The 72,089-nt window shown below is 37.1% G+C and overlaps 4 protein-coding genes across 4 annotated transcripts; 3 read left to right on the plus strand and 1 right to left on the minus strand.

The window, feature by feature from the left end:
• The first annotated feature begins 16,058 nt into the window (after nt 1-16,058).
• Nucleotides 16,059-18,617, plus strand: LOC107781746 (trihelix transcription factor DF1-like). The gene is made up of 2 exons (XM_016602493.2): nt 16,059-16,553; nt 16,887-18,617. Exons 1-2 carry the CDS (start codon nt 16,258-16,260, stop codon nt 18,097-18,099), a joined length of 1,509 nt encoding a protein of 502 aa, XP_016457979.1. The 5' UTR covers nt 16,059-16,257; the 3' UTR covers nt 18,100-18,617.
• Nucleotides 18,618-30,181: 11,564 nt separating this feature from the next.
• LOC107818767 (uncharacterized) lies at nt 30,182-32,577 on the plus strand. The gene has a single exon (XM_016644819.2). It carries the CDS (start codon nt 30,237-30,239, stop codon nt 30,987-30,989), a length of 753 nt encoding a protein of 250 aa, XP_016500305.1. The 5' UTR covers nt 30,182-30,236; the 3' UTR covers nt 30,990-32,577.
• Nucleotides 32,578-42,050: 9,473 nt separating this feature from the next.
• LOC107806087 (uncharacterized) lies at nt 42,051-49,519 on the minus strand. The gene is made up of 7 exons (XM_016630203.2): nt 49,183-49,519; nt 46,721-46,750; nt 46,420-46,515; nt 44,078-44,192; nt 43,140-43,452; nt 42,997-43,051; nt 42,051-42,319 (listed from the first exon to the last, which is right to left on the minus strand). The coding sequence occupies exons 1-7, from the start codon at nt 49,339-49,341 to the stop codon at nt 42,245-42,247; spliced, it is 843 nt and encodes a 280-aa protein (XP_016485689.1). The 5' UTR covers nt 49,342-49,519; the 3' UTR covers nt 42,051-42,244.
• Nucleotides 49,520-65,680: 16,161 nt separating this feature from the next.
• LOC107806086 (uncharacterized) lies at nt 65,681-68,786 on the plus strand. The gene is made up of 4 exons (XM_075224179.1): nt 65,681-66,973; nt 67,058-67,412; nt 67,730-67,733; nt 68,672-68,786. Exons 1-4 carry the CDS (start codon nt 65,681-65,683, stop codon nt 68,784-68,786), a joined length of 1,767 nt encoding a protein of 588 aa, XP_075080280.1.
• Nucleotides 68,787-72,089: the final 3,303 nt, after the last annotated feature.

Genomic DNA, 72,089 nt, shown 5'->3' on the forward strand with positions numbered 1-72,089 from the left:
GCCTCGACAAAACTTAAACAAACTTATATGTCAAAATGGAAAGATAGGAAGGTTTGACACAAGACAAATCCAAATGACAATCCTAATAATCCGAACAGCGGAAATGACAACAAAATAGACCATCAAAGATCCTCTCCGGTTGACCCAAAATGGAGTGTCTTTCCAACTGCAAAGCATGACATTTTAGCCATTGATCTCTATATCAACATTGCCAAGACCATCCCCAACTTCAGTATTATCAACATCAATCAACAAGTTCTCAAGATGATTCGCCTGCTCCCTGTCACTGTCGTCGATCACAATTGTCCCTTCCTGAATCATTCTTTCGATTTCCTTTTTCAAAGAACGACAATCTTCAATGCTATGTCCTTGGACATTAGAGTGGTACATGCATCGTACAGCAGGATTGAACCCTTTTGCATATGGATCTGGAGTATAGCCAAGGAGCGGCTCAATCAGTCCTGAAAGCTTTAGCTTTTCAAACAAACTTGCGTAGGACTCCCCAATTGGCGTGAAATTGTTTCCTTGCCTTTGTTTTCCCCCTTGCCCCTGTTTTCTAGGGTCGTTGGGTGCTTGGAAACGATGTGAAGGCAAGAATACATTATGTGGTGTTGGCTCTCGCCAGCGGGGGTGACCTGATGGTTGACCCTGCGACCGGACCTCGTTCGAAGGATAATACTGAGGCGGATTATGTGGAGCTCGGGGGCAGGCTTGGGCATGATGGTCTGAAAAGAGTGGCTCTAATGGTGGGTAGTAGGGTTGTGGAAGGTTGTATGGAGTGTGTGGATAATTTGTATGACTGGGCCTGGGCTGGTAGTGAGGGGAAGGACCTCTGAATTTGGACCCAGTACTTGCTTCGACTGATGCGACCTCGAGCACACCTCCCGCGCCGCTCTGAATAGCTTGGGTCGTTGCCTTGAGCGCTGAGTAATTTAGGATTTTGTCAGACCTTAGGCCCTCCTCTATCATGACCCCTATCTTTACCACTTCATTGAAGGATTTCCCAACCGTTGTCACCAAGTGACCAAAGTAAGTTGGATCAAGTGTTTGCAAGAAGCAGTCCACCATTTCTCCCTCTTTCATGGGAGGATCAACTCTGGCCGCTTGTTCTCTCCAGCGGAAACCAAACTCACGAAAACTTTCCCCGGGCTTCTTTTCAGTCCTCAGCAATGTGAGACGGTCAGGGACTATCTCGAGATTGTACTGGAAATGACTTGCGAAAGCCTGCGCCAGATCATCCCAAGTATACCACCTACTGGGATCCTGCCTGGTATACCATTCTAGCGCAGATCCGCTCAGACTCTGGCCGAAATAAGCTATTAGCAGCTCATCCTTGCCGCCTGCCCCTCTCATTTTGCTACAGAATCCCCGCAAATGTGCCATGGGATCACCGTGCCCTTCATATAAATCAAACTTAGGCATCTTGAACCCAGCCGGGAGTTGGACGTCTGGGAAAGGGCATAGATCTTTGTATGCTACGCTGACCTGGTTGCCCAAACCGTGCAGGTTCCTGAAGGACTGCTCCAAGCTTTTGAACTTTCTCAACACCTTATCCTGTTCAGGGGTTTTAACCGGCTTCTCGATCTCTGCCGGTACCTCCAAGTGTGGATTGTGAGCATGTGGTTCGAGGGCATGGAATGTAGGCTCAGGGGGATAGTATTGCGTATCGTGAGCCTGAAACAATGGCTCGCTGGTCGTTCTGTGCAAGGGGACTGATGTGGGTCCCAAAAAAGTGGGAATATCGGGTGTGGGGAGAGGTTGATGGGGTGGTGGAGCCTGGGAATCATGAGGGCTTCTTTCTTGATGGTAACGGGGATTTGGGAGGCTTGTTGAAGGGCCGGAGTGAGGGTATTCCGGCATGTGCCCCAATGGCTCAGGGCTCTTTTGTGCTTTGGCTAGAGCTACCTGCATTGCATTCATATCTAGTCCCATCCTTTCTATCTTTCCCATCGCTTCCATTAACAACTGGCTCATCGGCCTTTCTTCCTCGGTACTATTCTCTGAAGTAGCCATGCTTGTTGTTATCGGTCCTTTGGATATAGTTTGGTAAGGGTGTGTTGCCAGAATTCTTTAACAACTAACTGTTTGAGATTCGGAAAACAACAAACTTGTTAGCGTTTAGAGTTTAACAGATTTGACAACAACACATTGAGGATGCAATGCCCCTAGGCAGTTAACCGTTTCTAACATGCTTTGCTTTAAACAACATGCGTCACCCCGACTTGTTTATTTGCCCCTTTGAAGTACTTTGGGAACCCCTGTATTTATTTTGTATTTTTTTCTTTTCTCTTTTTCGATTTTTTCATTTTTCCCTTTTTTTTTTATTTTTTTCTTTTTGTTGTGGTCGAATCTTATGGAGATTGCCTACGTATCATGACCCCGCATGAATCAGACCTTGCGTAGTTCGGACCACTGAAAGATACACAATACAAAATATTTTTCAATTTTCATATTAAAACAAACTGGGTTTCAAAGGTTTGAAGATGGCCTACAAACCGGCAAATCGAACAACCCACATATTTTAATCAAAAGCTTTACAAACTCAAAAACAAAAGGCTAGCTCCCTTTCTCTGTTCGACAAATGCAACCAAACGGTTATTTTTGCAAATGTGGCCCCTTCCAAATTTCACATGAATTTTGAGGCCGGGGAGGATTATTTATGATACTTTACAAACTTGTCCGTTCTTTTACAAAAATAACCTTTTGACAACTGAAAAATACTCTAAGGCTATTTCGGCAAGAACGGTTTAAGACGCGGCCGAAGCTGGCTCGGCTTATCATGACAAAATTCAAACGGTATTCACCTGACCGCTGACCCTTTGTTTTTTTTTCAAATTATAATGAAAACTTAGTGTTGCAAACACGGCCCTTCAGCGCCTCGGGGACGAAGATTTTTTAAGGCTGTGTGGGTCCATATCTCAGAATGACCCAAAGGTGGCTGTTTACGCAAAGTCAGCCTTCCGGCGTCCCTTTCGGGAACATTCGGCTATTTATGACAAAACAGCATCACCTGACTTATTTATAACTCTTTTTTCATCGTTTTTCAAATTAGAAAAGTCAATATTGCAAACACGGCCTTTCAACGTCTCGGGGACGAAGATTTTTAGGCTGTGGGGGTCAACTGGACCAAGTCTTAAAAATGACCCAAAAGTGGCTGTTTATGCAAAGTCAGCCTTCCGGCGTCCCTTTCGGGAACATTCGGCTATGTCTTGATAAAACAGCGTCACCCGACTTCTTTATGACAAAAACTAAAATTTGACATGCATTTTTTGTTATTATTATTATTATTATTTGTTTTTTTTTGGCTTTTTAGCAAAAGGTGGGGTTGGACCCGATGAGGGTTGCCTACGTATCCCACATCCGGTGAGAATCAAACCCGCGTAGTTCGGGCAAATAAGCTATTTTTGAGAAGACCCTTTTCCATTTCTATTTTTTATTATTATTATTATTATTCTTTTTTCACAACAATCAAATAGACTATTATTTTTCATTCATAACAAACAAACAAATTAACGAAAAACATAAAACATTCCTTCTTTTTTTTTGAGAAGGTGGGGTTGGACCCGATGAGGGTTGCCTACGTATCTCACATCCGGTGAGAATCAAACCCGCGTAGTTCGGTCAAATAAGAATAAGTAGGCAAATAATAATAAGCAGATGAACTAACCCCTTTTTTTTGAATTTTCGTTTAAAAGAACTACTTTAAAAGAAGCGAGGAAATATTATTTTTGATTGATTTTCTTTTTAAAAGAAAGACTAATATTTTTTGAATTTTCGTTTTTTTTTATTCTAAAGAAAAGAAGAAAATATTTTTGAATTTTACCTTCAATATAAGAAATGCTTCTAAAATGTTTTTTTTTTTGAATTTTGAATTTTCTAAAGAAGAATCAAAATATTTTCGGATTTTATATTTATCTATTTTATCTTTTTGAATTTTGAAATTTCTTTTTTTGGATTATATATATACCTATTTTTGGAACAAATAATAAAACTCTTTTTATTTTTTATTTCTGGCATTTTCATAGACAAACAAAATAAAATAAAATAAAACATTTTTTAAAAAAAAAACAAACTCTTTTTCATTTTCATTTAATGGCAAAACAAACTATTTTCTTTAATATTTTTTTTTAAAAACAGACAGAACAATGGTGATTTTTTTTATTTTTCCTTTGCTTTTAATATAACAAACTAACAAGACATTTTTTCATTTTTAAAATTTCGGCAGAGTTTCGACTCTACTCGGACTGCTATGCTGTTATTTTCTCCTCTTTTTTCACGATTTATTTTTAATCTGTGGAAAATAATGAAAACATACAAAATCTTTCTGAATTTTCATGCTTTGTTTTATTTGTAATTTTTTTTATTTATTATTTCTTTCAAAAATGTGGCATGGGAGACATAACGATTTCCAAGACTTCTTGGATTCCGCAAATGCTCCCATGCGCTTTTCCCAACATATGAAGCGTGGGGGACATATGGGAATTCCAAGACTTCTTGGATTCCACAAATGTTCCCCATGTGTTTTCCCAAAAAGCAAGCGTGGGGGACATAGGGAATTCCAAGGCTTCTTGGATTCCACAAATGTTCCCCATGCTTTGATTAAAATAACATCATGCTGGAAATGACCCAATGACCTATACGCCCTTGACTAAATACAACATGTAGCACATAGGATGCCGAAAGATTGTCTATTATTTTCAAGTTGCTTGTCCTAGACGGACCCAACCCCTGTGTTGAGTCCCCTAAGTCAAATGCACATAATGCAAATAAACGTTCCTACTAGGGATCCGGTATGTGGCTTTGTTATACTAGGTTCAGAACCTGGGTGTTTGTTCTAGACCTGGCTTACCCGAGCGGACAGCTCGAGCCGAGGGGGCAGCGTACCGGGAATACAGAAGCTTCACCGGCTTAGCAACTTATCCGAACCTCGTTCTAAATTGGGATTTGACACTATACAGAAAAGAAGTCATACGAAGTATGCCCTTCTTCATGATTTAGAAGACTCAGAAAGTATAGGGGTTTCGGCACAGTTTATATACAGTTCACGTAATATCAAAGCAGTAAAAGCAGCATTTAGCACATTAGGCTCAAACATGTAAAAATCAGATAATAAATAAAGCCAAATAATAACAATTATTTTAAGCTCGAATTCTTAACCCTGAACCAGTGGTTCTGGGTCTAGTTCCCCAGCAGAGTCGCCAGAGCTGTCACACCTCCTTTTTCCGCACCCGAGGGGGCGTAGGGGGAGTTTTTTCCAATTAAAGGACAATCAAAATGGGATTTATTTATTTATTTCAGAGTCGCCACTTGGGAGATTTAGGGTGTCCCAAGTCACCAATTTTAATCCCGAATCGAGGAAAATAATGACTCTATATTACAGTCTGCGTACCAGAAATCTAGATAAGGAATTCTGTTAACCCGGGAGAAGGTGTTAGGCATTCCCGAGTTCCGTGGTTCTAGCACGGTCGCTCAACTGTTATATTTGGCTTATTTATCTGATTTTTAATACAATATGAACTTATGTGCAGATTTATCTTTTAACCGCTTTATTATTATTGTTTTTACAAGAATGTGAACATCGCTTAAAATATATCTTTGGACTGTGTCACATGAAATGCACCCACGATCCGAAACATATTTTATTTGATGTTTTAGGATTTGGATTTGGGTCGCATAAAATGCACACCCGAGTTTAAGAAAATTAAATTATTAAAGACGCGCCTAAAGCAACTAGCGCATTATTATTTTTGGGGAGGGCCGTGAAATTTGTTAAACGGCCCATCCCGGAATCTAAGTATTTAATACATATATTTTGTGAGGGCCCCGCAATTTGTCCTTTTTATTCGGCGAGGCTCGTCTCATTTTATTCTTTATTATTATTATTATTATTTTTATTTTTTTTATTTTTTTTAAAAGGATGCCATTTTTATATATATATATATATATATATATATATATATATATTTTTAAAAGGGTGTCATTTTTATGTCTTTAACAATACTAAAACTTACGGCCTCTTTACAACTAAAATCCCATGACTTGTTAAAAGTTTAATAAAAGGAGTTTAGTGAATGAGTGTTTCGGTAGTAGTAACAGCGTGCACTAATACTATTTTTCGAATGACCTAACCGAAGGAAAGGACGAACAGATTAACGTCAAACTTGTGTCATAGAACGTCTAGTCCAACTTAATTAAATGATATCAAATAAACAAAATACGAAAACACCAAAAATGAACAAAACGCATATGGTAAAAACATAAGCAGAACATTATCGCATCAATTTATATATTGCATCTTCGAACATTCAACGTAACATTTCCTTATCTAATGCTTGAAGTTTACTAACCTTTGAACCTCGACAAACTCAGGACGACAAACACGATTCCGACGGAACTCAAGCCGGACCTCTCTGACCGAAGAACAACGACGGAACCTCGGACAGCGCCTCGACGTACCGGACCTCGACGAACCAAAGTCGACCTCTACGGAAAACAGAAAACTCGGCCAAACAGGATCGAAGCAACCCACCGTTGCTCGGAAACGCAGCTATGACTGCTTGGAGGTTGACGACGTTGGACTAAAATGGCGGACTGGTTCTGGAGGTTGACGACGATGGTTTCGACTGGTTTTATGTCGAAGGTTGGTGGTTATGGGTAGGGTTTTTCTGGTTAGTTGTGGGGTTCGATGGGAAGCTGGGAGGTTGACAGTGGCGGAGGGTCAGTGATGGAGGAGTTGGAGGAAGCTGGTCGTGGGGGTGGCGATGCCGCGAGCAGCAGCTCGACGGAGCTGGTGCGTGGGGGCTGCCGGTGGTTTTGGACGGTGGTGTTGGGTGGTTTTGACGATGGTGGACTGGTTCGTTAGAGCTAGGAGGAGGAGGGGTGGTTGCCGGTGTTTATGGCGTTTTGACAGTGGTCGGCGATGGAGGAGTCGGGTGGTCATTCATGGAGTGTTGATGGTGGTTATAGACGGAGGGTCGTCGTGGGTTTTTGGACGTGGGAGGTGGCGCGAAGGTTGACGACGGGAGGGGTGGTCGTGGTCAGTAGGGTCGTTTGTTGAGTTTTTTTTTTTTTTTTTCAGCAAGGGGTTTGGCAATCGGAGCTAAGGCCAACAGCTTCTTCTTCTTTTATGAAGAAGAAGCGTCAACAGTACTTGTTTTCTTTTTCTTTTTTTTTTCTCTTTTTTTTTTTAAATTCCAAAATTCCCAAAAATCCCCCCCCTTGTCAAATGTGTAGTCCGTGTATTTGGCATGGTTTGCCATGAAAAATGAGCCCACGCGTGGTGGGGTTCAAGGCATATGTCCCCCACGCGTGGTGGGGTTCCCCATGTGTCCTGGACACTGTTTATTATGGGCTAGGTCCGAAAATTAGGCCTAAAACCGGGTAGTTTAAACCCGAATATTATTCTTTTGCCCGGACCCGAGAAATAGGAACACGTTGCTTAACTAGTCCTATGTAAGCAAAAATAACTACCAAAAATAAGACTAGTATTCAACAAAACTATATATTTTTTTAAAATATTTTTTAAAGATTTAAAATAGCTACAAAATATTAATGAAACTATTTTTTTTGTAATTTTCGTTTTTCTTAAATATTAAGATAAAATATGAAGTAATATTTTTTTGTATTTTTCAAAGTTAAAATGATTATAGAATATTAATAAAACTATTTTTTTGTAATTTTCGTTTTTAATAAAGAAAAAAAATAAAAAGTAATATTTTTTTGTATTTTTCCAAAATTAAAACGACTACAAAACATTAATAGAATTATATTTTTTTGTAATTTTTGAATTTATATAAAGTACAAAAATAAAGTGCAATTTTGTATTTTTCAAGTTGATGAGAGATACATAAACTAAAATTTATATATATACCTTTTTTTGTAATTTTTCTTTTTGCAACGAAATAAAGGAAAAATAGTTAAAATAGCTATACTAGACCCAATTTCACATATTCACACTAAAAATGTGAAAATTCTCGGGGAGGGTCAAAAATCACGTGCTTACAGAGAGTAATGTTTATCCATAACGGAGTACTAAAAGAATAAGCTCATTGTACCCGATATCGATAATTTTCTACCGAAGGTAATATTTATCTATAACGGAGTATCGAAAGGATAAGCTTATTATACCTGGTATGGATAATCTTCTACCGGAGGTAATGTTTATCCATAATTGAGTACCGAAGTGATAAGCTTCTTCAGGAGGCTTATTTCCAATAGAGTATTAAATAGATAAACATATTTACGACGGGGTCCCATATGGATAAGCTTCTTCAGGAAGCTTATTTACAACGGAATACTAAATGAACATCCATAATATAATATATTTATAACACTCCCCCTTAGATATTCATTAAAAGATAATGTGCCTCATTAAAACCTTACTAGAAAAAACCACGTGGGAAAAAAATCCTAGTGAAGGAAAAAGAGTACACATATTTAGTAATACGCATTGCTAGGTGCCTCATTAAAAACCTTACAAGGAAAACTCCTTGGGAAAAAATCTTAGTAAGGAAAAAAGAGTATATCGCGTATTTTACTCCCCTTATGAAAACCTTGTTTCAAATATTTGAGTCTCCGCATTCTAATCTTGTATATCATCCTCTCAAAAGTTGAAGTTGGCAAAGATTTAGTGAATAAATCTGCTGGATTATCACTTGAACGGATTTGTTGCACATCAATGTCACCATTTTTTTGAAGGTCGTGTGTGTAGAATAATTTTGGTGAAATGTGCTTCGTTCTATCTCCTTTTATAAATCATCCCTTCAATTGGGCTATGTATGCAGCATTGTCTTCGTATAAAATTGTGGGTCTTTTCTCACATTCCAAACCACATTTTTCTCGAATAAAATGAATTATTGATCTCAACCATACGCATTCCCTACTTGCTTCGTGAATAGCTATTATCTCAGCATGATTTGAAGAAGTAACAACAATAGATTGCTTTGTGGAGTGCCATGATATGACAGTACCTCCATATGTAAACACGTACCCAGTTTGAGATCGAGCTTTATGGGGATCAGATAAATAACCTGCATCTGCATAACCAACAAGATCTGCACTATCTTTGTTAGCATAAAACAAACCCATATCAAGAGTTCCCTTTAAATATCGCAATATATGCTTAATCCCGTTCCAATGTCTTCGTGTAGGAGAAGAACTGTATCTTGCTAATAAATTAACAGAAAATGCTATGTCAGGCCTTGTAGCATTAGCAAGATACATTAGTGCATCAATTGCACTGAGATAGGGTACTTCGGGACCAAGGAGTTCTTTATCCTCTTCTGGAGGTCGGAACAAATCCTTATTCACTTCAAGTGATCGAACAACCATCGGTGTACTCAATGGGTGCGCTCTGTCCATGTAAAAGCGTTTTAAGATCATTTCTGTATATGTAGATTGATGGAAAATGATCCCGTCTGCTAAATGTTCAATTTGCATACCAAGACAAAGTTTTGTCTTTCCAAGATCTTTCATCTCAAATTCTTTATTAAGATATTCAATTGCCTTTTGGAGCTCTTCTGGAGTTCTAATAAGATTTATGTCATCAATATAAACAGCAAGTGTAACAAATTTTTATGCCATTTTCTTTATAAAAATACATGGACAAATAACATTATTTATGTAACCTTCTTTCAGTAAATATTCACTAAGGCGACTATACCACATGCGCCCAGATTACTTTAAACCGTACAAAGATCTTTGTAATCTGATTGAATACATTTTCTGAGATTTAAAATTTGCTTCAGGCATTTTAAATCCTTCAAGAATTTTCATATAAATTTCATCATCAAGTGAATCGTACAGATAAGTTGTAACTACATTCATTAGATGTATTTCAAGCTTTTCATGTAGTGCTAAACTGATGAGATATCGAAATGTTATGGCATCGATAACAAGTGAATATGTTTCATCAAAATCGACTCCAGGTTGTTGTGAGAATCTTTGTGCAACAAGGCGAGCTTTGTATCTTTCAACTTCATTTTTATCATTACTTTTTCGCACAAAAACTCATTTATGAACAACTGGTTTTATACCAAGAGGTGTTTGGAATACTGGTCCAAAGACCTCTCTTTTAGCAAGCGACTTCAATTCCGATTGAATTGCCTCTTGCCATTTTGGCCAATCAGATCTTTGTCGACATTCTTCGACAGATCGAGGTTCAAGATCCTCACTATCTTGCATAATATTAAGTGTAACATTATATGCAAAAATATTATCCACCACTATTTCAGATCGATTTAAATTAATCCCATCATCGGTTGAACTTATTAAAAGTTCCTCACTCACATGAGCTTCGGGTTCATTGATTTCTTCAAGAATCTCAAAACTAATCAGATCTTGGGTATCTTCAGGAGATCCCTTCATAGTATCGTTTTGATCATTTGTCAATTTTCTTTTTCAAGGATTTTGATCCTTAGAGCCCAAAGGCCTACCATGCTTCAGGCGTGCTTTAGGTTCTCTAGCTCTCATGCTAGTAGATGGTCCTACTGGGGCATCGATTCAGATAGGCACATTCTCTGTGGGGATATGTGACTTAGTTGTCCTTTTCAAATCAGTAAATGCGTCTGACATTTGATTTGCTATATTCTGTAAATGGATGATCTTCTGGACCTCCTGATTACATATAGGGGTACGGGGATCAAAGTGAGATAATGATGAAACTTTTCACACAATTTCTCTTTTGATTTCCTTTTTCTCTCTCCCTAATTGTAGGAAATTTGTTTCATCAAACCAACAATCTGCAAATCGAGCAGTAAATAAATCTCCTGTCAATGGTTCAAGATAGCGAATAATAGAGGGTGATTCAAACCCAACATATATTCCTATCCTTCTCTGTGGTCTCATTTTACTGCGCTGTGGTGGTGCTACTGGCACATATACAGCACATCCGAAAATTCATAGATGGACAATATTTGGTTCATGACCAAAAACTAATTGTGACAGAGAATATTTATTATAATGTGTCGGTCTGAGACGGATAAGTGATACTGTATGCAAGAAAGTATGGGCCCAAACAGTAGTGGGCAATGGTGTTTTTACAAGTAGTGGTCTTGCTATCAATTGTAGGCGTTCAATAAATGACTCTGCTCGGCCATTTTGAGTATGAACATAAGCTACAGGATGTTCAACTTTTATCCCAATTGATAGACAATAATCATTAAAGCTTGAGATGAGAATTCTCCAGCATTATCAAGGTGAATAGCCTTTATAGGATAATCTGGGAATTGTGCCCTTAATCGAATTATTTGGGCTAATAGCTTTGCAAATGCCAGGTTGCGAGATGATAGTAGGCACACATGAGACCATCTTGAAGATGCATCTATTAGGACCATAAAATATCTAAACAACCCACTTGGTGGGTGAATAGGTCCACATATATCCCCATGTATACGCTCTAAAAAGGCAGGGGATTCAATACCAACCTTCATTGGTGATGGTCTAGTGATCATTTTTCCTTGATAACAAGCATCACAAGAAAATTCGTGATTTGTAAGAATCTCCAGGTTCTTTAATGGATGCCCACTCGAATTTTCAGTAATTCGTCTCATTATTATTGATCCAGGATGGCTCAAACGGCCATGTCAAAGCACAAAAGTATTTGAATCTGTAAACTTCTGCTTTACGATAGAGTGTGCTTCAACTGTACTAATTTTTGAATAGTATAAGCTAGAAGATAAAGTTGGTAACTTTTCTACAATGCATTTCTGGCCAGAAATATTCTTTGTAATACAAAGATATTCCATGTTCATTTCATCTATTGTCTCAACATGATACCCATTTCGGCAGATATTTATAAAACTCAACAAGTTTCTTCGGGACTTGGAGGAGAACAATGTATTGTCTATAATAAGTTTTGTTCCCTTAGACAAAAATATAATGGCTCTTCCAGAGCCTTCAATCAAACTTATATTACCAGAAATTGTTGAAACATTTGCTTTTTCCTTATACAAATAAGAAAAGTATTTCTGATCATTGAATATGGCATGAGTTGTTCCACTATCAATAACACAAATATCTTCATGATTTGTCTTTGATCCAAACATAATTTGAGGATTATCCATATTCTTCAAAATGACATAAATAAAATATATTATAGTAAACATCATTATCAAAGCATAACTTTTATTTATGTACAACAATTACATAATCATATTATCTATGACAAACAGCAAAAATTAAAATATTTACATTTCTACATATTCACTACTGATTACATGACTTGTTTCTCCTTTTGGGAGTGCAAAGTAATCAGCTACATTCAAATGCATGAAGTCTAAATTATCTTCAGAAATAAAATTTGCTTCAACATTTTTCTCTGTCTTCTTCAAGGAGGCTTGATAAAGCTCAACCAGATGCTTTGGCGTACGACAGGTATGTGACCAGTGCCCTTTTCTTCCACATCTATAGCATGCATTTTCTGCATTTGGTGCTTGCACCGCTTCATGCTTTTGTTCCTTCCTTTTCCACTGCTGGTAGCGAGGAGGGTTCTTTGGTGCATTATTATTACCATGATTAGAGTTTCTTCCTCGACCACGGCCATGACCACGACTGGGGCCACGAACTCTTCCACATTTAGCTTGGTGGAAGTTCGTCTCATTCACTTCAGAGAATGGACAAGAACCAGTAGGTCGACTTTCATGGTTTTTCATTAATAGCCCATTATGTTTCTCGACTACAAGAAGATGTGAGATAAGTTCAGAATACTTTTTAAATCCCATTTCTCGATATTGCTGCTACATGAGCATATTCGAGGCATGAAAAGTGGTGAAAGTTTTCTTCAACATATCATGATCAGTAATATTATCACCACATAATTTCAATTGGGAAATAATTCTGAACATAGCAGAATTATACTCACTGATAGATTTAAAATCTTGTAGCCTTAGATGAGTCCAATCATATCGTGCCTGTGGAAGAACGACCATCTTCAGGTGGTCATATCTATCTTTCAAATTATTCCACAGTATGACTGGATCTTTAATAGTGAGATATTCCATTTTCAGGCCTTCATCAAGGTGATGACGTAGGAATGTCATTGCTTTGGCACGGTCTTGGTTTGATGCCTGATTTTTATCCTTGATGGTGTCTGCCAGACCCATCGCATCAAGATGAATTTCAGCATCAAGCACCCAAGACATGTAACTTTTGCCCGATATATCCAGGGCTACAAATTCAAGTTTAGAAAGATTTGACATTATTTAGGAAAAGAAAGTTCTTACCTCTAATACTTTCAAAGTATTTGCTCGAGATGGCAAAATCTCGTGTTGATAACGTGTTATAAAATAAAGACTGTAAAGTAAAGACAAGTATAGAGAGAAACTGATATATTATTCGAATTCAAATTGATGTACATAATGAACTGAAATCTCTTCTATTTATAGAAGAAAGGAAGATGATATGCAAGCTGCTACTGCAAGCTGTTGTGTAAGCTGCTACTATACCAGATATGGATAATCTTGTACTGAGAGTAATGTTTATCCATAACGGAGTACTGAAAGGATAAGCTCATTGTACCCGGTATAGATAATCTTCTATTGGAGGTAACGTTTATCCATAACGGAGTATCGAAAAGATAAGCTTATTATACCTGGTATGAATAATCTTCTATCGGATGTAATGTTTATCCATAACTGGGTACCGAAGTGATAAGCTTCTTTAGGAGGCCTATTTCCAATAGAGTATTAAATAGATAAACATATTTACGATGGAGTCTCATATGGATAAACTTCTCGAGAAAACTTATTTACCACGGAATACTAAATGAATATTCATAATATAATATATTTATAACATATTAGAGTTCTTCTCATAATTATAAAAGCATACCGTGTGGGACAGCATGCAATTTACAACCACAGATTCACTCCAAGTTGTTGAAAATTGGTTCAAAGATAATTACTTCACTCTTTAGCAAGTTTGAAAATGACACACCTTCTTAATAATAATAATAATAATAATAATAATAATAATAATAATAATAATAATAATAATAATAATAATTATTATTATTATTATTATTATTATTATTATTATTATTATTATTATTATTATTATTATTTTAATTTATTTTGTTTATACGAAAGTGACATGGCGTCGAGTTTACGTAAATGAATTCCATCTAATATTGATCTCTCTATGATTAGGTGTCTCTTTCCTTTTCCCAAAGGCCAACTTTATGTTTCTTTCATCTTCTTACATTTCATCTTCTTACATTAATTTCATTTTATTATTACAAGGCAGTTAATCATACATAAAACTCAAACTTATCATCAGCCCATTAGAACCCCTCGCCCCAGCCCCCAAAACCCCCAACCCCAAAAAGTAAACCCCAAAGATATAATAAAATAAAAAAGATATGAAAGGAGTTAAAAGAAAATTTGAAGTCAAAGAAACTTGGTAAAGAAAAAAATATTTAACTAAAGAAGAGTAAGACCTAGGCTCCTTTTTTAGCTGAAAAGAAAATTTTAAGTTTGAGAACTCTTTTTTGGATAACTCCATGAAAAATTCGCAGTTGATATCTTTCAAATGCGTACCGGATAATTTGCTCATTATACAATAGCTCGCAAATTACATAGGAAATATAAACTGTATTAAGCAAGTCTGGTGCGATAAATTATGACCGAGGAAGTTATTGATGAGGGGAATTGATCCCAAATCTACTATGTGGGAAATTACTCACCCGAACAACTCAGTCAACTCTTCCTGGCAAGCTTGAGCACTTTGCTCGAGCACTATGAAAGTTTACAATATTACAATTATTATTAGTATCATCATTGTATAAACAAAAGTCATACCAAGTTTATTCCAAAATGCAGAAACGATTTCTTGTTTAACCAGTAATCAACTATTCAAATATCGTTTTAATCATCCGTTTTAGATCAGCCAAAGTTGCTTTTACTTGACCAGCAATAATTTTTTGTTTACAAATCTTTCTACCCCCTCATTATTTTTTTCCAACCGTAATTATGGGTCCCTATTCTGAAAAAAATTCAAAAAAACTTTTGTCGTTATAAGGAGACTAGGAAAAGGCAATACCACATTTTCACCCATATAGTTGCATATAAAAACCTTGGTATGAAAACAAGAAAGTGTCCAAAAGCCAAAACGTGGGCTGTATGGCCGACGTTTAAACTAAATTTTAGCTTTTAAGGCACAAACTTACAAATCCCAACTTGGAAATTGAACATATTTCTTTCTTTTTCAACTCTTTCATATTTACTTATCCCTCCATCTCACTTCATCTTTATCTTCCACTTGTTGGTATCTCCTCAAATTGCCAAATTGATAACAATGACTCTTCTCGACCTTCTTTCTTTTTCTATTTTATTGTATTTCCAAAATTAATTCTTCCAAGGTTTTGAATAAATAAATAGTAGGAGAAAATATAGAAAATGGTGTATCCAAGCTGTAATTTACAACATACCACACTTTTCACATTGTTTCAACACGGTGTATCGAAGCTGTTATTTTGGCCTCCACCATAGCAAAGTTGACTAGCCATTTATAGCATGAGCAGAAAAGTGAAAATCAAGAGGAAAAATTCAACTTATACATGTGTGAAACCAATTAAGCCTTGAAAAACTGTATAATTTATTTATTGGACCATCACTTCTATAAACCATTAAAGACTATAGTTGAATGGATATGATTAATTCATTCTTAACCGGCGATATAAGATTCGATTTTGAAAACAAAATAAAACCTAATAAAGAATATTATTCTGGTCTTTTAGGACGCGAATTAAATTAATCCAAGTCACATCATTAACATGTCATACTTCAATTTTCAATGTTGTCTCTTTAAAAAGTGAAAAACCCTAATTCAGCACCCCCAGACATGTGATATTACTTCGTCGATTTTTATTTATAATATGTATATATAAATAATAAATAAAATTAAAATATTAAATATAAATATAAAAATTGATATTATTTACCGTTGCAATAATTTATTTATTTATTTACTTTGTTATATCGCTTGCAAAAATTCTTGGGTACGCAACACCCCTGGTACTCTCCATTATACTTACTTGACCCCGTAGACAAAAGGAAAAGAATAAGAAATAGTGGGGTGAAGTTAAGAAAATAGAAAGTAGGAGTAAACCCCAAATTTCAAATCAACCCAAAAGAAAAAATAAAAAAATAAAAGGAGAGGATAAGTGCCACTCCTCAATTATTTTACTACTAAGCCCAAGAAAAAAAATTCACCTTTGTGAACTTTCTTGTAAACTTCTACTAGTGTGTGAAGCAAAAGAAAATGCTGGAAACTTCAGTGTTGTTGGAGAATTCAGCTACTGCTGCTGCTGGTGGCGCCGCCGTAACTCAGGCTGTGGAGCTGAAGAATGACGGCGGCAGCGGTGGTGGTAGTGTCGGTGGAGGCTCGGAAGAGGAAGAAAGAAGCAGAGGGGAATTAGAAGGTGAAAAGAATAATATATCAGGTGGGAATCGTTGGCCACATGATGAAACTTTGGCTTTGCTCAAAATAAGGTCTCAGATGGACATTGCATTTCGTGATTCCAATCTCAAAGGCCCTCTTTGGGATGAAATTTCTAGGTACAAACAAACATCACTCTATTTAGTATATATACAATTCATATTTTGTTAATTTGTTTTGTTATATTGAGCTCAATTTTCAATAACCATCTAATTAGTTGTATTATTAGTTCATCACTTTTAGTAAACTTGCACATATTTATAGGCCTATGGTATTTTTCAATTTGCCTTGCGTTGGTAAGGGTAATTGTTTTGAATTTTATCTAGATGAGTAACTTTTTAAGTAGTGTTTCTGGTTGGTTGTTGGAATTTTTTTTAATTTGTAATTGTGGTGAAATGTGAAGTTTTGAAAGAGAAGGAACAAATGGGGAATTTTTGTTTTATTATTGGCAGGAAAATGGTTGAGCTAGGGTATAATCGAAATGCAAAGAAATGCAGGGAGAAATTTGAGAATATTTATAAGTATCACAAAAGAACAAAAGATGGTAGATCTGGTAGACAAACTGGGAAAAATTATCGATTTTTCGAGCAATTAGAGCTTTTGGACAACCAGGTTAATAGGACAGATACAACAACATCAATTTCAATGCCAGTACCAATGCCTATGCCGATGACAATGATAAAACCAGCCACTAGTGGATGTCAAGATTTCACTTATCGAAACCAAGGTTTTAATCCGGAGTTCATGTCTACGTCCACGTCTACAACCTCTTCCTCGGGTAAGGAATCCGATGGTAGTGTGAAGAAGAAAAGGAAATTGGCTGGTTATTTTGAGAGGTTGATGAAGCAAGTGTTGGACAAGCAAGAGGATTTGCAAAACAAGTTCTTGGAAGCAATAGAAAAATGCGAGAGGGATCGGATAGAGAGGGAAGAAACTTGGAAGATGCAGGAAATAGCAAGATTAAAGAAAGAAAAAGAAGCACTAGCCAATGAAAGAGCAATTTCTGCTGCCAAAGATGCAGCAGTGATTGCTTTCTTGCAGAAAATCTCAGAGCAAACCGTTCAAGTACAGTCGCCAATGAAATTATCTCATGAAAAGAAGACTGAGAATTCGTCGGTGAAAACTGTTGAAAGCCAAGAGAATGTTTTGCAGCAAGACAATGATAAGCAAGAGAACATGTTAGACAAACAAGATATAATAGACAGTGCTGGTGAGAATTCGTTTCATATGAGTTCTTGTCGATGGCCTAAAGCAGAAGTTGAAGCATTGATCAAGTTAAGAACGAACGTTGACTTGCAATATCCAGACAATGGATCACCAAAAGGGCCTCTATGGGAAGATATCTCATCTGGTATGAAAAAGCTTGGATATGATAGAAATGCCAAGAGGTGTAAAGAGAAATGGGAGAACATAAACAAGTATTATAGGAGAGTTAAAGAAAGCCAAAAGAGGAGGCCAGAAGATTCAAAAACGTGTCCTTATTTTCATCTACTGGATTCTATCTATCAAAACAAGTCCAAGAAACAATTGCTCAGTTCAGAAAATCCAGGTTCTAGTATGAAGGCTGGAGAGTTACTAATGCAAATAATGAACCAACAACAGCAGCAGCAGCAACAGTTGGAAACAGAAAATATTCACAGACAAAATGTTGAACAAAGTCAATAAAATGATGAAGAGGATGAAGAAGAGAAGAGGATGACAATAAAGTTTGATACTATCAAATAGTTCCTATAAATCCTTCTTGAGTAACTATAATGGATTGAGGAGCCAAGATTTTACTTTTTTTTTTAACTATAAATCCATTTTTGAGAAGTGGGGCAAAATCATTGGAGTTAATGTCCCTTGGAAATGTGGGTCAGATTCCATTAAGTGTGAGGAGGACTTTTATTCGGAAATTTACTTTTACTAAAAATGCACACACAAAGAAGTGGCATCTTTTTCTTTCTAGTTATGTATATTTAATCATTCAATGTTGGGTAAATAGCGTGAAAGAGGGAATAGTTTAGCTTTTGTGTGATTTAGACTATATAGCATTGTATACATTTTCTTCTCCTTTTGAGGCTTGGTTTCCCCACCATCCTCATGTGTGTAATAGTTTAAAATAGTTGATTCTGTTTGTATGAATTGATATATACTTTTGCAAGTTTGTCATATTAGGATCTTGGTAAAGATATGGAGTTACTTACATATATTGGTAGTGTACTTTTTTTAGGTACTTATTGCAACAGGTTATCTGTTTTATTTTTTGAGTTACTATTTTCATTAGCATGGGGTTATCTATAGTTATCATTTAGTTAAAATAATTGTTAAAACTTCTTTTACGCTCTTAGTATATAGAAGTTAAATTCAATCAGTAATCCAAAGGAGTTGTTTTTTTTTTTCCGGTGAAAAAGAAGAGATTAATGAAGCAAATTTGTTGGAAGCATGAATCGAAAAATTGTGTATGAGACGGTGGTGGTCTCTCTTTTTTTTTTTTTTTTTTTTGGGTAAATAATAATTGTAACATGACATTAGATATATGGTGTTCTAGGTTAGTCATAGCATGAGAAAACAATTAGGTAGCTGGGAAAGAATAAAGAAATTCTTACCCGTTTGGACATAATTTTTTTTTTTTTTACTTTTCTGAAAAATGTTTTCACTTTTTTCTAGAATTAGTGTTTGGTCATGAAAATTCCAAATCCAACTTGAAATTGAATTCTGGAATTTCGCGGAATGCGAAAATTTTCAAAAATCTATATTTCATAATTTTCACTCCAAATCACTCACAAAAAGTTTAAAAACAACTCTAGTTTATATCCGTGTCCAAACATAATTTCAATTTTCAAATACTATTTTCAACATATTTTTTTTTTTTCCACTTTATTTTGAAATTTCACAATTCTTATATCCAAACGCCCACTTAAGCAAATAACTTAAATATATTAAACCAAAAAAAAAAAAAAAAAAAAGAGGCAGCAAGGGGTAGAGAAGGCCTAAGCACCAATGTCCCCAATGAGAGATGTTTTCTCAGAACTTAGAACTGTCATATTCTATTTTTAGCTAAAATCCAGATGAGCATCTGCATATGATACGAAATTTGTCCTGCTGAGCGTCTTTCCCTCTTATTTTTGTCGGGAATCCTAAACCTAAGGACCCTCGTATATTAATGGTCTAATTGCAATCGCCTTTAAGTTTACTAGTAAAGAGCTAACCTCGAATAGTTCAATTATTCATACTGTAGTTTACCCTATACTTTTCACCTCCACTTTATAGAATTTTGTATTTTTGACCTCACATTCCTTCATATCATTTCCAATTTTTACCTGCAAAATTGCTCTAACGTTCTCTATGCTTTCCTAAGAACTTGTTGAAGCTTGAAAATCAAGATCAGAAGATAAAATGCTCAAACTCCCCATAAGTAACTCTTGATTAGCACTCAATCAATCTACCACTAGTCAATTATGAACTGAATAATCTTTACATTTGATAATTATATAAGTTCTATAGTAGAAGACAATCACACCTTAATAATATTCCAGGCCAATCTTCTCTTCTTCTTTTTTTACACTTTCAAGGCGAAAATGGTCGAGGTTGGCCTACGATGCGTTTTATCTGAAAAGCGTATTTTTTTTCCATTTTTAAGCCTTCTTTTGACCTCCTTAAGCTCTTTCTCTCTCAAGTTGCTTTTATCGTATGTACTCAATAGATAAATCCAAGGCTAACCAACAACCATTAACTTTGTTTTGACTAAACAAAGGAATCAATCAATTTCCTGGCCTCCCTCTTATTCAGCTGTCCGTGTAATTTCTACTAATATTGAAAATCGATCAAATGACACATTGACACCAAAACTGTTTTAAAAACAACAATATAATGTCCTTAAACTGAATATTATTTCCCCTCAATCGTAGGGCTATATTGGGCTCAACCATTTTATATTGGGTGACCCATAACACGAGACTGATCCAACTATTACCTTATGGGTATGTCCAAAATCCAGTGACTGTCAAGTGTTTGTTTATTTTCCACTTCTATTTGGAAACAATTTGGTTGCAGTAACTTTGATCCAACACAAATATAAGTCAGCTTCAAATTGTCAAGCCTTGTCCCCTAGTTGAATCACTAGTCAAATGTCAATGTTTAAGGTTATCAGTGCTACAAAAAAACTAAGGAAAAAAAATAGACTACAAAATACATGTAACTATCCACAAAACAGAAGAATTGAATAGAAGTATAGGTAACATTTTCAAATTCATTTTTTTTATATAAAAAAATATTAGTAGCAAGAAGAAGGAGGAATCATGAAATATTACTTACTTCCTATGAGATGGGACAAAGTGAAAAGAAATGATAAAAGAATCGCATACAAGTAAAAAAAAAATGATTAATGATATTGGTATTTAATTGGATCTTACTTGCCCATAAAAGTGATAAGTTCAGCTGTTGCCAACTACCAATTCTAGAAGCCCACCATTGTTGAAGCAATCAACCCATTCTAGAAGCCACCATTATTGAAGCCTCCATTGTTGAACGAAGAATTCAACCACCAACCACCTTCTTTAAGGCTATAAATAGAGCCTTATGTTCTACACAGAAAAATTAATCCAGAGAGATTGAAATACAATCCAGGAAAGAGATTGTAAGAACAAAAAGAGAGTTTGGTGAGGTTTTTTGTAGAGAGAAATTCTTGGTGTAAATTCTCTATAATTCTATTCTTGTGAAATAGAGTTGTTTTTCCTCCCAAATAATCTTCATATTGATCCGAGAATCACAACAAGTGGTATCAGAGCCCTCGATTATGTGTTCATCGAGAAATATCGGAACACTGAAAATTTTAACCCGGATTTACGTTTTTCGAAAAAGTGATCTTCGGTGTGTTTTGATCATTTCATTAGATTCCTTGCGTCGATACGAATTCAACGCAATTTTCTGGAGGCCAAACAAAGGTAAAACGAAGAAGCTATGACAATTTTTTTTCTTCTGCCCAAGGAAGAAGATGATGAATAGTAATTGCCCAGTCAGCGCCATGTCATCATCCAGTCAGCATCTAGTCAGCGCCATGTCAACATCTAGTCAGCGCCACGTCAACATCCAATCAGCATCTAGTCAGCGCCCAGTCATCATAAAATTTTTAGAAATTTATGAAATAACCCCTGAAGTTACTGAAATTATAAATCTGCCCCACAAGTTCAGTATATTTTCGATTTAACCCCAAAAGTTTGGTGTAAATTTTGAAAATTTCCTGGAGGCCCTATTTTGACCCAAGAAGAGTCAATCCTACCATTTTTCACCATTCCGGACGCGTTGGTGAGTTCTGTTTGGTGAGATTCTGCTCCAAAATTTTGACCAAGCCATTTTAAAGACATAATGGAAGAGTCATCATCATCTGGAGCTATGATAAAGCTTACTGCCACAAATTACACATTGTGAAGACCTCGGATGGAAGATCTCCTCAGTTGTAAAGATTTGTTTGATCCCATAGAAGCAAAGGGTAGGAACCTCGATTCCACCAAAGAAGCAGAGTGGAAGAAATTAAACAGAAAAACTATCGGTCAAATTCGACAATGGATTGACGATAGCGTTTTTCATCATGTTGCACAAGAGACAGATGTGTATGCCCTCTAGGTGAAGTTAGAAGGGATGTATCAAGCCAAGACCGCTAGGAACAAAGCCTTGTTGATGAGGCGTTTGGTAAATTTGAAGTTAAAGCACGGAACTTCAGTTGTCGAGCATACCAGTGAGTTTGAGCTTGATAAATCAATTATCGTCTGTTGACATGCCGCTCGGGGATGAGATGCAAGCCCTACTACTTCTTAGTTCTCTTCCTGATAGCTGGGAGACGCTGGTAGTCTCTCTCAGTAATTCAGCTCCTAGTGGAAATCTGACCATGTCTATGGTTAAAGATGCCTTATTTAATGAAGAAGCCAGAAGAAAGGACATCAATCATGGTGAGTCACATGCCCTTATTACAGAAAGAGGGAGACAACAAGAAAGAAGTCAAGATAAGAGGAGAGGCAGAAGCAAGAGTAGGGGACAATCCACAGATGGTAGAAAGTCATCATATGCGTGCTACCACTGTGGAATAAAGGGCCATTTAAAGAAGAACTGCAGAAAATTGCATAAGGAGAAGGAGCAGTTGAAGCAGAAGGATGGAGATGCATTAGTCACTACCCACGGAGAGGTAGCCATTTGTTCCATCCAAGAAGAGACATGCCTTCACGTCTCAAGTCAAGAAGAAAATGAATGGGTGGTAGATACTGCAGCATCATACCACGCCACATCCCGAAAAGATTTCTTCACAACATACAAAGCAGGAGATTTTGGAGTAGTGAAAATGGGGAACACTTCTTCCTGTGAGATAGTTGGAATTGGTGATATCAAAATACAAACAAATATCGGGAGTACAATGATATTGAAGGATGTCCGTCATGTGCCAGATCTTCGTCTAAACCTAATATCAGGTATAGCTCTTGACAAACAGGGCTATGAAAGTTATTTCGGAAAAGGCACATGGAAATTGCTGAAAGGGGTTATGATTCTCGCTTGAGGACATATTTGTGGCAACTTATATAAAACTCATGTGAAGGTATGTTCAGACAGCCTCAATGTTATGGAAAAAGAGGCGTCTCAAAACCTGTGGCACTAGAGACTCGGTCACATGAGTGAAAAGGGGATATCAATTCTAACGAAAAAGCAGCTTATCAGAATGGACAAGAAGGCTACTTTAGACCCTTGTAATCATTGCTTATTCGGAAAGCAACATAGAGTCTCTTTTACATTTTCTTCAACCAGAAAATCAGAGTTACTCAGTCTGGTACACTCTGATATTTGTGGTCCCATGGAGGAGAAGTCACTTGGCGGCAATAGGTATTTTCTGACTTTCATTGATAATGCTTCTCAAAAGGTGTGGGTGTACTTCTTAAAGACAAAGGACCAGGCTTTTGATTATTTCAAGATATTTCATGCCATGGTAGAGCGTGAAACGGGAAAGAAATTAAAATTCCTTCGCTCAGATAATGGAGGCGAGTATACTTCCAAGGAGTTCGATTACTATTGCAAGAAACAAGGGATTCGACATGAAAAGACGGTCCCACGCACCCCCACAACACAATGGAGTAGCCAAGAGAATGAACCGGACAATTATGGAAAGAGTCAGAAGTATGATCAATATGGCAAAGCTGCCTAAGCCATTCTGGGGAGAAGCTGTTCGCGCCGCCTGCTACCTAATCAACCGGTCACCATCAGCCCCGTTGAATTTTGAGGTTCCAGAGAAAATATGGTCTGGTAAGAATCCCTCATATTCTCACTTAAGGGTATTCGGTTGTTTAGCACATGCACATGTATCCAAGGAGCTCAGGAAGAAGCTTGATGGTAGAACTATACCATGTATCTTCATAGGCTATGGAGATGAAGAATTTGGGTATAGATTATGGGATCCAATACAGAAGACGGTGATCAGAAGTAGGGATGTTGTATTCCACGAAAACCAGACAATTGAAGACATTGAAAAGCCCACAATGTCTTATGAAAGAGGTTCCAGTGCCCAAAAAGTTGGTCCAGATCCACTACCATTGCAGTTTGACACAAATAGCATGGGGGAGCATGAAACAGTACCAGAAGCAGAACAGGAGGATGTTTGGAAGGGGGAGGCACAAACCCCTCAGGAAACTACAGAACCATCACAGGGGAACGATGATGGTACACCTCCTGAAGCTAATAATCAACAACCTCGTCGATCTGAACGAGGTCAGATTCCATCAACTCGATACCCAGAAACCGAGTATATTCTACTTTCTGAAGATGGAGAACCAGAGAGTTTCCATGAAGCTATATCTCATAAGGATAAAGAAAAATGGCTGCAAGCAATGACCGAAGAGATGAACTCTTTACAGAAAAACAACACTTATGAGATTGTGAAACTTCCACAAGGAAAGAAGGTACTGAAGAGTAAATGGGTATTCAAGCTCAAGAAAGATGGCAGCGGAAAGGTGGTGAAGCACAAAGCCCGGTTAGTAGTCAAAGGATTCCTATAGGGAATTGACTTTGATGAAATATTTTCACCAATTGTAAAATTGACTTCAATCCGCTTCATCCTTGGATTGGTAACCAGTTTGAATTTGGAGCTTGAACAAATGGATGTCAAGACAGCATTTCTTCATGGTGATCTAAATGAAGAAATCTATATGGAGCAGTCGGAAGGTTTTGAGGTTTCAGGAAAAGAAAACCTCGTCTATAAGCTTACGAAAAGTTTATATGGCCTAAAGAAAGCACCGAGGCAGTGGTACAAAAAGTTTGACTCATTTATGGTAAGTCAAGGATATAAAAGGACTGTTGCAGATCAGTGTTGTAGACACGTGATTTTTGACCCTCCCCGAGAATTTTCATATTTTTAGCGTGAATATTTGAAATTGGGTCTAATATAGCTATTTTAACTATTTTACTTTATTTCGTCGCAAAAGAAAAATTACAAAAAATATATATATATGAATTTTAGTTTATGTATTTCTCATAAACTTGAAAAAATACAAAAAAACTGTACCTTAATTTTGTACTTTATATAATTTCGAAAATTACCAAAAAATATAGTTCTATTAATGTTTTGTAGTCATTTTAATTTTTGAAAAAATACAAAAATATTACTTTATATTTTTTATTTATATAAAAACGAAAATTACAAAAAAAATAGTTTTATTAATATTTTGTAGCTATTTTAATCTTGAAAAATATTTAAAAAAATATAGTTTTGTTTTAAATATTAGTCTTTTGGTAGTTATTTTGCTTACATAGGAGTAGTTGAGCAACGTCGTGTTCTTAATCTCGGGTCCGGGCAAAAGAATAATATTCGGGTTCAAACTACCCATTTTTAGGCCTAATTTTTGGGCCTAGCCCATAATAATCCGAGTCCACCACACATGGGGGACACGCGTGGGGAACACGGACAGAACACGACACACGGGGAACCCCACCACGCGTGGGGGACACAAGTCTTGAACCCCACCACGCATGAGGGTCCATTTTTCTTGGCAAAGGTTACAAAATGCACGGGGAAAACAGATTTTTGGTGGACGGACTTTAAAAAAAAACGGGACACTATTCATCCTCTTCTTCCTCAAAGAAGAAGAACAAAAACCCTAACGGAACCCTACCCAAACCAACCAGTCCCACACCCTCACGACCACCATCAACCACCCACCATCCCTCACGAACCAGCAGCAACGCGGAACCCCCATAACTGGCCGGAAACGAAACCAGACAACCCGTAACCATCGTCACTCTTCCTCCTCCTAGCTCCATCATCCCGTCACCATAACCAGCCCCAACTCCATCACCATCTTGTCCAAACGCCACCACCTAACATCCCGTCAAACAACCTACTCCTCACGTCCAGCGACCATCCAAACTACCAGCCCACGACCACCTGCTGAACCAGCAAAATCCAGCGAACACCTCCGTGAAACCACCATAGTCAGCCCCATCACCCTCGTCCCCAGGTGCTCGTCGCAGCTGCTTCTGCGTCACCTTCCCGTCTTAACCAAAAACCAGTCGCACCACCCTATCTCCCCAGCCAGCGAGCTCCTGCTCGTCGTCATTTTCCAGTCGACGACCAAACAACCCAGCTCATTCACCATCGTCGTCACTGCCCCCTCAACCTTACTGTCGCCACCAACTTCACCATCCTCCGTCAAACCTCCATTACTACCTTATCACTCACCAAACCTCCAGCTCAACCTCACGCCACAACCAGCCTCCCCGTTGTTTCCTCGCGCCCAACAGTGGATCAAACGACCACTGAACTCCGACTTTGCCAAACGACCCTCAATCGGCACTCCGTCGAACCCAGCCCTTAAAAGTAACGAGCGTCCAAATGACCATCTGGAAAAACCAGTAGCAGCCATGACTCGTTTTCAGTCCGTTCGTGTTCGAGTTTCTGGCGCGAGCTATTCCGTCCGAGCTTTGATGATCTTTTCTATGGTTTTCCGTTCGAGGTTATCCGTTGAGGTCGATGTTGAGGGCTGGTCCATGGCTCTGTCCGTCCCTGTTTGTTCAGGTTAGTAAACCTCAAGTATTAGATAAGGAAATGTTACGTTAAATGTTCGAAGATGCAATATAGAAATTGGTATGATAATTTTCTGCTTATGTGTTCACCGTATGCATTTTTGTTCATTTTGCGTTATGTTATTCTTGTTTATTTGATGTCATTTAATTAAGTTGGGTTAGTTGTTCTATGACACAAGTTTGACGTTAATTTGTTCGTCCCTTCCTTTGCTTAGTTCATTCGGACAAAATTAGTATTAGTACCTATTGTTACTACTTCCGAAACACTCATTCGCTAAACTTCCTTTATTAAACTTTTGACAAGTTATGGGATTTTAGTTGTAAAGAGGTTGTAAGGTTTGGTATTGTTAAACGTATTAAAAATGGCATCTTTTAAATAATAAAAATGAGACGAGCCTCGCCAAATAAAAACACAATTTGCGGGGCCCTCAATAATTGGTCATAATAAATACTTAGATTCCGGGACGGGCCGTTTAGCAAATTTCACGGCCCAACCCAAAATAATGATACGCTAGTCGCTTTAGGCGCGTATTTAATAATGTTATCGCCCTAAACGCGGGTGCACATTTATGTGACCCAAATCCAAATCTCAACGGAATCGAAATGTGTCTCTAATCACGGGTATATTAATTGTGGCGTGGTCTGAGATGCATTTCCATGACGTTGCAAATTCCTTTTTTTTTAAAATATGAATGAGACGAGCCTCGACAAACAAGAGATGCACAAGCTGCGGGACCCTCTAAATGTATATATTAAAATACTTAGAATTCGGGACAGGTCGTTTAGCGAATTTCACGGCCCTTCCCAAAATAACAATATGATAGTTGCTTTAGGCGCGTATTTAATAATGTTATTCTCCCTAACTCGGGTGCACATTTATGTGACCCAAATCCAAATCTCAACGGAGTCGAAATGTGTCTCTAATCACGGGTACATTGATTGTGGCGTGGTCTGTGATGCATTTCCATGACGTTGCAAATTCCTTTTAAAAATAATGAATGAGACGAGCCTCGACCAACAAAAATGCACAAGCTGCGGGGCCCTCTAAATGTATATATTAAAATACTTAGAATTCGGGACAAGCCGTTTAGCGAATTTCACGGCCTTTCCCCAAAATAACAATATGCTAGTTGCTTTAGGCGCGTATTTAATAATTTATTTTCCTTAACTCGGGTGCGCATTTATGTGACCCAAATCCAAATCTCAACCGAGTCGAGATATGTCAACAACCGCGTGTGCATTGATGTAACACGGTTCGAGATATATTTTCACAACGTTGCAATTCCTTGTAAAAAATAATAATAATAATTATGAAAGCGGTAAAAAGTTAAAATTTGCACATAAGTTCATATTTGTATAAAATCAGATAATCAAGCCGAATATAACAGTTGAGCGACCGTGCTAGAACCACGGAACTCGGGAATGCCTAACACCTTCTCCCGGGTTAACAGAATTCCTTATCCAGATTTCTGGTACACAGACTGTAATATGGAGTCATTCTTTTCCTCGATTCGGGATTAAAATTGGTGACTTGGGACACCCTAAATCTCCCAAGTGGCGACTCTGAAATAAATAAATAAATCCCGTTTCGATTGTCCTTTAATTGGAAAAAACTCCCTTGTACCCTCTCGGGTGCGGAAAAAGGAGGTGTGACAAGTGTGTTTACATTCAGAGATTTTCGGATGGCAATTTTGTTGTACTTCTACTTTATGTAGATGACATGTTGATCGTCGGACAAGATGCAACAAAAATTAGACAGTTGAAGAAAGAACTCTCTAAGTCCTTTGAAATGAAAGACTTAGGTCCAGCTCAGCATATTTTGGGATTGCAGATAACTCGAGATAGGAGAAACAAGAAGTTATGGCTATCTCAAGAAAATTATATTGAACGGGTGATCAAACGGTTCAATATGAGTAATGCCAAACCGGCAGGTGCTCCTTTGGCAAATCACTTCAAGTTGAGCAAGAGTTTGTGCCCCTCATCCAAGAAAGAGATTGAGGAGATGTCTACAATTCCATATTCTTCAGCAGTTGGAAGTCTGATGTATGCCATGGTTTGCACGAGGCCAGATATCGCACATGCGGTAGGTGTGGTAAGTCGTTTTCTTTCTATCCCTGGAAAGAAACATTGAGAGGCAGTTAAGTGGATTCTCAGGTATCTTAAAGGTACGTCAAAATCAAGTCTGTGCTTTGGGGGAGCTGATCCAGTCTTGGAAGGCTATACAGATTCAGATATGGCCGGAGATCCTGATGGAAGAAAATCAACCTCAGGATATGTTTATACTTTTGCAGGGGGAGCTGTGTCATGGCAGTCAAGATTGCAGAAGTGTGTTGCACTATCCACAACTGAAGCAGAGTATATTGTTGTAGCGGAAGCTGGAAAAGAAATGTTGTGGCTAAAGCGGTTTCTCCAAGAACTAGGGATAAATCAAACAGAGTATAAGATACATTGTGATAATCAAAGTGCAATTGATTTAAGCAAAAACTCAATGTATCATTCTCGGACAAAGCACATCGACATTCGCTATCACTGGATACGCGAGGTGATGGATCAATAACTGTTGAAACTAGTGAAGATCCATACGAAGGAGAATCCGGTCACTCAAGAAAAGTTAGAGCTGTGCAGAGACATAGTTGGAATAACTTTCAAATACTAGCCGTGTTGGAATGCAGCTGAAGGGGGAGAATTGATAAGTTCAGCTGCTGCCAACTACCAATCTAGAAGCCCACCATTGTTGAAGCAATCAACCCATTCTAGAAGCCACCATTATTGAAGCCTCCATTGTTGAATGAAGAATTCAACCACCAACCACCTTCTTTAAGGCTATAAATAGAGCCTTATGTTTTACACAGAAAAATCAATCCAGAGAGATTGAAATACAATGCATGAAGAGATTGTAAGAACAAAAAGAGAGTTTGGTGAGGTTTTTGGTAGAGAGAAATTCTTGGTGTAAATTCTCTATAATTCTATTCTTGTGAAATAGAGTTGTTTTTCCTCCCAAATAATCTTCATATTGATCCGAGAATCACAGCAAAAAGAAAGGGCAGAGAAAGGTGAGTTCTGTATTTATATGGATAACTTTGTTTCTTTTAACATGTATTTATATGGATAACTCGTTAATTTACAACTTGCACATGCACACCGGAGTAAACAATCCGGTCGAATTGTAATATTTTCCAATGTGATTAATTGATTTGTCAAATAATTAAAGTCTAATCGTAATGTAATCTTCCCATTGCCATGGAATGGTAAAATACTTTTCTTTTCTCAGAAGTCGACCAAGGAACGTTTGGTTAATATTTCTAATAGTCATTTTTTCATTTTAATATGGATTCATTATTTTAGGACTAAGATTTACCTTATTTGCCTTTACAATTTAATTTTTTTTCAATATCAGTATATTTTTATCTAGCAAGTAACCTAACTTATATTTTAGTATTATTAATTTTATTTTTATTCATGGATATCTATAATTTTTATTTATCTGACCTGACCTAATAGCATAAAAATTCTTTTATACTATCTTACTTTAATGGTAATACTTTAGTATTGATTCGAATGGTTAACTTTTTTTAACAAATACCTATTATTCCATCTGTCTCAATTTATATGAAAGCATGATGTTTAAGAAATAAAGGAACACTTTTGAATATGATCTAAAATAAACCATATAAATTTGTATAGTTAGAAATCAGGGGAAAAAATTACTCTTAAAATTTTCACCACTTCCCTGCAAAAGTTACAAATTCTTCCGAATCCAATACAGCATGGACCCCACATTTCCCTACCGTTGCACCAATAAGCAGAAATATCAGTATCAAATTATACCTAGATATTCTAACTATCCCTCACATGCCCTACCTCAGTATACTCTCTCACCCCCACACCATTTAACTCCAAAATCCCCATTTCTCTTTTTTAACTCTTCCAAAGCTTCTTCTCCACACTCTCCAATGGCGGAATACGACGCCGTAACCACCACCAACCACCACCCAAATCTCATCCAAAAAGAAACAGCTCTACAAGCTATCAACACCATAATCCAACTCCATTTCGAAAAAACCCTCGAGAAAAAAAGAGCCGTAGACTTACAAAAAAAAGAACTTTGGAGAATGTTTCAGCTGTTCTTCCTTTTCTTGGCTTTAGTCTTTTTGGGTCAAGCTCTTTCCCCTAAGCTCCAATGCCGCCATTGTTGGATACCCATTGGGCTTCTTTCTTTAGCCCATCTGATTTTTTATGTATCTGTGGCTCAAACTTTGAGATGCATTAATGGGTTTAAGTACCAAAGGAGATGTCATAAGCTGACATTGGGTTTGGCTACTGAAAGGCTAAGGCAATTGAAGATGAGAATTGGGAATGGTGGGGTTGAGGAAATTGGGGATGAATTTGAGATACATTATCAAGAACCACCAGAGAGTTATTTTGGTAAGTTTAAGAGGAATTGGGCTTTGCATTTTGGGTTCTTGATTTTCATTTATGGGTTCATGGTTTCTTCCTCTGTTGTAATCCTTTGTTTCTAATTAGGAGTGAACTCCACTCAATTATCTAGAGTTTGGTTGAGGGGTAGATTGTGGAAATTTTGGTTAGGGTGGGGCGGAACAATTTTGAGAATTAATGGAAAATATTCTTGCATCTTTTACAAAATTGATTGAAGTTTTATGGTTTTGATTCTTTTGGCCTGTTTATCAAAACTGTGGATGTGCGTGCTATATATAATATATGCGGACGTGTACAGTTTTGTTTTGTATGCTTGTATTACTAGATTTCTATCGTGCCATCTAGTCTAGGGTAGTAAAATACCTAGGGGCCATTTGGTAGGAGGTATATGAATAGTGTTGAATATAATGTATTAATATTGTTTGGATTAGTTATGCTGAGATTATTTCTTACAATTATTTGGTTTGGTGCATTAAAGCATGCATAATTTTTTTAAAAATGGCTGAATACATATGGAGACACTTAAAATTGACACGATTTTTCATTTAGACACCTAAACTCAAGGGTGTTCTTATTGAGCACTTATACTACTTCGAAACCTATTCCAATTAAGCACTTCTTGCTGAGTTGACACATAAAGTTAGTTTCACCCGATATAGGCGCGTGAAGACCCAAAAAATAGATTTTTTTTTATTTCCTTCTTCTACTCCCTCAAAAACAAAACAGATCTGCCAGTTGTCTCTTCACTGTCGGAATCCGGCGAGAGAAACCGGCAGCCTCATCCTCCCCAAAAAACCAACGAGCCCCCCTCTTCTTCTTCAACTCTAAGAAACCAGCCGCACCCCATCTCCTCATCTCCAGCCGCCGCCGCAACAAACCAGGCTGCTCTAAGAGATTTCTGACCACCACGCTGCCGCTGGACTTCATCGCCGGAGGCTAACAACCCATCTGCAAGACCATAGCCGCCAGAACTCCAACCCAGCCGCCTCTTCATCTTGCTCAGGTCATCGCTAGCCGGAGAGAAGCAACCGCACCCCCTTCTTTCTCTCCACCATTGATTAAAACTGAAATGAAAAAGGATGAAATTGTTGAAATTTTGTTGCACTGAATTGGGTATCAAGACGCGTTCTATTCCGTGGATTATTCCGTCCGGTTTAATGATATCATCTGGGCGAGTGAGAATCATGTGGAAGAGGAGAAGCTTTTGGAGGGATTTGAGGGTTCAAGCAAGAAATTGTTGAAATCTTGTTGCAGAGACTGCGACTAAATGAAAGCCACCATTAATGGGGTCTTTAAAAAGCTTGAAGGTTTAAAATGGGTTACTTGATTTGATGAAAGTTTGGAAAATTAATATTGGGATTGTCTTCGGGTCGTCGCGGGGAATCTTTAGATGAAGTTATAACAAATTTGGAGGAGTTTCTCTTAAAAATTTGGATTAAAATCGTGCTTGGAACAAGAACACACATGAAAATAGTGAAGAACACAAAGATCACTGATTATTTGTTTATTAAATAGATTTAACATAGTTTTTCCTTTTCTTTTACTCAAAATAATGTATGTCTTTTTTTGTTCGTCATTCGTCACGCCAGCAGCGAGTGCATTGCACAAACTTTGTAAGTTGGCTGATTATCAAAGAAGTGCTCAATTGGAATAAGTTTCGGGTAGTATAAGTGCTCAATAGGAACACCCTTAAGTTCAGGTGTCTAAATGAAAAATCGTGCCAACTTTAAGTGTCTCTGTATGTATTCAGCCTAAAAAAATTGATTGCTTACAAAAATATCCTTCACATTCTTTAACTTTGTACACTATTTTTATTGCAATAGTTTTATTATCCTCCACATTGTTTATTCTCTCTAAAGTAACTTTTTTTTGTATAGGAGAGCAAAACTAAAAGAAAAAACTAATTAAAATATTAAAGTTAAAAGAGAAAAAAAAATTCAATTGCTATACATATAATACAAAATGCCAATTATTAAAAAAATACATAGATCTTTAACAAATAAAGAAAACTTTAGTTTATAATTTGAACGAATTCAAAATCAAATTTTATTAAATATGATTTTTTTTATTTATTATAGTAGAATGCTAAAGGGAAAAAATAATTAAAATATCACAATATAAAAATATACAAAATATGACCAAAAAGTATTTGGAAAAGGTTTTGAGGGATTTGAGGGGCAATTATATCTTTAACTAAGCTTATGTATGTATTAATAATTTTGGTATTGCTAATACTATGGTTTGCGATGCATTATTATAAATAGGATAATATCAAATAGAATGTGTAACTAATAGGTAGAAAAATTGTACCAAACAAGATATTATTAATACACAAAGCTAATGCATGCATTATTTTTTCTAATGCACTTTACCAAACGACCTTTTAGGAATTAGTTATATTTTTACACTATCCGTATAGTTAATACTATTTTTATTTGTATTATCAGAATTTTTTCGAGAAAAAAAAAAGTTATTGGTAATTATCTTAGAAGTGAGGTGACTGTGTATATATCCTTATTAAGTAGTCAATACATAAACTTAAATTCCGATAGATATAAGACAAACAAGAATTTAAAAAAAAAAAAAAAGGATGTTATTACGGTGAAAATGGAGAAATGGGGATTTTTGCTATACGTCTTTTGTTGCATTTTACATGACATTGTTCACACTTCTTGGATATCGAGTTGCTATCTTTTTTTCAATATTTACCAGTACTTTATTCTTGCTATTACAGTTGTTGATCTGTTTCAAATATGAAATGGTAAAGTTGATTACCTAGAAGCCATTAAGTAGTTTGAATTATTTTTATATTATTCTTTTTGGTCCTTTGGATAAATGGGTACATTCTTTTTTGAATTCTTTGTTCAATACAGTTAAATGCAAACTGTGTCACGTAAAATGAAGTGAATTAAATCATACACTTGTGTAGTTCAACAATAATGAGAAAGCTGCAGGGTAAACAAAGTAACACATATACCGAGTTTGGAACCTTTTTATTGTCTTTTTGGACAAAAAATGCGTAAATAAGTGTAAAAAAAAGTTACCTTTATATATATAACGCCAAAACAAACCACGTTATACCTTAACGGTACCGTTAAAGTATAGCGTGGTGTGTTTGACGTAATATATACTGACATTTGACTGACACAGATATAACGCGTTGTATTTTTACGCTATATATAACGTACAAATACAACACGTTATACCCCTTATTATGGGCCCACCAATAAGTGAATGTATCAACCCCGGGCTCGCACTTTCCTATATAAAAGAGTTAGGATTTTAGGAAAATCCATTCACAAAAAATTCTAACTCCCATTCAATCTTTTCTACTTGTTAAATTCTCAAGCATTTTTCCGTAATGTCTGAAGAGCGTAGAATAAGAGTTTCATTATATTGGGGGGGGAAGGTGAGGTTGTGATGGAGAATAACACAGTGAGGTATATTTTATCTCCACGGAGTCATGTTAAATTACCACTTACAATGGAATACGATAAATTGATATCGTTGTTATGCAAAAAAATGAGTGTGAGGAAACACCGAGTGATACTTAAAGTAACCGGAAGATATCCGTATTTCGTCACTCCGCAAGGGGCTGCTTTTTACTTTGAGTTAAACATCTACGATGATAAAACTTTGAGGGATTTTTTGAGGACTCCGGATGAATACCGGGAATTTCTTGTAATCAAAATGTTGGATATGTACGTCAAGGTCGAAGACGTTCCCAACAATGAGGTTGCCAGATAGGTTCCGGATAACCCCCAGTCATCGGGTGGTTATTCTGGAGCAGTTTTTGCCGGACAAGTTCCGGATGAAAGAGTTTTCCTTGATTTAAACTTATCACCGCCTGCTTTTCATAATTCACAAGCCGAGTGGTAAACTTTAATTTTTCTTTGTGTTACGATGTACATTTTTGTTGTATTGAATTTGTATTAGCGCTCATACATTTAACAGGGGGTACCGACCGGATATAGATTTTACAAATTATGAACCCAAGCATAGTTTTGGTGTGTTGGATCATGATGGTCCATCCGGTAGTCATCACCTAAATGAAAATGTCCATCATGGAATTTCATCACATTACGACTTGTAAGTGAAGTGATACAACTATATGGAAAGTATTTATTAATTTCAGTAGCTTATTATTTTGTTGATTGTGCGGTAAAAACAAGCAAGTTGAACCATATGTACTCACTCAATTGCCCGAAGACGACGTGTTAAATCAGGATCTGGCAGATGCACTGAGTGAGGAAGAGAATAGTGATTACGACAACAATGCTGATGAATCTGGAGACGAGACACCCTTTTCTCGTGAGGATGGTGATGAGGAGGATGATAAGGAAGGACCTGATTCGACCAAAGAGTATGCTCCACCCCCCAGACGAAGTGTGTACGAGTCTCAAGTGTCGTTTCATTCAAGGGAGATTCCTTACCTTGATAACTTGCCAAGCATGCCGGATGTGGAAGCTCTCACAAGGGATTTTGATGAAATTCGGACAGCAATGTGGGATGAGTCTAGACCAACGGTGCTGGCAAAGGGCATGCTTTTTCCTGATAAAGCACGCGTAAGCAGGGCTTGTAAAATGCACAACGTAAAAAAGTATCGTGAGATGACGGTATGAGAGTCAAGCGGTTGTATACAAGGTTGTTTGTCGCATGTGGGTTTGGCCATGTCATTGGATGTTGCGTGCGAGCAAGAAGAAGACATGTCTGTGGAAAGTGGGTAAATACATTCCCACCCATACATGCGAAATGGACACATTCAACGGGAATCACTTCAACTTGGATATTGACTTGATTTCTCTTGTCCTTATTCCACACATCGAAGCGTCCATAAGGTATAAAATCAAAGAGTGCATTACATCAGTCTACCAGGAATATGGCCATACCATTACCAAAAGAAAGGCATATCTCGGGCGCAAACGAGCGTTTGAAATAGTCTATGGTAACTGGGATAAGTCATTTGCAGCTCTGCCCAGGTACATGGCCACATTGCAGCACTTTAACCCCGGGACGGTTGTTGAATGAAAGCTTGAGCGGAGTCCGGGTAAACCAGAATATACATTCAATTACGTGTTCTGGGCGTTTAAACCAACAATTGATGGTTTTTCGCATTGTCGGCCCGTAATATCCATAAACGACACTCATGTCTATGGAAAGTACGATATCAAGCTATTGATAGCCGTGGCAGTAGATGCTAATGGACAGATATTTCCTCTAGCTTTTGCTATTTGTGCCAATGAAAGCCAAGAGATGTGGACGCAGTTTTTGAACCACTTGAAAAAGCACGTTGTCAAAAAGTGTTCCGGTATTTGTCTAATATCTGATCGGCATGGTGGTATCTTAAGTTCTGTGGAAAACTTGTCTGCATGTCAAGAACCTTATGCCTACCACCGTTACTGTGTGAGGCACTTTAAAGCCAATTTTCAGAAGGCATATCCCAACAAGGATCTGCATGATTTGATGTGGATGGAAGCAACAGACCACTAACAACATAAATTTCGGAGGCACATGGAATCTATCAGGCAAGAAGACGAGGCAACCTATCGTTGGTTAATGCGACATGACCCTGAAAAGTGGACTTTGCATGCGGATGGTGGCCTACGTTGGGTAAATCTGACTACAAATGTGTCAGAGTCTTTCAACGGGTTATTGAAAGTCGGCAAGAGGATTGCCTATCACGGCCATGGTGCGGATGTCATTCAAGCAGATGGCGGAGAAGTTTATTGAGAGGTCTGCAGCTGCAACGTCATTGATGGAAAGGGGTGTTGAATTTATGCCAGTGCCGATGAAGAGATTTGAGAAATACAGATGGCGAGCACATTGACATTCATTTTTGCAGTATGATAACAAAAGAAATGTTTTTGAAGTTCGCACCGCTATCCATCGAAATCGGGGGAATAATGTACATACTGTAAATGAATTTACAAGGTTATGCTCTTGTGGGAAATGGTCCATCTACCACATGCCTTGCTCATATGCCATCAAGTGCTTTCAAAAAGTTGGTTTAGGTATAACCAACTATGTTGATCAACAATATAGTGTTGCGAAGTACCTAAACACATATAGTGGGCAGTTGCAGCCAACTCTACAAATCGACGGCTGTAATCCTGCAAGGCGGCCGCATGATTGCCAACATAATCCTGCATCTGCAGCCCCATCTGATAGACTGAATGTAGTCCAATAGCCTGCACAACGTATAAAATATAAACTACATATATTACACTAAGTTACAATTATATAATTAACAATAACAGAAAACATATCAGAGCCTCGTGTCGCCCGACGTATGGAACGTATCGACCGCCAGCCTGATGAATAGGGTTCCTGATAAAAAGTCGGGTAACGTGGCGGTACCAGGACATATACCTCTCAATATCCACCTCCTGGATCTATGTAGATGGGGGCGGAATCATCTGATCTCGCTGGTCCCAAATATGGATCTGCATCGCTAACCGTGCATAAATGCGTCGTCCGCCCTGCAACGATCATCCCTCTGATAATGTCTAGACTCCCATAGGCCCCCTCGGTATATACTGCGGGCGGCCAAACTGGCGAAGTACCCGCTCCGAGGCATGATGCTCCATGATAACGAGGCATATGAGCGGGGCAGAAGTGCTCCAAATCAATCGGCCGGCCCAGCAATAAGCTGGCAGGCTAGCTATCAAATCATCATTGTATGGCGTCCAGATGAACTATCAAATAAGAACACAAAACGTGAGTATGTGCAACACTAAGTTAATCTATACAAGGTAAGTTTAGGTACATATTTACCTGTGCGCCCTCTAGCAGATCCAACACATCCTGCGGAGGGGGAAATTATGATGAGCATCATACTCTCGTGAAAGTGTACGGCAGAGAACGCACCTCCTGGCTAGAGGGAGTTCCGGAGGTGCTACATTAAGAGGTAATTGTGGTAGAGGTGGCTGAAACTGCAAGAACCGCTCCCAGGCCCAAACCTAACATAGAAAGTTGACATCAGGTTTAAGATAAATTCTAACTAGGTAGAGTTGGAACTGATAAACAGATTATTCGAATATGTTGTCACCTGTAGAAGCAGCAGAAAACCACAAACATCTCTCTGAGTGTCCATGCTCGCCCGACACATATTCCTGTACATGTAGGCGAGAACAGCAGCACCCCAGCTGTAATAGGGTAACTCATCTAGCAGCTGAATATGATGAAGAAATCTCAGGCTGACTAGGTTCCCCGAAGTGTTCGGGAACAAGACCCCTCCAAATAGAAGAAGCAACAACAACCTCGTATATCGGGTAATATGTATCTCCTCTATATTGTCGGTGATAATGGGGTGGAGTACCTCCAGGTACTGTCTAATAGGGGTCAAAGACAACCGACTGGCACCCGACGAAAATGTCTCGTCCTGTGGCCTGAAACCCGTGAGTTGCTGCAGCATGTCCAAATAATAATCGCGCGACATAGATCTCATAGTAATAGGCAGTGAAACGGCCATGCCATCAACGAACAGGCCATATAAAACCTCCACGTCCTGCAGTGTGATGGTAGCCTCGCCAATGGGAAGGTGAAAGGTGTGCATCTCCGGTCGCCACCGCTCAATCAATGCCGTAATCAAAGCCCAGTCGAGCTGCATCCGCCCGATCTCAATAATCTTATAAAATTCTGTATCTTGTAGGCGCTAGACTACACGCTCGTGGAGATCTCCGGGCCTCAAAAAATCCCACAGGTCGTCCACTCTCCTAGCGCGGAGAGTCTGGGACAGTAACTCCCCGTCCCATATATGGGCGGACCTATGATTGCCCTGTAGCACTAATATCTCACGAGAGTAAGGGCCGGGATGTATAGGTGGCGCGTCCATGTCGTCAACTGTAAATTAAACAACATTAATTGTATGTTTAATTATTTAATTGTACAAAGTATATATACCTATTGGGTTCTAGGCTCGATATTTGAGGCCCAGTAGCACCAAACTATCATGAATAATTATGTGTGTCAAATTCAATATTTTGATAATTTTGTGTGTGTTTGTTTTATAATTTAAATTTTTAATTTTTAATTTTTAATTGTACTAAGTATATATACCTATTGGGTTCCAGGCTCGATATTTGAGGCCCAGTAGCACCAAACTATCATGAATAATTATGTGTGTCAAATTCAATATTTTGATAATTTTGTGTGTGTTTGTTTTATAATTTAAATTCTTAATTTTTAATTATTTAATTGTACAAAGTATATATACCTATTGGGTTCCAGACTCTCGATATTTGAGGCCCAGTAGAACCAAACTATCATGAATAATTATGTGTGTCAAATTCAATATTTTGATAATTTTGTGTGTGTTTGTTTTATAATTTAAATTCTTAAATTTTAATTATTTAATTGTACAAAGTATATATACTTATTGGGTTCCAGGCTCTCGATATTTGAGGCCCAGTAACACCAAGCTATCATGAATAATTATGTGTGTCAAATTCAATATTTTGATAATTTTGTGTGTGTTTGTTTTATAATTTAAATTCTTAATTTTTAATTATTTAATTGTACAAAGTATATATACCTATTGGGTTCCAGGCTCGATATTTGAGGCCCAGTAGCACCAAACTATCATGAATAATTATGTGTGTCAAATTCAATATTTTGATAATTTTGTGTGTGTTTGTTTTATAATTTAAATTCTTAATTTTTAATTATTTAATTGTACAAAGTATATATACCTATTGGGTTCCAGGCTCGATATTTGAGGCCCAGTAGAACCAAACTATTATTAATAATTATGTGTGTCAAATTCAATATTTTGATAATTTTGTGTGTGTTTGTTTTATAATTTAAATTCTTAATTTTTAATTATTTAATTGTACAAAGTATATATACCTGTTGGGTTTCAGGCTCGATATTTGAGGCCCAATAACACCGAATTATCATGAATAATTATGTGTGTCAAATTCAATATTTTGATAATTTTGTGTGTGTTTGTTTTATAAGTTAAATTCTTAATTTTTAATTATTTAATTGTACAAAGTATAATATACCTGTTGGGTTCCAGGCTCGATATTTGAGGCTCAGTAGCACCAAACTATCATGAATAATTATGTGTGTCAAATTCAATATTTTGATAATTTTGTGTGTGTTTGTTTTATAATTTAAATTCTTAATTTTTAATTATTTAATTGTACAAAGTATATATTTTCATCTACCAATATAAGAAATACTTAAACTACATGGATTCTACGCTAAAATACTCTACAGTTTACTACGCTAAAAGGTTCTACATTTTACTACGCTAATAAATAATCTAAACTAAATATAAGCAACAAAATACATTTTAATCACATAACATTCACAAAAATACATATAACATACTAGTTTCGCAAAAATAAAACACAAACCGACATGGAAACAGTAATATCTAAATCCTGATATTAACAGAAAAAATTATTTCTCAATTTTACATTTTTTTAGAACACTAATATCTAAGTCCGGATAAATATAACATACTAATTTCGCAAATAAAGCACAAAACGACATTGAAACACATTCAATCAACTAATAAATATGCATTATTATATAAGTTTCAACATAAAATAAATCGAAATACCTCGATGTAGTGTTTTGTGTGAAAATTTGAGTCCGAACGAGTGAAACCACAATAATACGATGCTCTACTACGATGTGGGACCTACGTTCTTAACGTTTTGTGTACGGGTGGGGCCCACAATTTTTTGTTTTTTTAAAGAAGACGATGGGGAGGGGGGACCAGAAACTGGTTGAAGTAAAAAAATGGGGGAGGGATCGTTCTGGTCGGGGAAGAAGACAAAGGGGATTATTTAATTAGGGGTATAGCGTGCTGTATTTGTACGCTATATATAGCGTAAAAATACAGCACGCTATACCTGTCAGTCAAATGTCAGTATATATAACGCCAAAACACACCACGCTATACCTTAACAGCAAAAGTTACCGTTAAGGTATAGCGTGGTGTGTTTTGGCGTTATATATATAAAGTTAACTTTTATTTTTACACTTATTTACGTATCTTTTGTCCAAAAAGACAATAAAAAGGTTCCGGACTCCACATATACCCATTAGTACTTTGGTAGTTCCATTTCTAGCTATAATAAATAAGACAGCCAGAATGTGCTTGTAGTTTTTCACCTCGTAGAATCTCCGTTCGGTCTCTTTCATGACCTTATTGTAAAGCTATTTAATGCATTCAATAAAAATAATTATTTTCCATTTAGGTGTACCATAACAATTAAAAGAGCTGTTAAATCTACTATTTTATCCTCCCAAATTAGCCCTTCCAGATGGATCGTCTACAAGAGTTATACTTGTACCAAATTATATATCATGATTAAAAGTACAAACGGATGATTCGGGTCGGATGTGTGTGGGTCGGATATGGGTGTATAAAAATGGACAATTTATCAGCCCGACCCATATTTCCATATATTTAATACAAATAGAAAATGAGTTAACCGACGGATAATATGGATATCCATATTAGTGTGGCTTCTTGAATATGATCACTTTTAGGAGAATTTTTAGTCTCCCAAACTTGAGAAAGTCCTAATTTGAGTCTTTGGAAATATAAAAGTTAAACTCATTGCTTATCCAATATTGAATGGATAATATAGATCTTATCCATATTTGACCAGTTTTTAAAAAGTTCATTATCCACTCCATAATATGGGTGGATAACTTTTTTTTATCCATTTTGCCACAAGTAATCATGATTAGTATACATCATACCAAACGACTGTGCTTTATAACTGCTTACAGTAAATAATGTGTATATAATTACTTTGTGCCAAAAAGCTTTACACAATTGGGAACATGAAGGTTAAACTCTTACAAGATGGCGGCTTGGTTTGGATTTTAGGATATATAATCTCCACATATAAAAATTTTATAATGAAAATGAAAAGTACTACATCAAAGAGAATTTTAGTATTGTAAAATATAAAAAGAATGTTATTTGCTTTCAAAAGAACCAAGTCACCCAAGTATTGGAGCATACAATCATCATTACTGCTAAGCCAATGGACCTTCAGAATAATTAAAGCAACTCTTTCCCACCTTCAGAGAATCCTAGGAGTTTTAACACAGTTTTGTGTCATCCCAAAAGAAGTTCAAAACATATGCCAAATAGAATGAAGGAATTAATATTTAAGGAGCTAAAACCTCATATGTAAGTAAATATTCATGGCTCTGCTGGGAAAGACAGCCTTTATTGCCAGAGTAAATAAGTTTATCATACAGAACTAAATGAGAATACATAAGACTGAGCTGCTATTAAAAATGAATGGTGACTTTGCTTCTGATGCTCGAAAAACAGAAGCCATAGATGTATCAAATAAAAAGGTTAAGCTGGGGAGAGCGCGGTGCACAATGATTTGTATGCAGTAACACAAGATTTGAATTTCTCTTCTGCTGCTGCCTGCACAAATGCAATGACTCATCTTGTGAGGACTCTTGAGAATACAATAATGAGTAGCTAAATCTTAGAACAGAATAATAAAGTTCCAATACACAGGCATTGACACCGAAAAAGAAGGATAGGCTAATGCATTGCGCTGTAAAAGATAAATCTTTAGTACAAAGCAAGTTATCTGTAATTGGCTAATGCCTCCCGTGCCTCCCTCTGATTTGCACTCGCAAATATGTTGAATATGCCAATACTAATTTCAGTTTTTAGACGAGTGAATTTGTTATGGATTAGAAATGCCTCAGTAACAGACAACCATCACGCTATGTCAAATAGCTGCTTTATATGTTGCTTCAAATTCATGACATGTTTCTCTCTCAATGAATCCGACTAGCAGATGATGGACTGCTTGAAACTAAAGGCAGCAAGAATGCACTCTATGGATCACCCTCGTCACAATTACATTAATTTAAAAAAACCATTCATTTTGCAAGGGTTTTCACAAGCCAGATCCATGAACAGCAATGATGTCTCTACCGACCATTTTTAATACATACTTCAATATATTTCCTTTTGACCTCCTACGAAATGCTCCTCTTTTAATAAACGCTAAAAGAATATAACTGGTTCTTTCAAGAATAAGTTTATCACATAAGAGGAGAAAGAAAGGAATTATATAACAAGCTGACCTGTGAAGGTCCTTGATGTTTATCAGGATGCCATTTCAAAGCTGATAAACGGAAACTGCAAGGGAAGGTCATAGTGTCTCTACATTAGTTTTTATTATATCTTGAGTATGTAATAAGGAGAGCACAAAGCTTTCAGAACTTACGCATTCTTGACATCCTCAATCTTCAGAGGACCTTTTGGGGGCAAACCAAGAATTGTTCTTTCAGAGTAAGAACCTACATTTGAGGATCCATAATTGGATTCCCGCTCAGTCTCATGTTCAGTTTCATTATCCCATCTGCAATGCCTTCTTTCTGACCAGTCTGTTTCTTGTCTTCGGGAAAATAGGTCTTCAAAAGCAGATGATTTACCAGGCTTAAAAGACCAAGTGTACCACTTATTACCAAAAGTTGCTTGAAATACTGTCTCAGGATATTCATCAAAGTCTTCATCTAAACTCCATTTCTTCATTTTTCCTAAAAAGAATAATTAACAGGTCAATAAATATATTACCTACATCCTTTCGTAAATTAGTTCTTACCTGCATATGACCATCAGTCATGTAAAGATAGTAAAGACTAACAATAAGAAAGCTTTTTGACAAGTCAAATTTCCATCTTTTCTTTAAAGAAGTATAAATGCAAATGTTACATTGAGCAGCTCAAAGTCTTGCAATACAACTCCTACATGGAAAAAATGTAAATCTAGGCTGGTCCATCCTATTTTATGCAGTACTATAGCAGCCAACCCAAAGCCAATAAGCCATTTTTTATTTGGAAGACAAGTGTTGCATTCAATTCGAAAGGCATGGTTTTCAATATGTCTATTCAAAGGAACCCTACTAGTCCAGCTAGCAAGTGAGAAGTAAAGGAGCTTTAGGAAATACTATCCCAGCTCCAAACAAGGAGGGCCTATCAAATTAGGACAAACCACCAAAATCCAATAGGAATATATGTTTTAGTTCATCTGGAATTTCAGAATCTTTAGAAGGGGCCAAAAGTAAAACACACTGATATTTATCACAGGGAGACATAAGATTTTTCATTAGACAGTGCTAGTCAAAGCAGAGAAGCTAATAGTGAATTGGGAGTACAAGCTTACGCATCCTTCTCCTTATGCGATCTCTACGACGAGCAGCGGACTTAAATTGACTTTTCTTCTCTGAACGATCATCCCGATCCACATCCCATTTATCATTTATTGCTGAAGATTCATTCTAGTAAATTGTTCAAGAAGAAAATAGCATACCATAAGTATAACAACTTTAAGGTAAAGTAACGTGAAATCAGAATAGATTCTAATATAAATAGAGTGCTTGCATGCAATTGATCAGGTACTAAAGTTCAGAAGCTGAACACATCATAACATGTAGGCTTTAAGCCAAAAAAGTGGACATTCATGCCTTGGACCACAGAGGAAGTTACACCAGTACACTAAAGTCGACCGAAACTTCCCATGAACACAGAAAAGGTGCATTGGGGGAGAAAGGGATGCAATAGAGAACTAAGAGAAACTATACATGTTATGAGCTATAAGCGAACGTTTCAACATTGCTTATATTTTATCCATCTTTTCCTTCTATATACTAGGTGATTCATCTTACTAAACTGAACTTGTTTTATCCTCATTAGACCTTGAGACTCTTTTCCTTTGATCATTGTATGGCTAGATGTTAAAATTGCACAAATGAGGAGTTCCCCAATGTATCTTCCTTTAATCCTCCTAAGGAGATAACTTATTCGCTTCAAAGCTGACACATCACAAGTGAGGATCCTAGACAAAAGACTTAGCTCCCGTTTGGCCATAGATTGTCTTAATTTTTTTCAAAAATGAAAACAATGTTTGTTTATGAAATATGATCACGTTTTGGGAAAAAAAATTCAAATATTTTCAAGTTCCTAAAAACTGGTTTAGGCAGTTTTTTTGGGTAAAATTTTTTCTTCCACTCACAAAACTTTAACTTTTCTTCAAATAAAATGCATGTCCAAACACAATTTCAACTTTCAAAAATTATTTTTCAATACAACTTTAAAACTATTTTTCCAAGTTTTAATCAAATCCATATCCAAACACTAACTAAAGCTTCTGTGGTTGATTAGCAGGCAGAGGTTCTTACATTACATGAACAGAGACTTCAAGCGTCACATTCAGAATCTCCCTGCAGTTCATTCCGAAGTTAGTATTTTCATGTAGATTACTGGAAAGAGAATCTGTCAGCTTGGGCTGCTGCTTGGTGATTTTTCTATTGCACTGGTGACACCTTTATTAGTGACGGGCTGTTTGCTAGCTGGAGCCAAAGTCGCAAAGGAAGAGGAAAAAACCTTTATAAATCATTCTAAGCTCATGTATGGTCAGTATGGAGTATATGTCTGGAAGAAATACGGAATATCAAGGGATAAAGGCTTAGTCATGATGGTGTGCCTATATTAGGTTCAATATTTGCTAAGAGTCTTTTTAGTCCGTTTAGAGGTGTGTTTTTCATGAGAGATTGTAGAAAACATTTAGTGTTGGAGAACCTCTAAGTTATTGAATATTGGAATGAAATTGGTGCAAACAGCAAAAAATGAATTATGAGGATTCATATAGCTGAGTCTACTAGCTCTGTATTGAAGCATAGTTTTTCTTGTTGGTTCTGATAACACTATTTTGTTTGGTGCAAATAAATTTCTTCCTTACATGATGATGCCATTAGCTTCTTGGAAGAGGTTTCTTTCTTTAGTTGATTCTCTCAGTTGACTTTTTGCTTTGGTTCACTTTTTGGAGGAACTGGTTCCTTGCTTCACAATGTGGGTAGTAATTGTTTCTTTTGTACACCGGTGCACATGGGAATGCAACCTTGGTGATAATCTAATGATATCACCTTTTATCTATCAAAAAAATACAATCAATTAATCTTCAGTGTTCCAATATACATAGAAACTCCAATTGGGGATGCAGAAGATATAGCCAAACTTATCTTCAGTGTTCCAATATACAAAAATGACCTTGCATTCAATGTTTAAGGTCCGTGTAGCAATCTAGGATGTATTCATGTCTTTTTGGAAGATGTTGTCCTTGATAAATATGTACTGTTTGGTTATTGTCATATGCTAAGTTTCAGCCAAAAAAATAACAGACACCAAAAGGGGAAAATGAGAGTGTAAGTCGCCCCACATGAAAATATTTCAACTCTTACTTCATATCACTTACTTCAACTACCAAGTAAATATTACTGTCAACCTTCAATACTCAGAATGACACCCCATACCACTTCTATTGTTTTCTCAGGTCACCTACCTTATGTCCAACAAAACATCGGAAAATAATTCAGAAAACAATCTAATCCAAAGAAATTATTTTAAATGAAAAGCATTTAATATCACTCCATAATAGTAACAGTTGATGTGTTATGACTAAGATTAAGATTTGCCTCATCTATGAAAGGAAAAAAGATTAATATTTACCTCAAAAGAGCTTTCAGATGCCCCATAAAAGAGAAGATTTTTCAAAGCTTTTTTTGAGTCAGCACGCTTTTGACGTGTTGCATATCTAATATAATTCTGAAAAATAAAGAAAATGTAAGATTATAAATAAGCAAAAGAGAACGAAAAGAGAAGTTGACAGATATATAACATGGAAAAAAAAGAAATGAACAGGAAAGTATCTAACCAACCAGAGAAAAGTAAGTAAAAAATCTCACAAGGATACCGCTAATCCTAAGATTTTTCACTCCCTATACTACTGGAAACTGGTAAAGATATTTACCTTAGTTGGCTGCTGACTTCCACTAAACTCCTGCAGGAACAATTTATGAAAGTCACATACGAACTGTAGAAAATATTGCTTGGAATTTAAAGTAACAAGCATGGGAAATTTGTGGTGAATGAGAAGAAAATGCTAAAACTGAGCTCAGAAACACAACAAATTCCTAATATATACCGGACTCGATGAACAAGCATATTGAAACTATTCTTTTGGGGATAAGGGAGTGTACTGACACTTAATATACAAGCAGATATAGAACAACACCACCTCCTCCCCATCCCAAACCAAGGAAACATAGAGGGGGAAGAAATATAGTCCATTCTTGGTGGAAATTTAAGCAAATATTTTCTAAAGAGTGATTGACTTGATGCACATCTCTAATTTCTAAATGCATTCCGCAGAGTAGAGTTATACTAACCAAAGAAGATGAAATCCTTACTCAAGTTATGGAAGCATAACAAGACTCTTGATAATTAATATAACAAGCAATCTAGTTTAACCTTTTAAAAGAGTAATCAACTAATATCTAATTATTTTATTTATCTTATCTCTTTTAATTTGAAGAATAGACAATGTGCAAAAACCTTTTTGTACTATGTTGAGGGAGATTTTTATTTTATTTTATTCTCCACTTCAATTTATAAATTACAATATTACATACATCACTTAATACTAACAACCCGTGCCGCCAGCCATGAAACTGGGAATAGAATATGACTTATACCTTTGATTTCTTGACAAATTCCTGATTTCGGCTAATGAGCTGGCCCCTAGAGATGGGTAAACAGTCTAAGCAGATAAGACAAATTGAGTGGGAGAATGCAAAGAGAGTTCCTGAGTATATATCTTCTATGCATGATTGCCTGAGCAATTCTAGTGACTAACGTGAGGTGACATCATTCAGTGTCCTCCGAAGATTCATAACTACTGGAAGAAAATGGAAGAAAATTGTGAGCAAGCCTCAATGTGTTTATAACGGACCTCTTTTGCACCAATAAAGGGAGTGAAGAGTTCCTATTAAACAAAAGGATCAGATTGTCTAGACCACGATAAATTGACAGCATAAGCCTTGTTGACTTAAGAGAAGGCAAATTGGCAGATTACCATCTCCAAGGCCTCTTCCTTTGTGGTACACATAATATTACGGAATATCAAAAAATATTTCTTAATTTGAAGCGATACAATTTATACAGGTGCTTAGACCTACATATCTTTGCTCTCACATAGAGGTGCTTCAGTTTGTCGGTGCAAGGAATAGAATCAGACAACTATTATCTATTAGTAGATCAATTAGAGACAACTTGGTAAGCGATTTAGTGGCTAAGTGGTGTGGGTGTAAAGCCACTAAAGATGAGTGGAGACTGAAAGGGGGAAAATGTAGCACGTCAAATTGCTGAACTATTTCAAATTTATTTAACTACTTTTAAAGATGAAGGTTTCAGTCTCTGCCGAAGTCATTTCAGAAGAACATTTTGAAGACAAGAAAAACTTAGTTAACTGATTCCACCACAAGCTGTTAACTCTCAAGTGATCATAGGATACCTTCACATGAAATAAGATTGCTTATTTCCTAGCTCTAAACCTGTTAAGAGGTAAAAGCTTATGCGCTCTCCAAAACTTTTGAAGAATATATGTGATCTACATAAGAAAAAAACTCAGAACACACAGACTGAAAAGGTTACCATCTCTTGCAAATGAAAATTTACAAACATGAATGCCATTGTCCACAAAAGTTCTGATACAAGGAAATTAATCGCCATGAAATCTCATAATTTTAGCATAAGCAAAAAAATGCAGTGAAGCTATTCTAAATGACCTCAAGCACCTCTTGAGAGTGATACTTGCACTTTCCCGACGAAATAATTGCAAAATGTACATACTATTGAACCCCAAATAAAATTGCACGAATTCCCAAGACCAGTTATACCCTCTTCATATGAACAGGGACAAGGTAGAGATGACTGAAGCTATTGCAAACTAATTCTCTTCTATTATATAATTCATCAACATTGAGCTAACTCTTAACAGAGGAAAAAACAGCTTCAAACACAACAATCAAAAAAACAAAAACCTAATCTCTTTTCAGTAATTAAAACCTGTATATCTCCTTCTTTTCTCAATCCAGGATTCATTACTCAACTAGCAAGTACTTTGACTAACAATGGAAAAGGAAAAAAAAAATACTATCTTCTCTCACATTTTACTCCAATTATAGCAAGTTCAATCAATAATCTAAAACAACTTTGAGATATATTTTTTATGCAGCTACAAAAAAAATGAAATAAACAAATACTGATGCAGCTAAAACCAAAAAGGAATTTACTTCTGCAGCTACAACAATCAAAGATCAAACCTTTTTTCCATTAGTGTGTCATATCTTAATTAAACATCAATTACAGAATAAGTGATATTGTCCAAAAAAGCAGAATTCAGTTTCTGACCAAAGTCTAAAAAGAACTCACAGAATTCCACTTATTTTTCCATTTCTCGGAGCAAATTGATGTAGAATGGAAAGAAGCCAAATGGGTATTTGTTGATTGCGTAGAAGTTACAGCTTTTGTGGAATGAATAAGTGCATTCTTCAGGATCAAAACGTTACGCCATCTGGGTATTACTTGCATTTTCTTGAAATGGCAGAGATATTTTTGAAAGCGACCAAAATCAAATACTAAAAAAGGCAAAAGAATGAGCTTTCTGAATTTTTTGTACGAGAATGATATTTATAATAGTTGCTTGCAAGTGAGAGAGACTACGCGGAAAGAAGGTAGGAGCTGTTTTTGGGGAAAACAATGTAGTATAAACAACATCGGACCACGTTTGACGCTTCACCTTTTGCTAGGGAAGAAGTATGGGCTCGATCCTTGGGCTTGGGTCATTGAGCTTTTGACTCTGCTTTAAGACGCAGCTACTTTTTAATAAACTTTACATCCATAGTAAGTTAACGTCTCCATTATTAAAATCACCATTATTGCACAGCTTAAAGAAGTGGATCTTGAACTTTAAACATGAAATATGAGTTTAAATCTTGAATTTTTAGGTGTTTTTGGAAAAGTTTATTTTCTTCTTCCGACAGCTCTTATACACCATCTAAAAATCACCAACATTGCAAGTTTGAATAAGTGAGTCTTGAATTTCAAATATGAAATGAGTTTAAATCAAGTGAGTGTTGTAGGAAAAGCTTGAAAATATTAGCAGAAATAAAACTGGCTATATAAACTATTGTAGTTTTGGCATATTATCAATGTCTAAAATTAGGCTTTGGCAAGCAAAATTCAAACGCATATGTTTGAATTTTTTAAACTCATGCATATGAAGTTGATTTAAAATGGCTAAATTTGCAAACATTTAGGAACTTGGCTATGACTTAAATGGGGGTCTTAAAATCGGCCATCTGTGCATTTCGCTATATGGGCTCATACTACTCTTAGGATTGATGTAAAATTAGTGTATGTTTATTTAAGTAATTTTTACCTCATATAGCAAAGGTTAACACCTTATTTATTTTAAATAAATATCATTTTAAAAAATTATATTCTATAGATATCTTTTAATGTTTATAGCAAAATATCTAATTTTAGTTACCTCTTACCCCTAAGCCACTAAATACACTATTCAATTACACTATTTCCTTTCTCTCTCTACTTTGATACATGTCATTCTCTTCCCCCATTCCCTGAAAACACAATGCTCAATCTCAAAATTTTCCTCACCCACATTACCTACCATTAGTAACAAAAAAACCACGCTCTCTCCTCTCTCCTCTCTCTCTAGGGCGACATGGTGTAGTATAGGCTGCCATAGATTCACAACCCTCTCCATCAAGTTAACATCAGAAGGGTTAAGGTTGAATCTCAAGAGCCTTTGTTTGAATCTCATTTCCGAATCTGTCGCCTATGTTGTTCGCGAAGAAATCACTGTTGTCTATTGCCTCAGCAGCAGTTAAGCCCATTGCTATTGATAAGGCCACGCAAGAAAGGTCTAGACCTAGCACAACCAGGGTTAAGGTTGAACTTGATCTTCAAGGAAAGCTGCCACAATATACGAGGATTCAATTTGTTGATGATAAAGCTGGGAAGTTTATCGAGCATGTCTAGAAATTTAATTTGGGGCTGAGCAACTTGGTTTTCTGTTAATATATTTCAATGTATTTTTAATGTATCACGTTGTATTTTCATGTATTTCATTGTATTCATTGCCTATTTTTTCATTGTAATTCAATGTATCTCGCTATATTCCATGTATTTCATTGTATTCACTGTCTTTTTTTCATTGTATTTCAATGTATTCCGCTGTATTCTATGTATTTCATTGTATTCACTGTCTCGTTATATGCCATAAATGTATTCATATGTTTTTTTAATTAATATAATTTATGTATTCAGATGTATTATATAATTTCTCTGAAGATTGCTATGTTTTTTGGGGTATTTTTCGGTTGAGAATCTTTTTTATAACTGGAAATACAAAATTTGTGTGTTGAAATTGAGTTTGTTGAGTTATATTAGGAGTCGATTATGTTAATTGATTCACTTTCCGTTTAAAATAAGTGTAATCCCCTATTTCACGCTGTGAATACAGTCGAATACAATAATCTGTCCAGCTGTAATCCCATGTTTCACGCCATGAATACAGTCGAATACAAAAATCTGTCTAGCTGTAATCCCCCATTTCACGCCTAGAAATGCTACTGTATTCATGAATACAATAGCTTAAATACATCAAATACATCTTACAACAATAGAAAACGTATCTACAATCCGTAATATAGCAAATGGTATTTTATAGATAGCTAATTACCACTAAAAATAACGCTTTATGAAAATTTCTCATTTTTATTTAGGGAAACTACCAGCTATATCCATTTATAAGTAGCTCATTACAAAAAATTGGCCAATCATAAAATATTACTAATATTAGCCAATTAGCTATTTGTAGCAAAAAAAAAGTCAAATTTTTGCTTTCTTTTGAGTGAGTTAGAATAGATTGGGTACATCTGAAGGAGCTTGAGGCCTCATTTGTTTGCACTTAATGGAGGTCTAAATCTTAATCATTCAGATCTCAGACATTAAATGCGTTTGTTTTTAAAGTTTGAATCTTAATTATTCAGATCTTAATCATTAAGTGTGTTTGTTTTCACAACCACTTAATGGGTCTGAATAGGTCTGTATAATTAAGATCCATAACAGAGACTTAATTTCATTAAGATGCTATCATCCCATATTCATTATTAACTACCGCAATCGTCTACCATTATCAACAACCACCATGTCACCCACCACCACCATACTCAACCACTACCACCACCATTCTCCATCATAGCCACCACCATTGTCGACCACCACCGCCCACCATCCCTACCACTCCCACTACCATCATTCTCAACGACAGCCAATACTCATCCACCTTAACTACCACAACTAACCACCCCATCATCATCAACAACTATAGCTAGCTCTGCCCATCATTATAAACTACTACCACCCACCGCCATCTTTCTCAATCACAACTACCACCACCCACCACTATCATCCTCCACCTCCATCACCATCATCCTCAATCATAATATATACCACTACCAATCACCACTAGCTACTACTAAACTGCCACCATCAACCAAATCTACCACCAATCACCACTTTTAGTCGACATTCACAAGTACTACCGTTAGCCATCACCACCAGCAACTACCATATTTTAAAAGCTATATATTTAAGTAACGGAATATTAGATTAATTAGTATTTTATCTGAATTTATGTTTATTAATTTTCAAATAAATATAAATTTTATACATTTAGATGTTAACAATCAAATAATCTTAATTATTTAGTATTCATATCTTAATACACATCTTAACATTCAAATGTGTATTCAGATTCAGATGTCTTAATCTTAATACACATCTTGATATTCAGACGTGTATTCAGATTCAGACGTCTTAATCTTAAAAATAAACAAATGAGACCTGAATCTCAGTTTTGGGATGATTTGGTGAAGTTTTGAGGTGGTTTGAATTGAAAATTCGAAGTAAAAACTGAACATGAAAAAAAGATGTGTATCACACTGTATATCATTTGTGTATCACATATGTATCATATTTTTATCAATTATGTATCACATGTATATCTGTGTATGAGATACATGCATGATACATGTATCGCAGAAGAATTTTTTGACCTCGATTTAGTTACAAATTTTGATACAAAATCAGTCCAAATCACCTCCAGTCTTCCTCAAATTTTGTATATTGACTTATCTATATGTTTTCAATGAATTTCAACTACACCCGTTGAAAAAGTTCCTTTTTTGCTTATATTTTTGGAATATTGCATATTTTTTTTGTATTTCATCACCTTATTTGCTACCTCATTCATGAAATTTCCTTTCTGTCTTGCATCTAATATTGCTAATCACGCTTAAAAATATGGAAGAAGATTTTTGCATGTGATTCTTTGAGAGAAAGAACCTTATTTATTTGTTTTTATTTTTATTTTTATATGTACTTGGCTAGTTTTGGTAAGTCTATAACTAATGGCTTGAGGTTGGTAAGTTGAGACTTATTTGGGACATTTGTGTAAGTTTTTCTTTTATTTATAAATGCTACATTGTAAATTTATTTACCCCTTTTTGAGAGGTTATCACTTAGGGATTTTTACATACCTATACACTATTGGAAACTTTATTACCCTCCCTACTCAAGTTTTAATTTAATTACCTCCTATATACAAATTTACCAATTATATACACTTTAGGAATTAAACGAGTATCCTTTTATAATAGGAATAAATTATTTTCCGTCCTTATTCACTATCCCTCATGCGCTTTCTCTCTCCATCTCTCTCTCTCTCTCTCTCTCTCTCTCCTGCACTCTCTCTCTCACTCTACGTCTCTCTCTATCTCTCAATTCCCTAATTCCAGTAATGTAGAGCAAAGGAAAAGAGAGAAGAAATTCCACCATTGACAACCATTAAAAAACTTTGAAGCTTTGAATTCGAATTTGGGTTTTCAAAAATATTATTTGTTTGAATTGGGTGTTATTGCAAACAATTGGGGATTCTCTCTATGTCTCTCTCTATCTCCCAATTCCTAATTCCAATAATGTAAAGCAAAGGAAAAGAGAGTAGGAATTCCACCATTGACAGCCATTAAAAAGCTTTGAAGCTTTGAATTCGAATTTGAGTTTTCAAATATCATTATTTGTTTGGATTGGGTGTTGTTGCAAACAATTAGGAATACGATTTGGAGTTTATATCTCAATTTTGAGGGTGTTTTGGTGAAGATTAGACTTAATTTTTGCTAAATTTCAGATTGAAACTCGAAGAAGAAGAAGACGAAGAAGAAGAAGAAGAAGAAGAAGAAGAAGAAGAAGAAGAAGAAGAAGAAGAAGAAGAAGACATGGCATACATTATACTGTAGTAAAGTTGTAGTAAAATCGTAGAAAAATTATACTGTATATAAAATATATAAAAATAGAATACAATTTTTCTATGATTTTACTACAACTTTACTACAGTATAATGTATTTATTTATTTATTTACTACAGTATATATTTATTTATTCTACAATATTTATTTATTTAAATATTGTATGAAAGTTGAACAATATTGTATCAAAATTATATTTAAGTTGTATGATATTGTAGTTGTATATAACTGGACAGAAATAATGTATGAAAGTTGTAGATAAGTTGTATAATATATAATTAATTGTATGAATTTTGTTTTTACTATGTATAAATCAGATACAAAATATACAAAAGACATATTGAATAAAATTTGAATTTAAGTGGTATGATATTGTAGTTGTATATAACTAGCTAGATGTAACGACTCGACTGGTCGTTTTGCTTTCTAGAACCTCATTTCTCTAAATAGGACTTCACGTACTTGCTTTAACTGATTTATGACTTGCGGGGATGGTTGGTTCGGGATTTGGAAGAGTTTGGGTTGAAATCGAAACATTTGGTTCCTTAAGGTTGGCTTAAAAGACCAAGTTTGACTTCGATCAATATTTTGAGTAAATGACCTCGGAATTAGGATTTGACGGTTTCAATAGGTTCATATGATGATTTCAGACTTGGGCGTATATCCGGATCGGGTTTTGGATGATCCGGGGGGTGTTTTAGCGCATAAGAGTGAAAGTTGGTTCTTGAAGATTTTAAAAGTTCTATGAATTTGGTTTGGAGCGGGTTTTTGTGTTATCGAGGTCCGAACGGAATTCCGAGATCGAGAATAGTTCCATAATGTAATTTAACACTTGCACGCAAAATTTAATGTCAATTCGAGTAGTATAAGCATGTTTCGGCATGTTGGAAGTAAATTGAAGAACTTGAAGTTCAAAAGTTTGAATCAATTGGTTTTAGGGTGTAATTCCTAGTTTTAATGTTGTTTTCGGTGTTCCAAGGGTTCGAGCGAGTCCGTTTTTTCATTTCAAACTTGTCAGTATGTTCGGGCGGGGCCTCGGGGGCTCCGAGCGTCAATCGGACGAGGCTCGAGTTGAATTAGAAAATTTTTAGAAGGAGCTGAAGCTCCTGTTCTATCATAACCGCACCTGCGGTTGTCCAGCCGCAAGTGCAAGATCACATAAGCAGCCTATCCATCGCAGGTGTGGCTCAAGGGGTGGAGCCCAGGAACCGCAGATGCAGCTCCTTTTCCGCAGAAGCGGTCCCCAGACCGCAGATACGGCCCCAGCTAGCCCAATCCAGTTCCGCAGATACGGACCTTCCCTTGCAGATGCGGTCCCCTAACCGCAGGTGCGGTAATCGCTGAAGGTAGTGCCTTTATTTAATACGGGAAATGTGTCATTTTTGACACATTTCATTCATTTCTTGGGCGATTTGGGAGCTTCCAAAGAGGGGATTTCAACCTAGCATTGTGAGGTAAGTTATTTCTACTTAATGTGAGTTTAATACTTGATTTATGGGTAGATTAACACATAAATATTAGTAAAAATCATGGGAATAAAGTAAAACATAGGTTTTGATAAAAACAAGATCTAACAACGAAATTTGTTATGGAATGAAGTAAAAATCATATATTCTTGATCCTTAGGTTATGTGTAACAACGTTTTTCAAGAATTTCCTGAACCGGGCACGTGGGCTCGGGGATGAATTTTAGGAACATTGCATTTAGAGTTGAGAAATTAGTTTAATGGGCAAATGCATAAGTAACCCCCTAACCTATACTTGGATTCCCAACTACACATTTTTTCTTTGCGGTAGTCGTATTATCCCCCTAAACTTATTTTAAATGGAATTATTTGCACCCTAAAACTAGACAACCAAACTCTTGTCAAGTGGTGAGCTACACACGCCTCCACATATATTTTTAGTACTTTTTTTATTCTTTCTTCTTTTTCTTATCCTTTTTTATTATTTCTTATTATTCTCATTTTTTTTGGTTATTTCATTCTCTTTCTTTTTGTTTTGGTCACCGGCGGCATAAAATGGTGGTCGTCGGTGATTTCACAAACATCATTTTTTCCGGTGATTTTTTTTTTCCGGCGACAGATTTTTATCCCGATCTAAGTGTGTTTTGTTTTTATACATATATATAAATTTTTCTTGAAAGTGTAATTTATGAGTGGGAGGAAGAGCAAAAGAAATAAACGAATATAAGTTGGGAAAACTTTTTCCAGTTAAAATTTCAATACATCATTTTTTTTCCGAAGTGAGAAGGTTTTCCGATGATGAATTTTCCCGCCCCCCCAAATCTGAGTGTATTTTGCTTTGCTTATGAATAGATCTTTTTGAGAGTTTAATTTGTGTATGAAATGAAAAAATGGAAGAAAATGGTTAGACAAAGTCGCCAATGAATGAATATCCGCCAGAATTAGAGAAGAAACGAAAAAAAGTAAAAGAAAAAAGACAAAGAAAAAGGAAAAGGAAAAAAAAGTAAGAAAAAATGGTAAAAAATAATAAAAAATAATTTGAAAATCGTTTTTTCTTGCTTCTCACCCTTTGGGAGAGTGAAATACACACACTCTGTCACATCAACGTTAAGGGTGCAAATAATTCCATTTAAAATAAGTTTAGGGGGTAATATGATTCCCGCAAAGAAAAAGTATGTAGTTGGGAATCCGGGTATAGGTCAGGGGGGTACTTATGCATTTTCCCTAGTTTAATAGTTAGAATATGAACTCTTGAGCATGTATTGACTAGTTCTTACCCCATTTGAATAGTTTTTGGATCGTTCAGCTCCGATTTGAGGGTATTCTTGAAATTTGAAGTGAGCTTTGGGACGAGATAAGTCTCCTTTCTAACCTTGTAAGATGGAATTGTCCCCATAGGAAAAATAATTAAATATTTGCCACTAATTGCGGGGGCTACGTACGCACAAGGTGACGAGAGTCCGTGCGTAGCTACTATTATGCTTAAGTCTGGGTAGTTTAGGACCCAAAAACATGCTTTACTTGCCATATTTGTAACTTTATTGTTAATTTAGATTATATGAATCATATCGAACTTGGCAAATGAATTTCTAAAAAGTTAAACATCATTTTCTTGACCGTTAAAGAGAAGTTTGACATTACTTTGGATAATTGCTTTCTTGATAAATTATTGATTGACTGCTTGATATGTTTATCTGCGTTTGACCACGTTGCATGTATGATTCGCGAGCGGGGAAATAGATGCATCTATGGTTCGCGCCGTTCGACTCTCCGGTAGGGCACACTTTATTTTTATGTTGGATCGGAGCCGTACGACCTCAGAATTATTTGTGCATGCTATTTGCTTGGTACTTTCTGTGATTTGAACTGCATTAAATGCCTTGAAATATAGATTGTTAACAGAAATATTATCTATGAAAGAACCTGTCACTTCTTGTTATCAACTATTATTTATTTATGATATCCATGCTTAGTGTAACACTTAAATTATATTATTATTGAACCTAGTAAGTGTCGAGTCGACCCCTCGTCACTACTTCTTCGAGGTTAGATTGAATACTTACTGGGTACATATTGTTCATGTATTCATACTACGTTTTTGTACTTAAATGTACAGGATCTGAGGCAAGTGCATCTAGCTACCACTCTGGCGCGCGTTCCTGATACTTGACCGAGATTTCCACGGTGATCTGCCCCTTCTGAACCGTTCAACAGCATACCGAAGTCTCTCCTTTTGTTATTACTGTCTATTCTATTTCAGACAGTAGGATAATTATATTCTTTTGTGCATTCTACTAGTTGCCCTCGTACTTGTGACACTAGTCCCTAGCACACACATTAGTAGACTATTATTTTGGGTTGTATCTCTATTATTATGAAATTGTTAATTATCGACTGCTTTAAATTTAAGTTAAGTAAATATTGGGATTGTTTAATAAAATAATTGATAACTCACTAGTTGATTAGGGTTGGCTTGCCTAACAACGGTGTTGGGCGCCATCACGACCGTGTTTTGAGCTCTAGCGCATTATTCAGCAGTCTAAGGCCATGAGCAGCTTCATTTCAGGTATTATGACTTGTACGCATGGTCGGAATTGAATTTCGGAAAGTTCAGAGTTGATTTGGAGAGAGAATTCTCATTTCGGAAGCCTTGAGTTGAAAGAATTGACCAAGATTGGATTTTTGAGTAAATGACCTCGGAATCAGGATCCAAAGGTTCCAGTAGGATTGTATGATGATTTCGTACTTGGGCGTATGCCCAGATCGGGTTTTGAATGACCCGGGAGTGTTTGGCACCTGTTGTAGAAGCTAGCACTTTGGAAGAAATTCCATAAGTTTGGGTTGAAGTGCATTTCAGTGTTATCGATATCCGTTTGGGATTCTGAGTCTGGGAATAGCTCCGTATGATAATTCTGGAGTTGGGAGCGCGATCGGAAGTGAATTCGGAGGTCCGCAGGTCATTGTGAAGTCATTTGGCTAAAGATAGAATTTGAAGGTTTTTGAGAAGTTTGACCGGAAGTGGAATTTTTGATATCGGGGTCGGAATCCGATTCTGAAAGTTGGAGTAGGTCCGTAACGTCAAATATGACTTGTGTGCAAAAATTGAAGTCAATCGGACGTGATTTGCTAGGTTTAAACATCGAAAGTAGAAGTTAGAAGTTCTAAAGTTCATAAAGCTTGGATTGGAGGTCAATTCAAGATTTTAGCGTTGTTTGATATGATTTGAGGCCTCGAGCAAGTCCGTAATGTGTTTTGGGATTGGTTGGTATGATTGGTTGGGGTCCTGGGGGCCTCGGGTGGATTCCGGGTGGTTAACGGATCGAAAATGAAATTTTTGAGAAGGGCTGAAGGTTGCTTCTTCTGTCATAACCGCACCTCCGGTTGGTGGACCGCAGAAGCGGTCCTTGCATCGCAGAAGCGGCCCGAGCAAGCTAGGCCAGGAATTGCAGAAGCGGCTCCGCAAATGCGGCCCCCAGACCGTAGAAGTGGTCCCAGCTTTCTCTCCCTATTTCGGAGATGCAGTCATCTTCTCGCAAATGCGGTCCGCTGACCGCAGATGCGGAAGTGCTGGAGGCAGTGAGTTCTTTTAAAAATCGGGAGATGGTCATTTTTCTCCCATTTTTTATTTGGTATGGACGATTTTGGAGAGCTTCAAGAGGGGATTTTCATCATCAACGATAAGGTAAGCTAACCCCACATATATTGAGTTAAATATATCGATTTTGTATGGATTTTAGCATGTAAAGGGGTAGAAATTTGGAGGGTTTGAGGAAGACCTAGAAAATTTATATTCTTGGAATTTGACCACGATTTTAGGTATGGAATTAAGAGAAAATTATATATTTGAGTTCGTGAGTTCATGGGTAAAGTTTATCTTCGAAAAATTTCGGAATTCGGGCACGTGGACCCGAGGGCAATTTTGTCAACTTTTCGATTGGGGTTACGAATTGCTATAAATTGGAATATTATGAGTACTTGAACATATATTAATGGATTTTTCATAATTATTGGCTAGTTTTGGAGCGTTGTGCATCAATTTAGGTCTTCGGAAGGGAGTGGAATGCCGGTTATGGATCTTCGGAGTGAGGTGAGTCTCCTTTCTAACCTTGTAAGAGGGAATTGTCCCCATAGGCGAGTTAATTGGTTATGTGCTTCTATTTGTGGGGGCTACGTATGTACGAGGTGACGAGAGTCCGTGCGTAGCTACTATTATGCTATTGTCCGGGTAGTCTAGGACCCAAAAGCATGCTGTACTTGGATTATTTGTAAACTTATTGACAACTTGAATTGCTTAAATCTCATCAAATTGGTAAATGAATTTCTAAAAGGATTAAACTTCATTTCTTAAATCATTAAAAAAGAATTGGCTTTTATTGGAATAAACTCTTAATTGGCTGTTTCACGGTGTGTATCTATGTGTGCCCGCATCGCATGTATGAGTCGCGAGCGGGGTATTTGTTTATTTATGTTGACCGTGTCGCATGTATGATACGCGAGCAGGGTAATAGATGCATCTATGGTTCGTGCCGTTCGACCCTCGGCAGTGCACATTTTACATTCCTGTTGGATTGGGCCGTACGACCTCGGCATGATATGTGCATGCTTATATTGCTTGCCTGAGAATGTTATGCGATAATATTTGCCTTCCCTGGCCAGATATAGTTGATAAGCATAATGAAAAGTAACATTTGGAAATCTGCACTTATTTGAGATGTTGTTTACCTGCTATCTGGTTTTACGAGTTTATAACTGTTTTATAAAAATCCATGATTTCCTCACATTTTCACTATATTGTTATTGGACCACTAGTAAGTGTCAAAGTCGACTTCTCGTCTCTACTTCTTCGAGATTAGACGGGATACTCATTGAGTACACGTTGTTTTCGTACTCATACTACACTTCTGTGCATTTTTGTTGCACATGCATATGTATCTCTAGTGGCCTACTGGGCATAGCAGCATGGTTGATACGGAGACTTAGGTGAGCTGTACTTCTCGAGGCGACCCGCAACCAGCAGAGTCTCTTTCAGTTATCTGTTTTTATTTTCTGTCCAATATTGTATTCCAGACGGTTGTTGCATTTTATTTCCTTCTTAGTAGATGCTCATGCACTTGTGACACCGGGTTTTGAGATGATTATTAGGTATCTTGAATTTACTTCCAAACATTCTTTTATTTACATTGTAAAGATTATCTTTTACTAGTAAAATTGAAGGAAAAATCTTAATTTTCAAAATTGTTAAAATGAGAACTTAATCAAGTAATTTGGTTGGCTTGCCTGACAGCAATGTCCGGTGCTATCACGACCCTTAGTGGATTTGGGTCGTGACAACCTATAATGGAATTTGGAGCGTGATAACATGGTATCAGAGCACTAGGTTCATATAGGTCTCACAAGTCATGGGCAAACCTAATAGAGTCTTGCGGATCGGTACAGAGACGTCTGTACTTATCTTCTAGAGGTTATAGGGTGTTAGAAAACTACTCTTTATTCATCTTCTATCGTGCAGTTTATGGTGTACTAAATTTCCTTCTTCTTTTCTCTCACAGATGGTGAGGACGCGCATGGCAGATGTTCCAGACCCGGGAGGAGCTGTTCCCCCCATTGCTATAGGCCGAGGCAAAGGCCGGGGGAGGGCACCGGCCCGAGATAGGGGATGAGGGCGTCCTAGAGCTGCTCCAGTTGCACCACCAACGGATCCTGCGGGGGATCCTATTATTGAGGAGCAGGCAAGGTGCCCGCAATAGCGCCTGCCCCGACGGATTTCATGACGGCACCAGGCTTCCAGGAGGTTATGGGCCGTATGCTGCGGTTCATGGACTCTATGACTTAGGCCATTTTATTTCCAGCAGGCCCAACCATATCTTAGGCAGGAGGGGGAGCACAGACCCCTACTGCTCAGGCTCCTGGGCATGCAGCTACAGTATATCAGACTCTGCGTGTACTACTCGCAGATGGGGCCCAACCAGTTGTCGCAGTGATACCTGAGCCTAGACCAGCTGCGGATGGCGATCTGCAGAAGTTAATTGACAGATGGACTAGGCTACACCCTTCTATCTTCGGAGGCGAGCGTCATGAGGATGCCCAGGATTTCATCAATAGGTGCAGGGATAGACTGCACAACACGAGGATATTGGAGTCCCATAGGGTTGACTTCTCAACAGGCCAGCAGGTTCTTCTCCCATTACTTAGGGTCAGTTTACACAACTTTTCTTAGATAGGTATATCCCCCCTGAGAGGGAAGAGTTGCGGTATCAGTTTGAGTAGCTTGAGTAGGGTCAAATGTCAGTGACCGACTATGAGGCGAGGTTTTCTGAGTAGTCCCGCCATGCACTGATGATACTTTCTACTGATACAGAGTGAGTGCAGAGGTTTGTTGCAGGGTTGCATTCTGGTATTAGGGCCAACATGGCCCGAGAGGTTGAGATGGGGACTCCTTATCAGCTGGTAGTGGAGATTGCTCGGAGGATTGAGGGCTACCGTCTAAGAGGTAGAGAGCAGATGCAGCAGGACAAGAGGGCTCGATTCTCTGGAGAGTTTAGAGGTGCCCCGGCTAGGGGCAGAGGTCAGTTTGGGAGGGGTCAGCCTAGTAGGCCCCCATATTTAGCACCACCACCTCCTCGAGGTACTCCAGCGCCCCCTATTTCAGCACTATACCAGAGAGTTCTTACCGCCCGCCAGCCATCCAGGGTTCTTCCAGTGGGTATTCAGGTCCCCAGGGTTCCTCCAGCTCCCACTTTAGTGCTATACCGGAGAGTTCATACCGCCCACTAGGTATTTAGAGTTCCTCTACTGGGTATTCAGGCCATCAGGGCCAGACTTCAGGACAGCAGTCTATGGTGCCGAGAGGTTAACGAGTGTGGAGATCCGGGTCACATAAAGAGGACCTGCCCCAGACTTCGGGGCAAGACAGTGTAGTAGAGTCAGCAGCCCATGATTATAGCACCGACTGTCCAGCTGCCCAGAGGCGGGGGACAGGCTGGTAGGGGCCGTCCTAGAGGTGGAGGCCAGACATGGAGAGGTCAGCCAGCTACTATTCAGTCAGGTGGAGGCCAGCCAGCCGGCGCTCCAGCCAAATTCTATGCTTTTCCGACCAGACTAAATGCATTGGCTTCAGATGTCATTATCGCATGTATTATTTCCGTCTGCAGTAGGGATGCTTCAGTGCTATTTGATCCAGGGTCTACCTATTGAAAACTAGGGATTCTAGCCTATTTTATACTCTTTTTTGCTTAGGTTTTGGATTAATGTGTGTGCAAGTATTCCCGAAAGCTAGCTTATTGTGCTTGTTTGTAGTGTTTGGTCAAAAAAAGACAACAATGTCATAACCAGCTCATAAAGGAGTGAAACCTGCACAACTTCAAAGCTGAGTCAAAAGGGCGATGACAACGAAGAAATAGAAGCGGACGCGGAGGTCTCACCACTGAGGCGGTCTTAATTACGCTCTCAGCGGTAACCAGGTTCAGAGAGTCAACAATTAGGCTTAACAGTCACCGCTGCCCGCGGTAAAATTGCACGGTAGCTGAACTATCTGGCGCGGCTGCGGTCCATTTCTTGCCCTCAGCGGAATGAAGAATCAGAGAACTAAAGTTTGGAGCTCAAATTAAAAGGCGCGGTCCACGATCATATTTCACGGCCGCGGTTGAAGGAGCGCTGAGGCGGATGATTTTTCGCTCCCAGTGGACTCAAGTTCAGAACCCAGCTCAGAAGAGAAGAACCACGGTCCACGCTTGCTTTTGTGCGGCTGCGGAAGTCATAACGCTGAGACGACCTGTTTTCCACTGTCAGCGGAATCTCTGTAGGGGCAATTTTGTTCGAAAAATTTAGCTGTGTATAAATAGTTCTTTTTCAGATTTTTAGGGCATATGTTATTTTGTAGAGAATGTGAACAACCATTTTAGCCTTTTAGAGTAATTTTAGAACATCTTTAGCAATTAATCTTAGATTTTACTCTTGTAATTACTTTTTATGGCTTATATTTTATCTCTACCTTTGATTTCTTCTTTGATTATGAGTAGCTAAGCCCATTAGCTAGGGTTGTGGCCCAATCCTAATGTGGGTATTTAATGGATCCTCAATTTTAGGGCTTAAATATTTATGGGTCAATGATATTTAGCTTGAATCATGCTTTAATTGTTGAATTGGTGGTTGCAAACACTGATTTGTGCCTTTTTGACTTAGGCTCTTCTTGAGAAAGAGAGACTAAGTCTAGGAAATTCAAGCTAACAAGGAATTGGGGTTCATTCAAGAGATTGATAGCCCCAATTAAAGGGTTAAACTTAGAGATAGTAATACCCGACTTGAGCCAATTTTGCTTCCATTGTTTAAACACCCAATTGGGCTTGAGAAAACCAATTAGGGCAAAGTCACTGAAACTATCGAGAGGTATAGCGTGGGTAATTATGTGCAATGGTTATATCATAATCCCAATTATAACAAGTCTACACTACGTTTTAGACCCCGTTAGATGGACCTAGGTGTAAGTCACTTCCCTAGTGCCTTTTTACCAATTAAGAAAACCCTTACAAAAATATCATATTTAGCTTAATTTCATTCTTCATTAGTATTAAAAGTAGAATAGCAACCAAAACAAAGCATGATTGAAAGTGAAATTAAGAACATCACACATAGCTATATTAGATAGAAATAATGTTTTTAGGGGCGTTTATGGGGCGAGTCCCGGGGCGCGAATCGGGGCGGGGCGCACATAAAATGCATCTGGGCATTAGTGAGAGGCGCAGATCCTTTGGGTGCATGCCCCAAGAGATGAGGCGCACGCTTAGGCGCAAGACTCGCCTTAGAACCAAGACACACGCATGATGGAACTTAACCAATTGAAGGATAATTTTGACAATTGCCCTTATATTTTTTAAACCCTTTTTCGTTTTACCCCAAATCTATCCCCACCCTATTAAAAAAAAGCCCTAACCTTGTTCTACAGTGAAGAATCGTCCACACTCCACAGTCATACTCCATATATGATAGAACCTTGAGCTTTCTCCTCAACTGCTGGAGCTTTTTACTTCACTAATCACTCTAACTCCGAAAATTATAATAGGTGTCTTTTGCTACTTTTGGTTTTTGTTTCTTGCTGTTGCTATATTTTAAAAATTTCTGCATTTTGTATGTTTATTGTGTGATTATCAACATGCACTTGTAGTTTCTGACTTTCTTCTTGAAAAATAGTAACGAACTATTAAGGAAAGGACAAAGGAACTATTGTCAAGCTTAATGTTTTTCCCTTTTAACTAATGCATATGTTTATTTCTATATTTTACAGAATCTTCAACCTAATATGGACTCTTGTATAAAAGATCAATCCTATTTAGTCAATATATCTTATAGAAAGATTGATTTGCCTCACCAGAAGAAGAAGCTATATGCAAATACTAAAATCAACGAGTTTTAAAATTATTTATTCCCTTTCTTTAGAAGTAATAAATTTAAGTGATTGATGGATAATTAAAAAATATAGACTATAGAGTAGTAAGTTATTAACTATAACTCTTTCATTACTAAAACTTGCAAGTAACTATAAACTTTATATTGGCAGGTCATTGTTGACAATGGATGAAGAGGGAAATACAGTGAGCAAAAAAGATTTTGCTTGGAAATATACAATCGTGAATCCAGATGAAAACTTCTTTCGATGTAAGTTTTGTAATCAACGATGTAGTGGCACCATCAACAGACTGAAGCAACACTTAGCAGGCACCCATAAAGGAATAAATCTTTGTCCTACAATGCCAGATGAAGTGGCCGATGAATGCAAGAAAGCATTACTAAAGCTTCAAAAAGTTAAAACCTTGCGGAATACTACTTTGCAAAAAATGCGATCCGTTGCATCTGGAAGTGGTATGGGCAATGAATATGGTACTTCTCCAAGTATGCCGAATTCACATCCAAAGGCAAGAGGTCCAATTGATGATTATGTTAGTGCACAAACAAGGCAAGCTACTTTAAACTCCAAATGGAAAAAAGAAGAGAGGAAAGAAGTTTCAGCGAATCGGTAGGTTCTTCTTTTCAAGTGGTATACCTTTTAATGTTGCAAATGACCCATATTATTTACCAATGTTTGAAAGAGTTGCAAATTATGGACTGGGTTTTGTGCCTCCTTCCATGCATGAATTGAGAACTTGGATATTAAAATATGAGGTTAAAAACATTAATAAGATGTTATATGAACACAAGAAATCTTGGAAGCAATATGGTTGTTCAATTATGTCTGATAGTTGGACAGATGGAAAAAGTAGATGTTTTATTAACTTTTTGATTGATAGTCTAGCCGGTACTTTCTTTTTGAGATCTATTGATGCCTCTGACTCTATTAAAAGTGGTGAAATGCTTGCATTGCATTTAAATAAAATTATCGATGAAGTTGGAGAAGAAAATGTTGTTCAAATAATTACTGATAATGGTTCTAATTTTGTGAATGTTGGAAACAGAATAATGGAAACTCGATCTCATATTTATTGGACTCCATGTGCTGCACATTGTATTGATCTCTTGTTAGAAGATATAGGAAAGTTGACACTTCATCAAAAAATACTTAAAAAGGCAAAAGAAGTGGTTAGATTTATTTATGGGCATACTTGGGTATTAGATTTGATGAGGTCATTTACAAATAATCATGAGTTACTGCGTCCTGCTGTCACTCGCTTTGCTACAGCATATCTCACGCTTCAAAGCATTCAAAACCAAAAACAAGCCCTTAGATCTATGTTTTCTTCTGAAGCTTGGAATAAATCTACTTGGGCTAAGAAACACGAGGGGGTGAAAACAAGAGCCACAATTTTGTTTGATCAGAACTTCTGGCTTTATATTGCTTATTATGTAAAGAGTGTTACACCTTTAGTGAGGGTTTTGAGAGAAGTAGATTCAGAGGAAAAACCATGCATGGGATATATGTATGATTTGATGAACAGATCTAAGGAAAAGATAGCTATAAATTGTGGATCCAACCAAAAAAAGTATGGTCCCATTTGGAAGAGAATTGATGATAGATGGAATAACCAACTTCATCGTCCACTTCATGCTGCTGGATACTATTTGAATCCTCGGTTGCGATTTGATGAAAGGTTTTCTAATAATTATGAAATCAAACAAGGTTTGTTCCAATGTATGGAAAGAATGTTGGGTTATGAAGAGAGATTTAAAGTGGATGTTCAGTTAGATTCATATGACCACTTGAGAGGGGATTTTGGAAGTCAGTTAGCTATGGATTCTAAGAAAGTACGATCTCCGACAGATTGGTGGATACATTTTGGAGGTAGAACTCCAGAGTTGACAAAATTTGCGATTCGTGTCTTGAGTCTCACATGTAGCTCCTCGGGTTGTGAAAGAAATTGGAGTACCTTCGAGTCGGTAAGAGTTATGCTTTTTCAGAACTTCTACTATTGCATTTTTGTTTTTATAATAGCTTATTTTTGGTTTTCTAATATTTGCTAGATTCATACCAAGAAGCGAAATAGACTTGAGCATCATAGATTAAATTCTCTAGTTTATGTCAGATACAATGCTAGATTAAGAGAAAGGAGCATCAAAAGAAAAATGCAAAATGTCGATCCGATTCTAGTTGATGAAATTGATTCTGATGATGAATGGATAACTGAAAAAGAAGATCCCGTGCTTCCTGAAGATCCTTCTTGGCTTGATGAAGAGAATTTATTTGATGTTGATGTCATTAGAATGGTACCACCTACTGCATATGAAAATGACCTTACATATGAATCTATCATTGATGTTGGTAGTTTAAGAGATACAAGTGAATTAAGTCCATCGAACAAAAAACATAAGGCTTCAGGTGAGTGTGTAGTGTACTACTATTTACTAGTACTTTATGAAGTTATGTTAAATACTTAAATTTTTTTGCCTTTTTCCTTTTGATCTACATAAAGAAAAATCAGTGCTACTTGAGAGTGAGGAAGGATTAGAAGATGTGGAGATTAATGATGAAATGGACGACGACCTCATTTTTTATAGCGATTGATTAGACTTTGACTGTTGAAACTTTTTGACAAAACTGCTCTAATCAGAGGCAAGTGGATTTAAACTTTGAAGCTAGACAATGTTAGCTCTCACAAAACTCTTTATTTTCTTAATATGAAATATGTTTTGCAGGCATGTATATGGAGGAGCAACAACTTTTGTGACTTCAATCAAAGAGGGTTATGAAGTCTTGCTGAGTGTTTAGAGATGCACTTTGCACATAGAAATATAATTACAAAGCTACTATTGAGACATGAGAGATGATATAGTTTTTGTGCATTTCTGCTTTTTGTGGAAGATGAGTGCCATTTGTGCTCTTAACAATGATACCAATGTATCTCTGACCAAATTCTTTTGTTTGCACTAAATATTCTTTACTGTTAAACTTCTAGAAAATTAACCTCTCTCATATTTTAAAATATATATTCTAAAGGCATCTATAATGTTTGTCTTTATAGTTCAAACTTCAGATCATTGCCATGAACTAGTTTGATTTTATTTCATTTTTTTCTGACAAATGATCGACGCTTTTTGCTTATCTTGTTTGGAATATGGATTGTTATTTGGGTTAGAACATTATTGACTTATTGTTAAGATGTATCTCATTTTTTAGTATATTTTTTATTGTTAGTTAATTTAATTATAAATAATTCTTTATTTTTTTTGATTTGTATGAATTTTCTAAAAGAATTATGTAATTTTTAGATTTAAAAATAATTTTAAGTTTATTTTATTAATTATAAATTAAATATCCATGGATTTACGCCCCATGTTTTGGGGCTTACGCCTCGTCCCGTGTTAGGTAAAACGCCTCACCTCACGCCCCCGCCTTTTAAAACATTGGATAGAAACCTAATTCCAAACTAATATTAGCTCTCTGTGGATCGATCCCAACCTTCCGGGTAAAAGCTGCATCGACCACTCTTGCCATTCGATAGTGTACAGGGTTGGAGCCAATCACTTTTTGGCGCCATTACCGGGGAGCTAAACGATTTTGGCTATCTATCTGACTAGTTTTGTGTCTTGTTTTTCTTTCCTTATGTTTTACTAACTTGTATGAGTTAATCGTTTTAGGTACAACATGGAAAACAATGATCCTATTGGAAATGCTATCCTAGGGGAAGATGTAGATGATACTGGTGAAGATGAGGTACCTCTAGTACCTCAAGCTCAAAGAAGAGGCCACTAGGGCAATGATAATCCTCCCCCAGCTCCTCCAAGAGTGGCTCCTCGGGTTCTTCCAAATGAAGGGTACGCAAGTGCAATTGTCCCACCTCGGATTCGGGTGGGCAATTTCCAGATTACAAATGTGATGTTGACTTTATTGGAGCAACGAGGGTACTTTACAGGTGCTCCCCATCAGAATGCATATAAACATCTAAAGGGCTTTGTGGATACCTGCTGGGGAAGCAAACAAACTAATGTGTTGGAGGATGCATTGAGACTGAGATTGTTCCCTTTCTCACTTAGAGGGAAAGCTTTGGACTGGCTAGAAAGATTCCCCAATCATTCTATCACTACGTGGGATGAGTTGGCCGATAAGTTTATAGCCAAGTTTTTCTTACCGGGACATATGGCTGCATTGAGGGATGAAATCTTAGCATTCAAACATGAACCGAATGAGCCCCTTCATGAAATCTGGGATAGATATAGAACTATGGTCAAAGAATGCCCCAACAATGATATGACTGAAGTAATGATTCAACAGACATTTTATCGGGGTATAAACACAACCAATCAATGTGTGGTAAACCAGTTAGCAGGGGGTAATTTTATGAAACTGTCTTATGATGAGGCCTGTGATATTCTTGATGAGATGGCTGATACTTACTCAGCTTGGCAAAGTCGAGCTAATATGCCACAGGGTGATCCCACTGTTATTCACCTGCACGAAGAGCTCCACGACCATGGCCAGACAATAGCAAAGTTAACTACAACAATGAACCAGTTGGCTAAAGCTCAATTGTAGCAAGTTCAAGCGCCGAGACAAGTAAATGCTATGGAAGGTGTAAACATGTTGGTTAACAAGAGGCGACAAAGAGGTCAACAAAGTCAAGGAGATCCAGATCAATATGAGCAATGTAGTAGTGGTTTCAACCAAGATGATGGGTATGATGAGCAAAGTGAAAAAGTCCAGTACGTGAACAATTACCAAGGACGAAGGGGCAATGATCCAAACCAACAACAACAATGGAGATCCCAAGGAAACTGGGGGAATCAAAACCAACATGGAAATAACAACTGGGGGAACAACAATTAGAATTGGGGTAACCAGAACAACCATGACAACTGGAGTAGCAACAACAACAATTAGGGAGGAAACAACAACTAAGGGGGTTGGAATAATAGCAATCAAGGGAATCGGGGGCAAGGCTTTCAAAGACCGCCGATGTATCAACAACCAAACAACCCACCTCCATTTCCATCCCAAGGTCCTAGCTCGTCAAACAATGAGATGGGAAGGATCGAGATGATGTTTGAACAAATGATGAAAAAGAATGCCAACTCTAATGCCCAATTGGCATCCCATAATACTTCAATCCGAAACTTGGAGGTTCAACTTGGACAGATTTCGCAATCTTTGAATACTCGCCCTAAAGGGGCTCTACCTAGTAATACGGTATTAAACCCAAAGGTTGGGAACAATACCGGGCATGCAATTGCGGTAATCACAAGAAGCGGTGTAAGCACGTGATTTTTGCTTCACGGACAGTCACTCCAAAAGAAATAGTAACAAAGGACCTCGCTATACAATTTTCAAGTTTCCGTAACATGTGCTGTTAGTCATGTGTGGTTCTGTCCATTTTGTCCATTTTTACATTATTAAACAAAATACAAAATGTGTATGTCCTGGTAATTAGACCATAATTCATTCAGTAAAAGAAAATTCACAAAAGTATTCTAGGGTGCGATTTAACCTATTTAAATATTTTGATAATTATGTTTGTTTGAATTTCATTTTTATTTTTTAGTTTTAAGATTAGAAAAAAAAAAGAAAGGAAAAAGGAAAAAAGAAAGGGAGAAAAGAATGAAGGAAGCGGTTTGGGCCAAGGAAATAAACCAAAAATAGGCCCAAACCAACGATCTGACCCGGTCCAAACCAGGCCTGCCCAGGCACCTCCTGAAACGACGTCGTTTCAGGCAAATCAATCTGAGCCGTCCGTCCCAGCCGATCTAACGATTCAGGACTTCTTTCAGCGACCCACGTGCAAACCCGACCCAAATAACCAGCCTGACCCAATCCCTCACTTAAACCAAACGACCCCGTTTAACTGCCAAACGACCCCGTCTCATTTCTCAGCATCAGATCCAAGCCGTTGAGATCATCTGATCTAACGGCTCAGATCCAATCCCATAGACCATATATAAACCTTCCCTTATACCCACGCCCCCTATACCAACACCCCACCCCTTCGTCCCCAAGTCGAACCCGGACCTCCCATTAGAAACCCTAGCCGCCCTCGTCTCCCTCGCCATTAAAGCCGGCGGCACGAACGCCGGTGACCACCTCCTGAACACCCTAAGACCCCCTCACTCTCCTGAACAGGGATCTGTTACCCTCTTGCCTCTAATCACCTTCCCTCGTCTCGAATCTTCGTTTGAAGATTTGAGTCGAACCCGGACCTATGCCAAACCACCCCATCTTCATACCAGACATTCCCCTGACCTTCCTCGTGACCAAACCAAGCTTGGTTTGGTCCGAATCTACCCACAACTCCTAAAAATCCAGATCTGGAAATCCAGAACTTGAAACACATGCACCTGGGGAACCCGGCCAGTTTTGACATGGGTTTGAGGTCTAATAGACCTTAATCAAGGTGTTCTCATGTGAGAACACCCTGATTAAAGTTTGTTCGGCCTCAGAAGGTCGAAGTTGAATCAGATTTGGGTCTGTTTGATTTAAACATTTTGGTAAGTTTTCCTTTCTTTTGTTTTATTTCTAAATAAGTTGTCAGCATATCTCTTTGTGTTTGGTTGTTATTTTGTTATTTTTTTGGATTTCTTTCATCTCTGTAAAGGCCTTTTATTTGGTCAATTGTTTTCTGTGTATGATTTGAATGTATTCTGTGATGAACATGTTCGATTAGATTAGTCGTCAAATGAATAAACTTATATAGGTTCCCAGTAATTGAACACAAAATTGTCTGATGCCCTTTAGGTCCCTGAACATATTGTTTATGTGAGCGACTGATTATTACCTGCTATAATTAGTATAGTCGACTCGATAAATGTCGTTGATTAGTTTCTATAACTAATGAATCAAACGAGCTAATAATGTCGCATGACTAATTGATACTTTGCCACTGATTGAAGGCCCCAACATTGTTTGAAATAGTTTGTTTGCATTGAAAAATGACTGAAAGGTTCAGTCTAGGCAGTCCTGAATTTGAACTTTCATCAGTTCAAAAATGCCCTGATGCTGCAAAGGGTCAAGACAGTGATAACCAGGGTTTAACAGGGGTAGTCTGGGGTTTGAAAAGGACAAAAATGA

The sequence above is a fragment of the Nicotiana tabacum genome, chromosome 11 (genome assembly GCF_000715075.1).
Source record: "Nicotiana tabacum cultivar K326 chromosome 11, ASM71507v2, whole genome shotgun sequence".
Taxonomy (NCBI): domain Eukaryota; kingdom Viridiplantae; phylum Streptophyta; class Magnoliopsida; order Solanales; family Solanaceae; genus Nicotiana; species Nicotiana tabacum.

Coding starts and splice junctions, on each gene's coding strand:
- LOC107781746 (XM_016602493.2), top strand. CDS start 16,258: ATGCTGGAAACTTCAGTGTTGTTGGAGAATTCAGCTACTGCTGCTGCT. Junction 16,554..16,886: donor CTTTGGGATGAAATTTCTAG/GTACAAACAAAC, acceptor TATTATTGGCAG/GAAAATGGTTGAGCTAGGGT.
- LOC107818767 (XM_016644819.2), top strand. CDS start 30,237: ATGGACCCCACATTTCCCTACCGTTGCACCAATAAGCAGAAATATCAG.
- LOC107806087 (XM_016630203.2), bottom strand. CDS start 49,341: ATGCAAGTAATACCCAGATGGCGTAACGTTTTGATCCTGAAGAATGCA. Junction 46,516..46,720: donor GAAGTCAGCAGCCAACTAAG/GTAAATATCTTT, acceptor TTTATTTTTCAG/AATTATATTAGATATGCAAC. Junction 42,320..42,996: donor AACATCAAGGACCTTCACAG/GTCAGCTTGTTA, acceptor GCATTTGTGCAG/GCAGCAGCAGAAGAGAAATT.
- LOC107806086 (XM_075224179.1), top strand. CDS start 65,681: ATGTTTGAAAGAGTTGCAAATTATGGACTGGGTTTTGTGCCTCCTTCC. Junction 66,974..67,057: donor ATTGGAGTACCTTCGAGTCG/GTAAGAGTTATG, acceptor AATATTTGCTAG/ATTCATACCAAGAAGCGAAA.